Source organism: Stenella coeruleoalba, assembly GCF_951394435.1.
Source record: "Stenella coeruleoalba genome assembly, chromosome: X".
Classification (NCBI taxonomy): Eukaryota; Metazoa; Chordata; class Mammalia; order Artiodactyla; family Delphinidae; genus Stenella; species Stenella coeruleoalba.
This window is the reverse complement of record NC_137152.1, coordinates 83,550,884-83,622,972: the sequence shown is the minus strand read 5'-3', so window position 1 is coordinate 83,622,972 and position 72,089 is coordinate 83,550,884. Positions and strand designations below refer to the sequence as shown.

General features: G+C 42.2%; 2 protein-coding genes across 6 annotated transcripts; one reads left to right on the top strand and one right to left on the bottom strand.

The window, feature by feature from the left end:
• Nucleotides 1-18,058: 18,058 nt before the first annotated feature.
• LOC307180447 (nuclear RNA export factor 2-like) lies at nucleotides 18,059-31,972 on the bottom strand. The gene is made up of 20 exons (XM_079910717.1): nucleotides 31,920-31,972; nucleotides 30,865-30,962; nucleotides 26,213-26,396; nucleotides 25,826-25,979; nucleotides 25,132-25,215; nucleotides 24,910-25,014; nucleotides 24,713-24,793; nucleotides 24,505-24,574; nucleotides 24,270-24,358; nucleotides 24,043-24,150; nucleotides 23,746-23,855; nucleotides 21,912-21,948; nucleotides 21,461-21,529; nucleotides 21,322-21,377; nucleotides 21,071-21,178; nucleotides 20,906-20,964; nucleotides 20,682-20,797; nucleotides 20,544-20,586; nucleotides 19,841-19,913; nucleotides 18,059-19,302 (listed from the first exon to the last, which is right to left on the bottom strand). The coding sequence occupies exons 2-20, from the start codon at nucleotides 30,932-30,934 to the stop codon at nucleotides 19,131-19,133; spliced, it is 1,788 nt and encodes a 595-aa protein (XP_079766843.1). The 5' UTR covers nucleotides 30,935-30,962; nucleotides 31,920-31,972; the 3' UTR covers nucleotides 18,059-19,130.
• Nucleotides 31,973-52,175: 20,203 nt separating this feature from the next.
• Nucleotides 52,176-70,284, top strand: LOC307181016 (melanoma antigen preferentially expressed in tumors-like). 5 transcript variants are annotated; one of them, XM_079911749.1, is made up of 4 exons: nucleotides 52,176-52,248; nucleotides 66,412-66,711; nucleotides 67,151-67,750; nucleotides 68,584-70,284. In XM_079911749.1, exons 2-4 carry the CDS (start codon nucleotides 66,422-66,424, stop codon nucleotides 69,095-69,097), a joined length of 1,404 nt encoding a protein of 467 aa, XP_079767875.1. In that variant the 5' UTR covers nucleotides 52,176-52,248; nucleotides 66,412-66,421; the 3' UTR covers nucleotides 69,098-70,284. The 5 variants fall into 5 exon arrangements, with proteins under 5 accessions (XP_079767875.1, XP_079767877.1, XP_079767874.1 ...); XM_079911751.1 differs by having other exon boundaries at nucleotides 52,184-52,248; nucleotides 66,409-66,711; XM_079911748.1 differs by having other exon boundaries at nucleotides 52,184-52,248; nucleotides 66,340-66,711.
• The last annotated feature ends 1,805 nt before the right edge of the window (nucleotides 70,285-72,089 follow it).

Here is a 72,089-nt window from a genome sequence, read left to right as displayed (position 1 = left end):
ACAAGGCTGTTAAAATACTTTCCCCTTTTCCAGCTACATATTTGTGTGAGGCTAGATTTTCTTATATGACTCAACCAAAGCAACATATAACAATAGTCTGACTGTAGAAGCAGGTATGAGAATTCCACTATCTCCTATTATGCCAGACATTAAAGAGATTTGCCCAAAGTATAAAACAATGCTACTCTTCTTACTATTTTCATTTTAGAAGTATAATTATTTTCATAAAAATGTTATTTCTGTTAATTTTATAGGTTGAATATAATGGTTTTATCATTGTTATTTTAAATAAATTAATAAATATTTTATTTAAAAAAAGCCCTTCTAATGTTTTCATCTGCATTATATTCCTCCAGAATTATACTTATGCAGGTATTATATATTTATACATGTATGCATACATTTATATATTTACATACAAATCATAAGATCTCATCTTACACTTAATTTTATAACTTATCTCACTGTAGTGGGTTGAATTGGGTGCCCCCAATATTTCCAAATCATAACACCCCCATACCTTAGTTGGAAATAGGGTCTTTGCAGATATAATTAAGTTAAGATCTCAAGAGATGATTGGATTTAGGATGGTCCCTAAACCCAATGACTAATGTCCTTATAAGAGAAAGGAGGGAGATTTCACACACCGAGGGAAGAAGGCCATGTGAAGACAGAGGCAGAGACTGGAGTTATGCTGGCACAAACCAAGGGAAGTCAGGAGCCACCAGAAGCTGGAAGAGGAAAGGAAGAATTCTCCTCTGGGGCTTCCTTGGAGGCGCAGTGGTTGAGAGTCCGCCTGCCGATGCAGGGGACGCGGGTTCGTGCCCCGGTCCGGGAAGATCCCACATGCCGCGGAGCTGCTGGGCCCGTGAGCCATGGCCGCTGCCTGCCGACACCTTGATTTCAGATTTCCGGTCTCTAAAACTGGGATAATGCATTTCTGTTGTTCTAAGCCACGAAGTTCCTGTTAATTAGTAACAGCAGCCCTAGGAAACAAACACACACACTAACCGTATACCCCAAATGTCATTGATTGTGAATAAACACCACTCTGTATCCTATGTTTTTGTGTGTGTCTGTGGGGATAGTAATGATAATAAAGATATATGCAAAAAATAAATATGGCGGGCTTCCCTGGTGGCACAGTGATTGAGAGTCCGCCTGCCGATGCAGGGGACACGGGTTCGTGACCCGGTCCGGGAAGATCCCACATGCCGCGGAGTGGCTGGGCCCGTGAGCCATGGCCACTGAGCCTGCGCATCCGGAGCCTGTGCTCCGCAACGGGAGAGGCCACAGCAGTGAGAGGCCCACATACCGCAAAATAAATAAATAAAATAAAATAAATATGGCTAAATTTTTAAACTCCTAATGATTTTTACTGTATTGATTCATTTAATGCTCCAGGCACCCCTAAGAGGTAGATACAGTTGTTCAACCCCATTTTCTAGATGAAAAACTGAGGGACGGGGAGAACTTGGCCTAGGACTACACAGTTAGAGAACAGGACAGCTTGGGTTTGTACCTCACGCTCCAGAGCCTGGGAAACTGTCAAAGATTTGTTGTTAAGTAACAGAAGCAGTCTGCATAGCATGTATAATTTAGGAGGTCATTAAGGCAATTTTCATGTATTAACATATTTATACAAATAGCTGGACCTAGAGACCTTGGTGAGAGCACGTTCATTGCAAGATTCAATAGTGCAGTGAGATACGAGGTTAGTGGGAAGTGAAGAATGTTAACCGGGAATGCAGAAAATGCTTTCTGGAACTTTGATTTTGAAGGACGGGGGAGAAAGGGAGAGAGAAACAGAGGCAGACAGAGAGAGAGAGAGAGAAACAGAGACAGAGACAGACACAGAGAGAAGGCCTGTGACTGAATGGGGAAAAGGGGTCCAAAGAGGGATTTTCTTTTACATCCTCAGTTCCTTGAAAGTATAAAAGTTAATATTGCAGGAGTCATGTCATCTCAGATTTAACCTTTGAAAGAAATTTCCCATATTTCCCTCTTATTTCCACTTTAGAGTTAATGGGATGCCTCCAATGAACAGTATGGGTTTTTGAGCTCAATATATATTGAGCTATGAGTGATAGGAAGAATGGATAATTGTGTGTCAAAGAAATGGTAGTAATTTGTGGATCTTTGCCTCTCAGGGAGGCAGCAGGTGGCTGAAATCCTGGTGTGACATGATCTGAGGACCCCTGCACTGTTGAATGGGAAACAAGTATAGAATTGTCCTATAAACGTATTAACATACAGAGCAGTCCAGGAGCAGCAGTTAGGCAAACACTATGGCTTGCTGCCCTGGTGCCATCTCTCACTGAGCTCACCAGGTGAGTCAAAGGCAAGCCTGTCTTCCCAGCGTGGGGAACTGGGTTAGGGTCTGTCGGAGGCACGATGTTGGGCAGCTCTTAGGAGCTTCTGAGTCTCCCAAGAAGCTAGAGATCATTCTGTCGTTAAAACTTTGAACTCAAGGCATACCAGAGAGAGATTTGCTTCCTTCATAAAGATATCTACATTCTCATTAGGAGAAAGACTGAAAAATACCTTTCTACAGTGCCTGCCTTAGCCCTAAGGCTCAGCCAGCCCCTGCTACTGAGTCTTGACTTTTAAAGAGCCCTTGAAGTCCCACAATGTACCATATACTTTGAACAGGTTTTCTCATTTTCTCCTTGGGATGGCTGTGTGACAAAAGGATCCCGAGTCCCATTTCATAGACAACAAAGCTCAGGCTCATAGAACCGACAGCACCTCTCCAGATAACTGGCAGGATTCAAATGAAGTTACATCCCTTGCCCTAAGGAGAGAGAGGACACCGGGCAGCCTCCCTTTGAGAAAATGGGCTTCCAAGGCTTGAGAAGTGAGCATCTTACACTCCCCTGATATTGTGGCCCCATGGGTACTCACCCAAAAATCCCTCTTGACGATGAAGATGATAGTGCACATATGTGTGCACATACATTCTTCACGTCATAAACATTCATTACATTCAATTTTATAGAAGAACAAAGTAGCTTTTAAAATTGAATTGACGGTGTGTGTATGTGTGTGTTTCTATATGTCCTATGGCTTGTACACTCCACTTCACAATCTTTATCTTCATATCAGACCAGAGCTTGATTCCTATCTCAGATTTAGATATGCCAGAAAAATGGTAGATACAGAGAAATTGCCACCAGCAAGTGAAAAATTCCGGAAAACACTGGCTAACACCATTAACCCAGAGCCCAAACTTCGTCCTCACTCTCCTCGGCCAAGCTCCCTGGTCGGAGCCTCAGAGCTGCAATCTTGGATCTGGCCAGCAGGTGGCTTCCACCTCCATTTTTCTTCCACAAAGAAAATGAGCACATGAGGCCAAGGATAAGATCTTGGAATGTTTTGTTTACTAAGACACTAATTATGTTTGTGAAACTTAGATGTATTACTAGAGCAGTCCCATCTGCTGTTGACCCGAAAAGAACATCGAGTTTATTGAGGTATCTCCTAAGTGTAGGTTGAAGTGTCCACACTGCAGACGGGGGGGGGGGGGGGGGGGCGTGTCCCTCCCAGAGAGTAGGGTGTTCACCCTCCACCCCCACCCACCCCGTAGAGTCTGTCCAGAACTTTTCCCACTCCCTGTCTGTCATACCCTGTCCATGACACTGGACACAGCCGCCAAGACCCCGCTCTGGAGCCCCATTCTCTCTTCCACCTCCCACCAGTCCTGTAAAGCCCTTCAGCAGCCGACCGTTGCCAACACGCTACTGCCACCTGCTATTTCGTCTTCGTATTCAAGACCCGGCGTATATGTTTTTACACTCTTCTTTTACACCTAACAGGTTTTTCAGGCAAAATTAGAATCATTCTATACATAGGTTCATGGGCTGGGTTTTGAGGAAGAGGATGGTATTTTTTTGCTCTTTGAATGAACGTCTTTGTAGAGAAGTTTGACAATGGAGGTACGATGGTGCCACCTCGTGACAGTGGACCGAACTGCAGCATGAACATCGCTGAGCCAGAAGGTGGGAGCGAAAGGCCTAAATCCAGAGAGCTTTCTGGAAGTCTGGGTGGAAAAGGGACACACTCCAGGTACAGGGATACTGAGGTATCTAGACAGAAAGTGCAGCCTCTTTCTATGCTGAGTGGAAAGCTCTATGTGATTTCAACAGAAAGACCATTTTTATTTTTATGTTTTAACAGAAAGGTTTTTTTTAAATTATTTTTAAAGACGTCTGGATAAAGAGGTATACACCTATATAAGCAAAACTGGATCCCTGTCATTTATGATCATTGTAACCCACCTTGGCATTTATTGTGACCATATTTCCATGTAGATGAGTTTCTGTGATAACATTTTAAGTTACTTGACAATAAAATTTCACTTATTTTTTTATATTGCCCTGTTGTTGCATTATATGAATGCTCCAGAATTCACTTTTCCAGTACTAGTGATGTAAATATAGTTCCTTTACCACGTTTTCTATTACAAACTATAGTGTGCTTAACATTCTTGTTCATATACATGAAGATATCTTAGTAAGCATTTTTATAAGTTCTGGAAGTGTTCTTTCAAAACAATAAAAAAACTATTTTATTTGAACAAACTCTTACTATTTTATATTTCTAACAATACTATAGGAAAATTCCTGTTTCTGCACACTTTAGAAATAATGTGAATCGCTGCTAATCTGATAGGCAACAAATCCTCTCTCCTTGTCGTCACTATAACTCGTTTTTGCTGCCTGACTAGAATTCCATCCTATGGATGAGACATAATGGAGTCTCACAACCTCGTGTCATTTGTAATTCAGCGTTCCTTATATTCCCCATTGTCAAGGCTGTGTGGATGGCATTTAACTGCGCTGAAGGGCACAGTTCAGGATTCATGTGGCTATTTGCACATGAGCGGAATGTGTCCTCTTTGAGCACACATTGCGCTCTCTTGTGAGAGTCCTAGGATTCAAAACGCAGCCTGGTCGATGTATGAATATATATGGTGTGAGTGTGTCAGTGTATGGGTGCATGTGTGTGTGTGCGCACTGACAACCACATTTCCTTCTGTTTCTTTCAACCCCTTCATGGCCTTGCTTCTCATTCGCTCTCCCTTCCTAAATCCAGGCCCAGGAATGAAGGTAGGGAATTATCAGGATGGCAATCCTTATAACCAACTCCTATCACCATCCTTAACTACGTCTGTCCTGAATGTAACTTGCTTGTTATGGTGGTACAAAAGAAGACCAGGCCAACATCATATTTTATTTTTAATTTTTTAATTTTAAACAGCTTTCTTTGGGTAAAGTTTACAGGCAATAACGTTCACACTCAACGTACACTTTGAGGGTACCTCAAAGTGTACCCTCACTTTGAGGGTACAGTGTGATGATTTTTAGTAAATGCATGCAACCGTCACCATAACTGAATTTTAGGCATTTCTGTAGTTCCCAACACTTCCATAATGTTTGAAAACACTGAAGCCCCGTACCCATACTTAGTACCAGGCAAGCACTGATTTGCTGTCTGTCTCTATGGATTTGCCTATTTTGAACATTCCCTATAAATTGAGTCACATAGTATTTGGTCTTTTATGTTTGACTTTGTTCACTAGCATAATGGTATCAAGGATCGTATATGTTGTACATGTATCAGTGCTTCATTCATTTCATGGCTGAATAATAGTTTGTTGTATGACTATGCCAAATTTTACTTGTGCACTTATCAATTGATAGGCATGTGAGTTGTTTCCACTTTTTGGGTGTTATGAGTAATGTTACTATGAATATTTTTCTCCGAGTTTTTATGTAGACGTGTTTTTATTTCTCTTGAGTGTGTAACTAGAACTGGAACTGCTGGGCCATACGGCCCCTCAACACGTGAGACAACATTACAATTTCAGATGATTTCATTCCATAATTGGAAATACCGTGAGAAAAAAAAAAAGAGACAGGTGAGACAGAGTCTAGTGAGGAGACCCTAATAAACATTGTTATCCTGCTGTAGACCTATTTGTAAAATCCCTTTCAATGATGCAAAAGTATGAGACATGTGGGGGACATTTTCAACTTCATTTGAAAGCCTACTGTCTATAGCACACACTTCCCCATTACCTGACTTGGTCTCCATGCAAGGTGTTTTACAATTCTAGATTTCAGGTAACTGACAGTATCAGTTTGCAATGTAATCCTTGTCTGTAGACAAGCAACTTAATTGTATCCTGGCTAGGGAAACCTCTGTCTCCATTTGGCCATGCATTTCAACACTCATGATGTATAAATGTGACAAAAAGGTGGTTGTTGACTTTGGCAAGATAAATTTCAGTGGAGGAGTGGAGGGACGTCCCCATTAGATGAGAGGTGAAGACTGAGTTGGAGGGGAGGTCGGGGGATGTGAACTGAGTATCAAGAATTCATTGTAGATCTTTAGTTGCAGAGTGCAGAATATATGTGTAAAGAGGTCAGTAACCAGAGATGTGGACAGAGGCCCACAGCATTAAATGATGTTCTATAATCACCATTTATAAGATACTTGAGCAGCTTGAAATCTTAATGAGAAGGATCTATCTCTTCATAGATTTAACATCTGAATTGACCACACCAGCCTTCCCACACTTTATTTCCTTGTTTCCATTCTGGAGAAACCTAAAACTTACTGAAGGGATAGTGTAGAGTTTCTTCTTAATGTCTGTTAAACGTATGAACGGATGAATAGGTGAATGCACGACGTGTCAAAGATGTGCTAAGAATTTAAGGATTTTTATCCCTGAGTGCAGAGCTCCTCATGCAGATGACTGAGCCCATGGTGGTGGGTGGCTGAGAGGATGCAGCTTCTCAGGACTCTGCAACTGACAGCTGCAAGATGGGAGCCCTCAACTTCAGTGTTCAGAGGCACATTTAGGCAGACTGCCACACCTTATGTCCTGGAGGGATCCATCCCTGACCTGAGCAGGTGAGTTCACAGACAGGCTTGCCTTCCATCTGGGGGAACGAGACTACTGTCTGCTCAGAAGCTTGCTGTGGTCCAACTCTTGTGCCATTTCGAAAGACTCAAGAACGAGCAGATCCAGCTCCTCTCTAAACTTGAACTCAACATATATCACAAAGAGATATTCTCAATCTCTTTCTAGGGATATACATTGTCCTTAGGAGGCCCCAGAGGACACACACACACACATACACACACACCCTGGAGCCTTCATGCAGGCAGTAGCCCTAGGAGAACTTGCTGGCTTATAAGGCCGTCACTCATGGTTTGTTAGGTTGCCGATGTCACTGGACCTTTTTGCATTAATAACTAATGCAAATGATGATTAGCAGAAGAGTCTGCATACTAGGGATACTTTTAAATAACCTTACTATCCAATTAAATCTGATGACAATAAGAGAATTTCTATGTTCATGTTTTTCAAGTGTAACAATAAACTACTGAGAATTTCCAGTGTGGGGGTGCATATGGGGAATCCTACAAAGTCTGATATTGCTGGTGGGGATTTCACTTAGTACAACTTTTTCACAGGTTGATTTATCAATATGCATTAATGAATCCAGGAACTTTTGACCTTCATGCATTTGGAGCCTGTTCCTTCAATTATTCATCCTCAGCGTAACACCTGTCCCTCTATTATACTGTGCATATTCCTTATGTTGTCTGGGAATTCACTTTCAAACACTAATGACCTAACCACATTCCCTTGTCTCTACAGAACAGGAAATTGAAGTACAGTGATGTTCACCGACTTGCATAAATACAAGCAGGACTATCAGCCTGGCATCGGAAGTGAAGATAGATTTCAGAAGTGACCCAGGTCAGCAGGAAAGCAAGACTTATTTGAATACGGTGTCATGTGCAGCTGAGCATCATGCAGTCTGCACTTGGACATACAGGGTGTCAGTCTCTGCTTTTCCTCTTAAGAGAAGGATGACCCCCAGCCAAGTTGCTTAACCTCTGTACATTACTGTTTCTCCAGCTACAACATGATGTAAAGATATGTTATTCTCTACCTTCCAGGAATGTTGTGGAAAATGCATGAGATAGAAAAAATGCATGCATTCACAATAGATAAGTCCCTATGATTTTCTGGGCCAGAGGTCCTGCCCTAATATATAACTTTTCCCTTCCAACCACCCTAAGACTATTCACAAATGGCCATTCAAGTACAAAGTAATGCAAGGACTTATGCCTACTGAATTCATTCAACACAGAGTATGATAATATCTGAAGTGTAGATTGGAAAGTAATTACGTAGAAATAATAGCTTCTTCCATCCCATCTAAGGTCTCAAAAGTGCTTTCCCAGATGGTATCTCATTAGCCTCTACATCTGAGAGGTTTTATCCAAAAAAATGGCCAGCATAGGGGAAACGATTTACCCAAGAACCTATGATGTGCCTGGCCCCCAGTGATTTACTGTAGTGTTCTTCTGCAAAGCCCATTCTTGCTGGGTTACAGTACGTTATTCTTTTTTTATTATTATTATTGAAGTATAGTTGATTTACAATGTTGTGTCAATTTCTGCTGTACAGCAAAGTGATTCAGTTACACATATATATTCCTTTTGACGTTCTTTTCCATTATGGTTTATTACAGGATATTGAATATAGTTTCCTGTGCTATACAGTAGGACCTTGTCGTTTATCCATTCTATGTATAAATAGTTTGCATCGGATAATTCCAAACTCCCAATTCGTCCCTCCCCCACCCCCTCTCCCCCTTGGCAACCACAAGTGTGTTCCCTGTCTGTGAGTCTGTTTCTGTTTGATAGATAAGTTCGTTTGAGTACACATGTTATTCTTAAGAAATTAACATAATTATTAAAAGTGGAATGGGAAAAGATATGAAATAATGTGAAATGGACCAATGGTTTTCTTTCACACACCGAATGGAAATGCTGGAGTCAGTTTTCCTTTCTCCTAAATTATCTGAGAAATGACTCCAGCACAGAGAAATGACACTGAAGTGAATACGTAATGAAAACTTATACGTTTCCCTTCCATTTAATATTTCCACATTATTGTCTTATAATCATGCTGTTTAGATTGTATCAAGGGAATCTCCTTTAAAGGAAGGTCAGGTATGAGATAAGACTATTCATCCCTATTCAGCACTATATGTATCATCTGCCCGATTGACCTTTTGCTCCTCACAGTAATTGTCTAATATGGATAGAATTGTTCCCATTTTACAAGTGAGGAAAGGCAAATTCAGAGATACTGTGACACAGCTTTTATAAAATTTCCCATCTGCTTTTCACATCCCTTTTTTGCAGCCTCTAATGATCATTGCCTAGAGCTACATTTCATAAAAGGTTGCAAAAGCATGACGTACAAATTCTTTAATTGCTTCTGCATGTATTGGTGGAAATTCTTTTATAAAAGAATTCTTCCCTCAACAACTATGCGTAGGTATAACAAGCACAGGAAAGGCAAGGTGTATATACAGTTCACTGGCAATATTTGCACTTTCAAAAATCAGGTGTTTCCCTAGGATTCTCAAAGGTGAGCAGTGAGTTGGTTTTGTTGGCTTTTTTTTTAGAGTGTCATAGATGTTTCTATATTTGACGTGTTTTAGTGCATGATAGTCATTAATGTTTTTGATGTTCAAATTGTTCTATCTTTGGCCAATGGGAGGCCCTGAGGTTATGAGTCTTTTTGATATAATTTCTGGTATGAGAGTTCCGTCCAGACTCACCTGGTACAATCCTTACCTAGACCAAAAATCAGGCATTTCTCCAAGGAAGCCTGGTTCCTTTTAGTGGGAAATTCAGTCTAGGGACTACAGTTGCTGATTACTACTGTGTTGGTCATTGTTTCTTGCCCTTTCAGTGCATAGAGCCAGTAATATAGGTTTCATATTTAAGAGAATCTACGTCATTGGCTTGCATCCTGGGCTGCTCTTCTGTCCCCTTATAGGTACGCATTTTTATCATCTTTTGTATTAACTGTACAGTTCTTAAAATATAAGGAAATATAACATACATTTGTTTTCTCCCCGTTTCATACGTAAAAGTTGTCATATTCTACACCAGTGCTCTCCAACAGAAACTTCTGTGGAGATGGGAATGTTCTGTATCTGTGCTGTTCAACACAGCAGTCATTAAGTACCTGAGTCTTATTCAGGAATTGAACATTTAGCACCTAAAACGTGGCAACTCTGAGTAACTGATTTTTTAATTTCATGTAATTTGAATTTAATTTACTGTAAATAGCTACTTGAGGCTAGTGGCCGTCATATTGGACAGCAGCAGCTCCACACACTTTTCTGCACCTGGCTTTTATCACTGAACAATATATCCTGGAGATGACTCCACAACAGTACAGAGGAGGAGTCTTCATTGCTTTTTACAGCTGCACAGTCCTCTCAGATGTAGATGGACCACAGTTTATTCAACCAGCCCCTTATTGGTGGATATGTCTTGTTTCTGGCCTTCTGCTGTATGAATTGTTCTGGCAGGAATGGCTTTGTGTTTATGTCTTTTTACATTGTTAGTTTGGGATAGATTCTTAGGAGAGACATTGCTGGTTCCAAGGGTAAGTACCCTGGTAATTTCATAACACCGTATCAAATCCCCTGGCTAGGAGTTATACCATGTTACATTGCCACCAGCAATGTACGTGATTGCCTATTTCTTCACTGACTATGTAAATGATGAGAAGAGGCATCTCGGCTTTTTGGTTTGTTTGTTTTTTTCTTTGCATCTCTTAATCCAGAGTTAGGTTTCACACTTTTTAACATGTTTAAGGAACATTTTTCGGGGAAATTCTTTTTGTATCTAGTGCCCTTTCTCCTTCAGAATGTTCTAATTTGCCCTTGCTTTTTCATAATCTTTCTACTACAAGGTAGATAACCTTTGTCATTGATGTAAGTTGTATGTTTCCCAATTTGTAATTTTTCAGTTTAATTTGCTGATGGGATGCTTTCTGCCTTACAATTTTTAATGAAATCAGGTGTACTATGGTTTTCCCTTATTGCTTCTGGATTTGAAGCCATATTTAGAAAACTTTTCTTCACCACTAGCTTTTAGAGGAATTTATTGTGGGTATATGTTTGTGGACAGGAGAGAGAGAAAGGGATCATATTTGAGCGTCAGGTGTAAGAGGAACCCAGAAAAGAAGTGACCGTCATGTGAGAAATATGTGAAAACCATTTCACTAAGTCAAGAGAATTAGGCATTTGGACCAGAGTCTTGGTCCTGTGTTTGTCTTGATAGCTCGGTCTCTACTCTTTTCTGTCTCTTGTGGATATGGATCCAGGCTCCCCGACTGGCAGAGAAGGTCTTCATGAAGCAGGAACTCCATGTCACCTCAAATGGACCTGTCAGATGACTAAATGGATAGAACCACCCTCTTAGGGATAAAACATACAAAACCAGTTCCGAAATGTACCACTCTGACAGAGCAAAGGTCTAAGAGAAAGTAAAACCTCCAGCTGGAGCCTGTGAGGAGAAGCAAAACTGAAAGCAACACTGTTCACCTCATCCTTGACTCTCTGAGTGGTGTCCCATCAGGGAAGGTAATAGCCTACTCGTCCTATGCAAAAGGACGGGGGTTTGAGTTAGAAGGTGCCACAGTTTCCCAAGTTATAGCCTCTCCCACTAAGCTACATCATTTCCTGTTTCCATGCTGGTTTCCAGGACCCAGGGTCAAGCTTGGACTAATTGTGCTTAGAATGGAGCCTGAGGTCATGGGGCTCCATGCGGTGGGCACTAACATCCATCTGGTTTCCTGGGGGCTTTTCCAGTTATGCAGGTCTGGAGATGAAGAGAGGGAGGTTGGGATGCAGATAAGGAATTGGACTGACAGTTCCTGCCACATGGTAAACACACAGTACACATTAATAAATGAATGAGAAGCAGGGTAGAAACTACACATACGCCCTTTTAGTCTTTCTATACACATCTGAATGTTTCAAAGTAAGTTAAGATCACACTGTACTTGTTTTTTTCCAATAGACTTTGAGGAAACTTTTCACTTGTTTTTAAAATATATATTTTCCATTGAGGGGAAGAAGAAAAATGTGTAGAAAATGGAGAGCGTGCCACCTAGTGACCAAAGTCAGAACTGCAGGTGTAAAAGTCTGAACTGGGGGCTTGGCAAAGGATGGGGGATGGAAAGGACTGTGGTGGTGGTGGGGAGGCAAATGAATTTCATCCTAAAGGCAAGATTTCTAGACTTCACACTGGCAGCGATCCTTCTGTATTCATGCCTATGCTGGGATCTTCAAGCTCTGGGACTGGAAATCTGGCCCCTAAGTGAACTGAGTCGAAAGCTGCATGAGTTAGTGTATGAATAATTGGTGTAAAGAAATTTGAGACAAAGGGACATATACAAATACACACACATACAAAGAACTGTCAAATCAATTCTTTTGATCTGCTTCCGAAGCCATGAATATATGAATAGCGTATTGGTAATCAGTTTGCAATCTTTTGTATTTTTAACATTTTACTCAATGTTTCCATTCTGGAAACAGCATAGAAATGCAGTTATAAAATAAAAACATCTTCTATCTTCAACAATCCACACTCAGTGATTTATTACCAAAGAAATCTGTTTAGTGTCTAAGTCAATAAATGTATTTCTGCACTATTATTTTGTGACTTGGCTGCTGATATACCCGTTTAACAAAACTTTATCTCAGTACTTTGTTAGGGCACCAATGAATACTTCTCTTTGTTTAACACGTATGGAAAAATATAGACATGCGTTTTTAGAAACCAAAATTACATTGCCACACCCATCTGTCCCTACCTTTTGCCCACCATAATACAAAGAGAGTTTCTCTTCACTTATAGGTGCCTACTTTCCAGATTTTTCTCTGTATGTAATGCACTAACATATTTAATCACCCTCATACACCCATGTTCATATATATTCTTTTGCAGAAAAAGGGTCATCATATTTTACTTTGTACATCATGACAACCCTGTTCGCTTAATATGATTTATTTCCTATTAATTTATTTAGTTTGGTTTGTTTCCAAGTGGTTTTTCTGTGCATCCGCTCTTCATATCATTTACCTAACTCTACTGTTTAAGAATATTTTGTACATTGAAGAGATAAACCTACGTCTGAATACAATATCCCCCAGATTTTCACACACCTTTTGTGACTTTTGAAATGCAGAGGATATCTAATCCTTTTTAATGAGCTTTAGTGTTTTTATTTCACTTCACGTTGTTTGAGAGAGAACAAGTGAATAATAATGCCTTCTGAGATGTCGAATGTCAGTTCATAGGATAAAATGTAACTCCAGGTTACTTTGTGTAACTCCAGATTATGAATCCTGGAGCAGCAATTGGTAAGGTTGTTTCTAGGTCACCTTACTTAACTTTTAAGTTCTGTTCACTGAAATGAATTCAGCAAGGTAGCAGGGTACAAGATTAATATACAGAAATCTGTTGCATTTCATTACACTAATAATGAAATATCAGAAAGGAAAGTAAACAAATAATCCCATTTAAAATCCCATCAAAAAATGAAATACCTAAAAATAAACTTAACCAAGACGTGAAAGACCTATATGATGAAAACTATAGAACATTGATAAAAGAAATGGAAGGTGATTCAAAGATATAGAAAGGTGTCCCATGCTCTTAGACTGGAAGACTTAATATTGTTAAAATGGCCATACTACCCAAAGCAATCGACAGACTTAATGTAATCCCTATCAAAATACCTGTTACATTTTTCACAGAACTAGAAATAATAATCCAAAAATTTATATGGCACCACAAAAGACCCAGAATTGCCAAAGAAATCCTGAGGAAAAGAACAGAGCTGGAGGCATAACCTTCCCAGACTTCAGGTTATACTACAAAACTACAGTAATCAAAACAGCATGGTACTGGTACAAAAACAGACATATAGATCAATGGATAGAATAGATAGCCTAGGAATAAACCCACCCACCTACGGTCAAGTAATCTTCAATAAAGGAGGCAAGAATATACAATGGAGAAAAGACTGTCTCTCCAACAAGCGATGCTGGGAAAGCCGGACAGCTCCATGTAAATCAATGAAATCAGAACACTCCCTCACACCATATACAAAAATAAACTTGAAATGATTTAAAGACCTAAATATAAGATGTGACACCATAAAACTCCTAGAAGAGAACACAGGTGAACCAATCTCTGACATAAATCCTAGCAATATTTTCTCAGATCAGGGTCCCAAGGCAAAATAAATTAAAGCAAAAATAAACAAATGGGACCTAATTAAACTTAAAATCTTTTGCACAGCCAAGGAAGCCATCAACAAAATGAAAAGACAACTTATGGAATGGGAGAAAAATGTCTGCAGGTGATGTGACTGACAAGGGGTTAATATCCAAAAATATACAACTCCATATCAAAATATAAACAACTCAAGCAAAAAATGGGCAGAAGATCTAAATAGATATTTTTCCAAAGGAGACATAAAGACGGCCAACAGGCACATGAAAAGATGCTCAACATCACTAATTACTAGAGAAATGCAAATCAAAACCTCACATGAGTCAGAATGGTTATCATCGAAAAGTCTGCAAATAATAAATGCTGGAGAGGGTGCGGAGAAAAGGGAACCTCCTACACTGTTGGTTCGAATGTAAATTGGTGCAGCCACGTGGAGAGCAGTATGGAGGTTTCTTAAATAGCTAAACACAGAGCTGCCATAGGATCCAGCAATCCCACTCCTGGGTATATATCCAGAAAGAAATGAAAACTCATACACACACACACACACACACACACACACACACATACACACACACTGGACTATTACGCAGCCATTTGCAACAACATAGTTAGACTTAGAGAATATTATACTTACTGAAGTAAGTCAGACAGAGAAAGACAAATATTATATGATATCACTTATATGTGGAATCTAACAAATAATACAAATGAATCTATATACAAAACAGAAACAGTCTCACAGACATAGAAAACAAACTTATGGTTACCAAAGGGGAGAAGGAGGTGGGAGGGACAAATTAGGAGTATGAGACTGACAGATACAAGCTACTATACATAAAATAGATAAGTAACAAGGAGTTATGGTAATAAAGTATGGGGAATTGTATTCAATATCTTTTAATAACATATAATGGGAAATAATCTGATATCCAAATCACTTTGCTGTGCACCTGAAACTAACACAATATTGTAAATCAACTGTACTTCAATTTTAAAAAATACACACAAAAAATTCTGATTCTGATCATTTATAAGTACCTATTGGTCTTGAAAAGAGTTTAGGATTAAATGAGATAAAATGTAAAACCCCTTTCATATAGTAGTTGTGTACATGTTAATATCCTACCATTCAGGTTCTCTTTCCAAAGGGCAACAGCTTGTGCTGCTTTCTGGGTCCAGTTCAGCACCTCAAGAATCAGCTAGTCATTGTGGACCCCACACCCAGTCCTCTTGGCCCACGGAGTAGGATTTCATCCCTACCATCATCTTCAAGTCCAATGGGGAGCATGACACAGCCCAGATTCCACATCAGGCGAGGTTTCCGCTATCAGTCTTTTAAGCCCTGGAATTCTATCATCTAAAACAGGAGGCTGCTTGCTTGATCTGTGTAGAGGGCAAAGTGTAGACATGTGACCCTGGAAAATTTACACATTCCGTGAGTCTGAGGTTGGCCCTCTGTAAAATGGGACTAAGGGCGCCTACTTCTAGACTTGTAAGAAGAAAAGGAGAAAACCTCAAAGAATGTCTGGCAGGCAATAGGACTTTGAGATATATTACTCCTGGCCCACCTTGCCTCCTCTGTCCTATAAAATAGATTTGAAACAGCATCTGGAAATGTAGCAGCAAGAAGTGAACTTTGGTGCCATCTCATCATTTCCTTTTTCCTCATGCTTTCTTGTCTCCTTTTTTTCATTCTAGTTTGACCAGAGGCAATTTCTTATTGAGCCCCAGGAAGAAGGATTAGCACAGAAGAGCAAAGAACAGGAACAGGTCAGCTAGACAGAAGTCATCAAATGTATGTCCAGTTCCAGAGCCATCAACTGACCACAGGACCTGGGTTGAGTCTCTTTGCCTGTGTCGGCCCGAGTCCTAACATAGAAGTACACTCAATATAGAAACAGGGGTTAGGGGTGGGGCCTTTTTGGTCAGAAGACCAGGATTTGATACTGGGAACCATTACTGGCTGGTTGACTTATCTTGAGCAAGTAATTCATCTAATATGTGTGCTATAATTGTTGCTATCTTTTATTACTATTGTGGGTTTATTCTTTCAGTTTTATGAGTATTATTATTTTTCTTACCACCCAGCCAAGTGTGAATGGTAGGAGTGGTGATTAGCACAAAGTTAGGGATGAACCCAACTGAGGCTGGAGAATATAGGAAGTGAAGACAGAGAATGGAGGTGAAGTAAGGAGACAAGCCCTGGACTCTCTCTGGGTGCCAGGCCCTGTGCCCACCCTTTCATGACTCAGGGAAGGTTCTTACCCAACAGAACTCCTGGTTCTCAGCTGCAAACAGTGGCGACCTGGGGGCTGCCAGGGAGGTGCCCAGATGAAGGACTATACCCTTATTAGCTCCCTCCCCACTGAAGACCACCCGAGCTGCCTCTCCATTGCCATCTCCCTGTTCTTGGCTTCTGGGTATCGGAATAGGTACCCCGTGGAAACTTCCACACCTGACCCTTGAAGGGCTTTCTCCTCATACAAAAGATACTCTACCTTCCTCAGTCCTCAAAGGTTGTCCTGAACAACTTACATTCCCACCAACAGTGCAAGAGGGTTATGACACAGCAATCCCACTACTGGGCATATACCCTGAGAAAACCATAATTCAAAAAGAGTCAGGTAGCACAATGTTCACTGCAACACTATTTACAATAGCCAGGACATGGAAGCAACCTACGTGGCCACTGACAAATGAATGGATAAAGAAGATGTGACACATATATACAATGGAATATTTACTCAGCCATAAAAAGAAATGAAATTGAGTTATTTGTAGTGAGGTGGATGGACCTAGAGTCTCTCATACAGAGTGCAGTAAGTCAGAAAGAGAAAAACAAATACCGTATGCTAACACATGTATATGGAATCTAAAAACCAAAAGCGGTTCTGAAGAACCTAGGGGCAGGACAGGAATAAAGACGCAGATGTAGAGAATGGACTTGAGGACACGGGGAAGGGAAGGGTAAGCTGGGACGAAGTGCGAGAGTGGCAAGGACTTATATACACTACCAAATGTAAAACAGACAGCTAGTGGGAAGCAGCTGCATAGCACAGGGAGATCAGCTCGGTGCTTGGTGACCACCTAGAGGGGTGGGTTAGGGAGGGTGGGAGGGAGACGCAAGAGAGAGGCGATATAGGGATATATATATATACATATATATATATATATATATATATATACACACACACACACATACTGGATTCACTTTGTTATACAGCAGAAACTAACACAATGTTGTAAAGCAATTATACTCCAATAAAGATGTTAAAAAAAAAGTTGTCCTGCACACTAAGGAAGGGGACTCTGAGGTAAAGAAGGAAGTGCCTGCCTCTCAGAGGTATGTCATCTCCACGTTTTTACCTGACATATTGTACTTTTATCACTAATGACTTTATACATTTCCTATACACAGCCCGTCGACACACACACACAAACACACACACACACGGAGATATGCTGTCAATTCCATTTGGTTCTACTTTACCTCCCCCATGAAATTGAGCACAATGAATGCTTTTCCAAGTTAATGAATGCATGTGCACATGTATGTGCACTATCATATTCTTCAATAGGGGTTTTGAGGGAGTACCCCTTGGGCCTGTTATATCAGGGGAGAACAAAAGGACCATTTCTCCAGGCCTAGAAGCCCACTGTCTAAAAGGGAGGCTGCTCCACTGTCCTCTAGAGAGGGCGAGGGATGGAACCTCATCCCCAAACTCCCACTTACCTGGATAGGTGATAGAAGCTATATGAGGAGGAGTTTGTCATCTGTGAAATGGGACTCATCTTTAACACTGAGCTGTCCTGACGGGTGAATGAGAAAACCTGGGGCTAAGGCAGGCATTATGGAAAGGTGTTTTAAAGACAGAAGGATCTCTAGCTTCTTGGGAGACTCAGAAGCTCCTAAGAGCTGCCCAACATCATGCCTCTGAGCAGACCCTAACCCAGTTCCCCACGCTGGGAAGACAGGCTTGCCTTTGATTCACCTGGTGAGCTCAGTGAGAGATGGCACCAGGGCAGCAAGCCGTAGTGTTTGCCTAACTGCTGCTCCTGGACTGCTACGCATGTTAATACGTTTATAGGAAAATTCTAGACCTGTCTCCCATTCAACAGTGCAGGGGTCCTCAGATCATGCGTCATCCAGCCACGTCACACCACAGTTTCAACCATGTGCTGCCTCCCTGTGAGACAAAAACCTAAAAAGTACTACCATTTCATTGAAATACAATTGTCCCTTCTTCCATTCACTAATAACTAAATATATATTGGGCTTAAAATTTATACTATTCCATTTGAGGTGTCTCATTAGCTCTGTAGTAGAAATAAGATAAGAAGGAAAATTAATATATAGGCAAATTTAAGAGTTACAAATGAGCTGAGATGGCTCCTTCACATTAGCTGTTAACTTGCTCAAGTTTCAAGGCACTAAAGATTAAATAATCCCTCCTTGGACCCCTCTTCCCCATTCAGCCACAAGCCTCTCTTTCTCATTGCCTCAGTCTCTCTATTTCCTTCTCTCTCTCTCTCTCTCATGATGAGATCTCATTTTCTGTAGATAAATATAGAAATATATAAACATGCTTAATAAATATGTAAACACCTACATAAGCAAACTTACAGGAAGATATGATGAAGGTGAAAACATTCAACGGTTACCTCTGGGAGGTATGTTTTGGGGTAATGATTTTTTCCCCTCCACATGTACTGTGACATATACAGTGGAATGAACCTCATGCACACTCCTGAACACCCAACTGTCTGTTAATACAGAAGCAGCATCCATGAAATTAATAAAAATAATACAAGGCTGCTCAAAATAACTAGGTAGCTTTATATGTACCACGAATGAGATGTTCAGATTAAAAATGACTGAAATAAACAAGGAAAACAAATTACCTTCAAGTTCCCATTAACCACTCCTCTACTCCTCCCAGCTCCCTCCTATCCCCATGCAACCCCAGCACTCATTTCTGAGACCACTAGAGGTTCATCTCAGATGGGGTGGAGGATGCCTGCATGATGTCCTGCTGCTGCTGGGAGAGGGGGTGCATGGAGCTGGAGGTGGGTGTAGGCAGTGGGATGGAGAACACACTCTGGGTCTCACTGGGGTCGGCATCCCTCACAAACAGCTCGTCATTCACGATGCACAGACTGAAGGAAAAATGGGCCCTCAGACAACTGGTGGATGGACACCCACACCCCCAATACTGACTCTGCTCCCACTGGCACTCAGCAACCAGATTCCTTCCACGTCCCTCCTGTGTCTGTCTCCCAGGTTCCTTGACTGGTACCTCTGCCCCTCCCCACAGAGCCCACCTTTGGAGAGACTGTCTACCACCTTCACTCGATTTATAGGTTTATCCCCAACCCACGGGCAATTTCGCATTTACCCTTTACCACAGCCCAAGGGCTGGACGCTCTGATGCCCATTCTTGGAAGAAGACACTGAGTCACACAGAGGTCATGTGACTTGACCAAGATAACACAGCGAGTGAGTGTTGTTTCAAGGAGAGAACCCATAGGCCGATTCCAGAGCCCACGCTCTTCCTAACCACTAGGCTACACTGCTCCTGGGATCTCCCTGCTGGCTTTCCACAATGCCGAGTAAACCTAAGGTCTTTGCCACCACATTCCCACGCCCCTGAGCCCAGGTGGGGATGGGCATTCCCACCCACAACAGGGCTCTCACCTGGCGTAGCGGGCAGGGGTAGCGATGAAGGTCCGGGTGAAGGCACGCACACAGCCCTGAGAACTTCCTTCCACTTCAACAGCAAACAAACAACAGTACCCCTTAGAGCCACACGTGCTGTACACGCTCACATGGCGGTCCCCAGTCAGGGTGTGACTGGACACTCATGCTGAGAGGGCAATTGTTCACGGGGGCCAGGGTGTCGGGAATGGGGAGGGCAACTATAGGAGCAGTCTGCACCCAGTGACAGGACCCCTGACGACCACCACACAAGTTCACGGGGTGCATTTTTCACAGCCGCCCAAGAGGTGGATACTACTACCCTGTTTTGCAAATGAGGAAACCGAGAGGTTCAGTAATGGCCCAAGTTCTGAGAGTAAGGATCTGGGATGAGAGCCACCAAAATCCACAGCCTGTGTCCCCAACGCCCAGGGTGTGCAGGGCAGACAGGCATGGACACAGCTCAGACCTGGGTTGTCTGTGGGAAGCCTGAGGGCAGGAGAACACAGTGGGGAAGGGGAGGCGGGGGGAGGGGAGGGGAGGGGAGGGAACAGAAGGGAATACAAGGGGAGGGAAGGGAAGAGAAGGGGAAAGAAAGTGAAGGGGAGGGAAGGGGTCAGGGAAGCTGAGTGGTTCTGGGTGTGAACCTGGCCAGGGGGAGGCAGCAGTGGGGCATCTGCGCTGGGGGTCTACACACACTCACCTGCCTTGAACAGCCCACTGACGGAGAAGCAGAGCATCGTTTCCTGAAAGGGAAGAGCCCAGGCACCCAGTCACCACCTCCACCTCCCACCCACCTGCGGCTTCCTGGGCCCACCCGGCGGAGGAAGCAGGCGCTCACCGTCTGGAACCACGTGTCCACCACGAAGGAGCTGAAGGCATGCTGAGTCTTGGGCAACACACAGAGGGTGTGCACAATGACACGTTTTGTGTGCTTCAGCAGCTGGACCCGCAGGTCTGTGAGGGGAGGGAAAGCGAGCGAAGGTCAGGGGCTGCCACGCCCTGGGCCCTATGATTGACCCCTTCACCGCCCTTTCCCACCCAGTCTTCCCATCACACACTCACAGGGGTCCTTGAGCTTCTTCATATTCCTGCTGTCCTTGAAATACTTGCACAAGCTGCTTCTAGGAGACAAAGAGCAACAGTGGGTGGTGGGTGTTTGCAGGAGCTGGCCTGTGTCTGCTGGGGGGCCACACGGCCCGGGAGCAGAGGCTGTACTGTCATACTCACGGGGCTGGGTCCTCGGGGTGGAAGGGAATCATCAGGGAGAAGCAGGCCTCCTCGTGATAAGCACCCGCGAGAACCTGTCTGTCTCCATAGTCATGGATCAAGTAGTACCTAAGGAGGAGCAATGAAGACAGTCTATCTCTGTGGTCTGGACCTCAAATGAGACTTGAAAACTCCCCTGAGCAGACCTGTGCTCAGGTGGCCTCACCTGTCCTAGCCCTCCGTCCCTTGCTCAGCTTCCCTGAGGTACTTACTGCTTCAGGAATTGCAGGACTAGGCTCTTCAGCTCATCAGATCCAAAGTAGCTTCCCTGGAATCAAATGGCACTTGAGACTATGCAGTAGATAAAGCCTCCCTGCAACACCCCAAATGTTGTTTGATCCTCTTCCTGACCTTGCAGAGCTTTACTATGTAGGGAGTGTCAACGTCAACGGTCACTGGTGACGGTAACTCCTGGCCATCCTGGAGAAGGGAAGAGGAAGTCAGGAGTGGAGACCAGGGGAGTGGCCCTGGATGATCCGGGAAAAGGATGGGCCCAGGAGGGTGAGGATCAGAGGTCAGGTGTGAAAGGGCCCTGGAAATTCCATGGGAAAGCTTACAGTGGATGTCTTCATCATGAGGTCCTGGAAGTCTCTAGTGTTATATTCAACTTGTGTGTGTGCGTGTGTGTATTTATGGGTATTTTTCCAGCAAGTATATCCATGTCATTTTCAGGAGTCCATGTCCCCCAAAATGGTTAAGGTTCTGATGCTAATATGTGATCTAGGCAAGACCCAAAGGGCTTGAGGGCAGGTGCAGAGGCCACCGACATTTGTAAGAGACAATGATTTACGTAGGCACTTACCAGGCGTAACAACTTCGGGAAACATTCTCTGATGGCCCTGTCCAAAACCAAAAATAGAGAAGAGGTGGTTGATAGTTCAAGGTTGCAATGCTTCCTTTGAGTTAAAACAGTAATACCATAAACAGAGATCAGTGTGTTCTGGCCAATCCAGCAGCACCCTTTGCCCACCTCTGCTCCTGATTTTAGGGGTTTTCAGTCCACTTGCCTGTTGAGCACTGAGCATCTGTCATCTTACTGTCTGAAAGGCACTGTCTCCTCATCTCTCTCAGTACCTTCACTTTAATATTCCTTCCCTGCCTCCCTTCCTCTCCTTCGCCTGGGTAGCTCCCACCCAGACTACTCGGACTCCCTTCTCCAGTGCCACAGGGACCAGCACTTCAAACCCGTGCTGCAGGGCTTCCTTCTCCTCCCTCCCTTCCTCCAGGGCCCCACTGAAGGCTGTGGGGAGAAGAGGGGATGGAGTGGGAGCCCGGGCCTCTGCTACCTCACTGGGGGTCCAGCACTCTGGCAAGACCCCGACACCCCCCAGGGATGGCCCAGGATGCTGGGCCAGTGAGGTGAGTGAGGTGGGGCTCAGGGAGGGAGATGGAGGGGATGAAGACAGAAAGGGAGTGAAGGTAGGAAGGGAGAGATGAGAGAGACATAGGGGCACAGAGACAGGGGAGAGAGACAACAAAGAGAAGGGAAAGAAGCTCTCCCGTGGTCGGGGTCCGGGAAGAAGAGAGAAGAAAGGGGAAACGGCACACTTATTGCGGCTCTTCACCTGCCCCAGAATCGCCCAGACACACCAGGTAGGAAGGGAAAATATGCACGTGTTGGGCTGGGGGCCCACTGGATGCTGGCTGAAACTTTGTCACCTGTGTGAGCTCAGCCAGACTTGGGCATGGGAAACCGAGCAGCCATGGGGGCAGATCTTCCTCAGAAGGAGGAAAGGGTCAGGACCCAGCTCAGTATGGGGCTGAGGATCCGTGGCCCCCTCTGATGATCACTGTCTTCTCTCCCGATGACCCCTGCACCTCTCTGAGTTGGTTCTTTATCTGAGGAATCATACCTGTCTCAGGCTGCCCAGGGCTCCTGTGAAGGACCAGGTGGGATGATGTGACGTGTGCAGGGAGGGATGGGAAGTGCCCCTGAGAGGCCTGTCCTTCGGTCTCCTCTACCACCTCTGCCCTCTGCCTTCCACTCCTGCCTCAGGAAGCCCTCTGATCACTGGCAGGGGCCCACGTCTGGCCCCTTGACTCAGGGAGCCCTGCTTTTTCCCAAGGAGGGTCCAGCTCCTGGCACTGGGCCAGCAGAATGGATGTCATGACAGCAGCCACCCATGGCCTCAGCCCTCAGCATGACGCAGGAAAGCCCCCATGTCAACCTGGGGGAGGAGGGAGGATCCATTTGGAGGAAGGGGAAGAGGGCCCCTCTCAGAACGGGGGAGGCAAACCCCATCTCAGCACGAAGAAGGAAGGCTTCTCTCAGCAAGAGGCCCTGGACTGGAGGACCCTTCTCAGTCCAGGGCGCCAGCATCTGGATCAAGGCTGGTCGCTCCTGGTCCTGGTGAGGAGGAGAAGCCCTGCTTCCTGGGGCACACTCTTGGGAGGCCTTGCTGGAATAGAGCTGGGCGTAGAGAGCTGGAAACAGACCCCAGAGCGCCTGCAGAGGTGAGCAGGTCAGGGGAAGGAAACTCCTCACCGGTGATAGGCACAGAGAAAGCAGAAGGTGGGGCCTGTGATCCTCCCAGAAGACCAGGGCTGCCACCTTTGGCAAAGGGGCACTGTCACAGATAGTCTAGGCTCCCATGGGTGAAGGTCACCAAGAAGGGTGACAGGGTGTTCACACTGACCTTACATAGGTGGACTGGTCTGGGAAGGTGTCACACAATGGGTTCCCTTGCAGCCACAGCTCTTCAAGCTTCAGCCCTTGCATCTTGCTCAACTCCCACACAGACGTCAGCTGAGAAATATGGCGCAGAAGTGGGAAAAGGAATCCCAGGGAAAGAGGGACATCCGGATCCCTGCACCCCCAGAACCCTCCCTCCCACACAGGTACCTTCACCTGCCTCCTGTCATCACTCTGATGGACACTAACATGCCCCACCCCCCACTCTCAACCCAAGTTTGACCTGGCTCCCTCTTCTCACCTCATTTTTGGAGAGGTTCAGGATCTTGACCGTGGGGGCCATCTGTATAATGTCAGACAGGCCATCCAGCTGGTACAGTTTGTTGCTGCTCAAGTTCAAGGACAACAGCTTTGGGGCAAGAAGAGGTAGAGTGAAGGTTACTATCTAGGACCTTGGAGACAAATCTGCCCTCCACCCCATCTCTTCCACCCTCTACCCTAATACCAGCACTGGGCCTACAGCCTCACCTCAGGGAAATACTTTTCGATGACCTGCAGGGTGGCAGCCATGCAGCTTCTTCGATTCAGAAATATATCAATATCATAGCCCACCAAGTCTTCAGGAAGGAGAGGGGAGGGAATAGGATGGCTGAGTGGAGTGTGGGGCCAGCACCAGCCCCTCCCCACGTTACCATCCCTAAGTCTCCCTCCAGGAAGACCCCTCTGCCCTCACCCGCCCTAGAATTACTGCTGTCAGCCGTACCTGGGTCAAGGCGGAGCCTCTGGAGGTCAAGAGCTTGCTGGGAGACATCAAATCGTTTGCTCAAGGTCAGCTGCGGAGAGAGAGATGGAGAGAGCCGTTCTGAGGCTCTTGTGGTGGCAGGGAAATCGGGGGCGAGGGGGACGGGGGACTGGAAGAAGGAGAGGTGGGTCTGAGCACTGGCACACTACTCGCCGTGAGTCTCCATTACCTTTAGCTGCTCCATTTCTTCTGGCTTCAACTTATCCCGCACAGAGTAGGGAACAGCGGAGGGGCTGACAAAGACAGGTATCTGCAGGAAGAAGAGGTGGGGTAAGCACCAGGAACTCTAGTTCCAAAGAAGACAACCAGCCCCTGGCCTGTACTCCTTCCTCAGGATGAGGTACACGTAACGCCCTCGACACACACCTTTCGGCTCTCCTCGTCACGAATCTTGTAGCTGACATCCATCAATGCAGAGGCAGTGCTAGCTTCCTGGACAAAGAACCGAGCCCCATTTTGCATAAAGTGGAACTACAGGGATTGAATGCAACAGCAATAGTATCAGAAGCCAACAGACCCTGCTGAACCAGGTCTCTCTCTCTCCCCCTTCCCTGTGCCCACGCGTCTGGCTTCGGCATCCTCTCTTACGTCCACTGGAGTGAAGGGGACACTGCAATGGCTCTGGATTGACTTCATTAGCCACGTCTTGTCATACTTTATCCCACAAGGAATCTAAGGATGAATAGAAGGCATGGGAGAGAGGACAGACAACAGGGAATTTAGGCTGGAGGACGAACCTTTTCCTGTTCTTTCCCGGCCTTCTACTGAGCTTGAAAGGGCTTGTAAAGAAGGGACCACTGGCATGATTTCTTATGGGTGTGCGTAATATGGATTTCCTAAATACTCTTTCTCTCCAGTCAAACTCTCTTCCACATAATCAAGGTGTCAGAGATGATGTTCCTTTTATAAATTTCCAGGAGATCCTACCCAGCGCACACACTGCTTGCCCCTCAGACAAGGTCTCCAGAGGCTCGACCCTCTGTCTCCCACACTCAGCTTGCCAAGCTGAGACCTCCAATGTGGAGTTGCTCCATATCCTTGGCAGTAGTTTCCATCTTTGCTTTGAGACAGGCTCCTCCGTTCTCCTCACGGTCAGCCTGTTCCCTTTACATTGCTTCTCTGAACCTGCCCTTAGATGAACAAGACTGTTAACTCCTGGTAATAAAAAGGACAGATTACAAACTGTCCCCAGTGAAAGAAACCAGCATCTCTACATGAGACCAACACAACTCCCCCTGCCTTTTCTCTCCTGCACATTCCGTACATTTTACAGGATACTCACTGTGACCCTGAACCACCTCCCTGGGGTTCCATCTTGTGTGTTCTCCCCCATTTCCCTCTCCAGAGGTTTTCTGTTTCTCCACACAGTAGTATGCATGTGGCCTTCACTTTGCCATCTCACTCCTCTCTTGTTGCCTCGGATGGTACAGGGAGAGCTGCAGGGGGGATGTGGAGAGAAGGACAGTGAGTGGCCATAAGTGCTAAGAAAGTCTTCTGTACACCCTCGCCTCTTTGACACCAGCTCTACAATTAGGATTGCTCAACCATTATTTCACTTCTAGCATGCTTCAGTTTTGCAGTGAGAGAAGAAAAACAAGTCCATGGAGAGTGAGAGAGGTGCATAGTCCCAGGGGCTGCTGTGTACAAACCCAGCTGCCTGGCCACTTACTGTCTTACTTCGGGGTCCTCCTGGACATCCCTCTTCACCACGTTTCCATCATCCTCCTGGAGGTTTGAAGGCTGAGGCTCACACCCATCGCGTTCATAACGAGGGCTCCTCTCGCCAGAATTACCTGGGAAAGAACTCCAACCTTTCTTTCTTCCTTGAGGTGGTCTACCACCATCACTGTACTCTGAAAAGAGGAACAAAAATACAAGTTTGCAGACACATCTGTGGTCCACTTACCACGTACCATGTCTTAGGCTAACAGCATGGTAGGGCAGGCCAAGTGCCAACGTGGCCTAAGGGACCAGTCCCACAAGCTTCAGAAAGGACACTCTTCTGCCTGCCCAGAGAGGACAGCCTTATCCGACAGATGGCACTATCAGGGGAAGAATCGAGGAGGAGCAGGATGAGGAAGAGGAGGACAAGGAGGACAAAGAGGGAGGAGGGAGGAGAGGACAACTGCGCTGAAACTTTTAAAACAGTGGTGCAGGACTGATAAAGAACCGAGGTGTATGCATCCATGGGTTAGACTGGACACCAGTCATATATATACCAGGAAGGCACCCGAATCTTGCTTTCTCTCAGGACTTTCCAGCAACCACATCAATACCTCTCTCGTGCTTCCCAAATCCAATGAGCCACCATACCGATTCCACTAACAACCAGCAAGCTAGCTGGACTTCCTTTGCCAGTGCACTTGGAGCTTTAATGTCAGGTGGCACTGAGGTAACAACCTCCTGAACTGTCTCCCTCCTTCCAGCCTTGCCCTGAACAATACTCTGTTTGAAAGATCCAGAGTGACCTCTCTATTGGGCCAGCCTGAAATGCCTTTCAGCTCAGCAGGCAACTCTTCCTAACTTCAGCCCTTCTATAACAAGGGTGTGAATGATAACCTGGAATGATGTGTCAGCCACCATTTCCCAGTGTTTAGGGATTCTTCTTTTTGCTTTCTATTACTGGTTTTTAATTTGATTCCATCGTGGTCAGGAAACACACTCTGCGGGATTTCAATTCTTCTTTTTTTTTTTTAAATAATTTTATTTCTTTATTTATGGCTGCGTTGGGTCTTCGTTGCTGCACATGGGCTTTCTCTACTTGCAGCGAGCGGTGTTACTCTTCGTTGTGGCGCACGGGCTTCCCGTTGTGGCGGCTTCTCTTGTTGCGGAGCTTCGGCTCTAGGTGCGCGGACTTCAGTAGTTGTGGCACGTGGGCTCAGTAGTTGTGGCACACGGGCTCTAGAGCGCAGAATCAATAGTTGAGGCGCATGGGCTTAGCTGCTCCGCGGCATGTGGGATCTTCCTGACCAGGGCTCGAACCTGTGTTCCCTTCCCTGGCAGGCGGATTCTTAACCACTGCGCCACCAGGGAAGTCCCTCAATTCCTTCTGAATTTATTGAGGTTTGTCTGATGGTCGAGGAGATGGTCTAACTTGGTGAATGTTACAGAGACCCTCGGGGGAAAAAACTGTACTCTGCTGTTGTTGGGCAGACTGTTCTATTTATGTCATGCAGATCTCATTAGTTTACTGTGTTATTCAGGTCTCCTATATCCTTGCTGATTTTCTCTCTAGCAATTCTGTCACTTGCTAAGGGGGAGGTGGGTGTGGAAAGCCCCCACTATAATTATAGATCTGGCACTTTCTCCTTTCATCTCCATCAGCTTTTGCTTCATGTACTTTGAGGCTCCATTGTTTGGTGCGTACACATTTAGGATCTTTATGTATCCCTGGTGTGCTGATCCTTTCACCATTCTGTAAGGCCTCTCTTTGGCTCTTGCTCATTTTCTTTACTCTGACATCTACTGTACTGGATACTGAAGCTACAGCCACGCTTAGAAAGTGTCCTGGTTATATCTCACCTTGTCTACACTCCTAGGAGTTGTGTTGCTGTTCACCCCTCCACCCACAAGTTCTCCCCTCCAACATATCTAGTTCACCATGGGAAAAGATTTGGAAGTTTTTCAGCACCTGCAGAAATAAGATCGTGTCAATTCTCTCTCCCATGGGTGGATTCACTAAGGGTATTTTATTTTTAACGCATTCCACTGAAACAGTGAACCAGCAGATAATCATACTAGTGGCTTGTGCGGAGGGAGGATTATGGTAATTACACTGTTAGAAACCAGCTTCCGTTGGGTTGTAATACTTAAAGTCCTCTAGGTTTGTGTGCTGTGCCTTTTGTACATTAACTATTCCATGTTGTCTCAGGGCACGCTTATGAGTAAAGATCCGCCCACTGTTGATCACTCCACGATGGACTGATTACGACCAGGCCTCAGATGAACTCCTCTGGGGAGGCCTTGCTTTCCCTGTGTGGCCCGCTGTCAGGACAATCCTGCTACTCACAACCTTGGGACTTTCCCTGTGTGGCACTGGAAGTGAAAGGAAACACAGATAGGGCATTTGACCCACAAATGCCACTTGCTCAGTCCCCAAACCTCGGAGGGGGCCTGGCGTGCTCTCTTTCTCCCACACTCTACATCCAACTGGTCAGGAGATTCTCTCGGCCCCTCTCTCAAAGTATGTCCAGAAGCTGGCCACTTCTCACCACCTTCATTACCACCACCCTGGCCAAGATACCAACAGGTACCTCCTGGACTGTACTGCTGTCCAGCTGGCCCCTCTGCTTTCATCCTGGCTCCCTTACCTGTCTCTTTTCAACGCAGCAGCAGAGAGCAAGTCAAATCATTTCACTCCTCTGCTCAACACCACATAACGATGGTTTGAAGCCCACCAACATGTTCAAAAGCCAGGAGTTCATAATGACACTCATCAACAATAACAACAACAAAGAGGAACCTTACTGGTGACCTTTGGAGAATGCCGGGCAACCAACTCGTTTTCAGGAAAATCCAGCAATGAAAGGGAAAAATTCACATTTTAAAGGGAGCAGTAAGGGCATGTGGTCTATGTACGGTGTATAGGAAGAGTCAGAGTCATTTGCAAGAACCCACTTTCCTTCCGAAATAACGTTGCCGAGGGGAAAGCGTAAAAGGGAGCTATATAACAGCTACCGCAGTCCCCCGGCTGACCAACTACGTCGGGTGCCTGAACAGGGCTAGAGACCTCCCTCATGAAGGTGATTCAGACACAAGCAATCTCAGACATCGACTTGTCAAGTATTTGATAGAATAATCCAGTGAAGCTCTGTCACTTACTGCGTATGTGATTTTAGGCGAGTATTTTACCTCTCTGAGCCTCAATTCCATCGTGCGGTAGTGCTGTCTGCCATGTGTTTCCATTTGTCCCTGTTCCAGCGACCTGGAAGAGCTGTACTTCTTGACCTCCTTTGTTTGGGCAGGGCTGTGTATGTGACTGGTTCTGGCTAATGGGTTGTGAGTGACATGTGCTATTTCTGGGCCAGAACATATGGTTGTTGGATTGAGACCTTGCAGGGTCCTCTTCCCCTCAGGCACAGAGACTGACAACTTTCTAGATGATGGCTGCTCTGTCAGTTTGGGTCTCCAAGTCATTCCAGTAAGAATGGCTCAGACCCCCAAAGTCCACCATCCTGTGAGGGGCATGCACCTGCCATGGACATGTAGTCAAAGTGAGGAATAAGCCCCTGAGATACGGGGACTGTCTATTACCACAGCATAATCTAGCCTATCTTGATTCTTGTATCTTATCTGTAAATTAAAATAACATCCTCTCAGGATTTTTCTGAGGATTAAATGAGAAAACTGGTATGACAAGGTTGCCACAGTGCTTGACATAAAACAGGAACTCAAAAAATGGAAGCTATAATGATTAAATAATAATAACAAACTAGTTTTGAAAAGTGTGGAAAATTGGTATAAAATGAGAGCTATTTCATCCACTCATCCTTACGGGTAAGTTGTATCATCGCTTCAAGAGTGGGGCATTTTATTTTATTTTTAAGACTTCCTAATGACTTCCTAATGACTTCCACTTATGCACTTATTTCTTGCCGTCATGATATCAGAAACATAAATTGAGGTTATATGTAAAGAATGAAAAAGTGGAAAGATTAAGCAAAAGAGAGAATGACTAATGACATAAGATAAAATGAGTTAGCAATAAGTGGTTTCTTAATGAGAAGAACAGATTATAATTATTAGTAAGCATACATTCTTCTTAGTAAACAAAGGTACAAGGTATTAATGCGGCAGAAGAGATTTACTTTGAACAGGCTTTCCCAAAATGTTTCCTGAGGAACACTAGTACTTCCAGTGGTCTGTGGAAAAATGTTCCATTCCCACATAGCTTGAGGAAACTACCTGTTACAGACTGAATGTTTATGTACCAACCTAGTCTCCAAGGTGACAGTATTTGCAGGTAAAGTCTTTGGTAGGTGATTAGGTCATGAGGGAGGTGCCGTCATGAATGGGTTTAGTGCCTTTACAAAAGAGGACCCAGAGAGCTCACTTGCCCTTTCTGCCATGTGAGGATACAGCATGAAGACAGCCCTTTATGAACCAGGAAGCAGGCTCTCACCAGACACTGAACCTGCTGGTGCCTTGATTTTGGACTTCACAGACTCCAGAACCGTGAAGAATAAATTTTTGTAATTTGTAAGCCACCTGGTCCACGGTGTTCTACTACAGCAGCCTGAACAAGCTAAGACACTACCCTATTCTTTGAGATTCAAGTGGCATATTATCTTAAAAATATGACAATATAGAAATCCTTTGTACCTTCATTTTTGTATGTCCCATATTTCTTCAATGGATAAAAACATTTTTGTTGTTGCTGTCTCTCAGACATAGTGTCTTGTAGAGCAAACCTGAAAGTGCTGAAATGAGAGGAAAGAAATGGCTATTATATAATACAAAATATATATATCACCCCCTTAACCATCTCTCAAACAATATTTAAAGCCCTCACAAATGTAAACACCATCTTTTACTTGCTGCATTTTACTCATTAAGTACCATCTATGTGATTTTTATGAAATGTATCATATATAATTTTACTTAATATGGTTTTCTTAAATAAATTCACTGTTTTTTCCCACATGAAGGAAAGGGGAGAGCTTTTAAGGAATGTAACAAGGAATGGTTAGAAAATAAGGAGGAAAATCAGAAGCCAATAGTGTCTGTCTGGACTAATTTAAGCCGTTTAGAGAGTTCAAGCAGGAAAAGATTATGGCATCCCAACCCCCACAAACTTCGAAAAGCTACTGATCGGCAAAGCAAAGACAGAAAACAAATTCTGAACCTTAACGTGCTGGCTACTTTCACACTTTTACTGAAAAAATATCAAATTAAACAAAGTCTCTCTCCTTGCCTCTCTCTACAGAACAAATTAAGAGACAGAAATTCAGATCAGATTTGAAATCATCGATACGAACTGGCATCTAGGAGTTCTCTGGTGTCCCTAATAACAAACGTGGTCTGAGGAGCGCAGAGGACGCCATCACATGGCAGGCAGTGAATACAAATATGGAAGAGAGATAAGAGTAGGGCTTTAATGTGGGGGTTGGGAAGGAAGGGGGAAGGGAGGGGTCCACCCAGTATCCCGAGCCTAGCTGCCGAGAGCAGCCCATGAACGCCTGCCGCCCGCTGTCCTGCCAATTCTGAGTAAACCTCTAGTACCGGCGGGCGCCCCTCCTACCCGACTACCGCCTACCGTCTACCGCCTACCGTGGCAGAATATGAAAGTCGGTGGAAAGGTTGGCATCGGAGCCAGAGCCTCATCAAAGTTCCCCCTCAGCCAGGACAAGTACCTTAATTCTAAAGGTCTTGTTCACCTCTTGGTCTGACTCCTCAGGAGGCTAAGCCGAGCTACCGACCGTTCGGCAGGCTCTCCACACGCTGAAAGGGCGCCCCCTTCGGTCGCGACCTTATGGCGTCACGTGACTGCGCGACCTACGTAACGTAACGTAATGCAACGCGCCGCTGTGGGGCCCTACCTGACTTCCAGGGGCTTGGCTGGCGGAGGCCACAGAGTAGAAGGATGCAGGTGACCTCAGGGTTCAGGAACCCTCAATCGTGAACTGTGACCGAGAGAACTGAGCCTCAGGAGACCACAGCATGTCCCATGACCGTAGAATATACACAACCAACAGCCGAAGGGTAGGTGTGGTGTTCACATGACGGCAGGCGCTTTGCCTGCCATGTGATGGTAGCGGCCACATCCGTGTTGACTCAGGGATCTGAAGATTCTGGTAGCCAGCAATCTTCACGAGATAGAGATGGCTGAGCCTGATGTGTGACCAAGGAGGATATGTGACCGACCATAGCATCCATACGACTCTCAGAAGCAGGTCACCTGTGTGACTTGGAGGACTGAGGCTTCCACATGCCACTAGCTAGGGAGGGCCACATGACAGGATGAACCCACATGATGGGCAGGGTTTAGGAGTCTGCCATGCTGTAGCGACTTGAAAAGCTGGATCTACCACATGATCATAGTGGCAATAGGTCCAGAGAGACTACACGAGCTCAGGGTTTAAGGGCTCATGGTGCTGACATGGCCAGTAGGTCTGGGCCTGCCACATATCTGTCAGGGCCTGCCACTTGATGGCCGCATCTGCGTGACCATAGCCTTAGGAGCCCACGGTGCTCAAAAGCTGGGTCAGCCTCCTGAGTGTAGGATAGTGACAGCAGGGTTCTCCCGGCTGCATGTTTCAGGAGGCCGTTCTCTTCACGAGACCTGGAGACCTGAGATTGCCCACATTCCTGGGCTTCCCGTTGATGGTGGTGCCTCCGGATGATCTTCCTCAGAACACAGGCTGGCTTCACCTGTCCCAACCCCCTTTTAATGTGCTAATGTGCTTCTTTCGTGTGCTAATTCTGTTTCCCTATAACACATGAAATTTAACACATAAATTAACACATAGCAATGGACTAGGTCCTCCCTAAATCCATAACCATTGCCATATTTTAGGGACCGCTTCAAAAACCTAAGCGGTGGGTACAGGTAAGCTTTGTTGATGTAATTTCATGCAAGTCTAAGAGAAATTAAAGCAAACTCAATAAGTGAATTTTAGCTGTTAATTTGAAAAAAAATGTATATAATGATTACTATGTGTCAGGCACTTTAAAACGTCAAACCCTTTAATGCTGGCAATTCTATAAACGAGGTGCTATGATTATTATTCCAGTTTTCACAGATGAGAAAGTGGAAGCACAGATGTGTTAAGTCACTTGCCTAAGAGGTAACTGAACCTATAGGTGCCAAACCAGGGTTTACTCCCAGGCACCCTGGCTCCAGACTTTGTGTTTTGATCACCCACAAGAGTCTCCAAAGAAAATTAAGAATAATTCAGCCTTCCTTATTCAGACTAACTGGAAAGCCATCCGCAGTTACTGAAAAGTTGAGATCATAGAGGACCTCTTTAAAGTGCCATTTAAATAATTTCCAGTACTATCAGTAATTAGAACGAATCCAAGCTGAAGCCAGGTAAGGCCCTCGGATTCATTTTAAGGTATAAATATAAACTTATCCTTAATAAGTGAAGTATTTCTGTATATAAAAGTCGGTATAAAATGCTAGACGTTAGTTGAAAACGTTTCCTTCTTTTATTTTTAAACACTCTAAAAAGAAATATTGCAGACTTTATGGCTCTTTTTCTCTAAAGAGAAAAAGTGCAGACTTTATGGCTCTTTACGGAATTCCAAAAGTTAAAAGTGAGCAGAATCTGAATTAGATATTACTGCATTTATATTTTATTTGCATCTTCCTAGAAAGGACAGAGAAAGGGAAAGGAGAATATACAATATAGTTTTGGTGTTTTTTTTCTTATTGCAGCTTTACAAACACCTCTTTTGCTGATTTGTATGGAAAACTGAAGATCTGTCTGTATATCCAAAAGAGATTTGATGTGATCTTGCCTGTTGGCTGGCTTAGGCAAACTTAATGCTATACAAGCAGTGGGATTATTTTGCCGGCACCCTGCAACGTGGCATGGCTACATAAATAACCTGAAGAAAATACAACAGACCAAATTTTGCACCATGGTTAAATTTGAATATACTAGTAAGGATAACAGACTGTGTTTGTAGTTCTAAGCCTGTTGAAGGAAGTAGTGATTTTTTGGAGTGACTCTGTTTGGGCACATTGCTGTTACTTGGATAATTTTGGAAAATTATTTATGGGACACATGTAAATGCACGGTATGAAAATGGAGCCACGTGTTTAAAGTAGAGCCTATTATGAAACCTCAAGATGCATTTAGGAAGCATCTGTATACAATCACTGGATGGAATCCGACATCAAGACCTGATGTCTGTCCCAACTGTAGCTTCTGTAATGGACAAATCCACTAATGGTGATTGAGGTCAACTTCTTTCACCAAAAGGCAAACCCTGGAGTTCTAATTATAACTTTACTTGGGAAGGGTCAGATATTCTCCTGTCAGAACTAAAGGTCGTATCATTTATTCTTTCCCTGTGATGATTACCAGGAGTTATTTTAGGATTTAAAAATATATTTAGTTACACCAGTGGGTGCCCGTCAGCTCTTTGTAACATACATTGGGGAAGGGACGCTAAGGCTATGGGTAAACACCTGTATGAACACAGCTTATATGAGCTAGGCAGTTTAGGCACTGCATGTATCAGGTGCTCCGTCTGTTTAGGTGAGGCAGGCTGATAAGCTATTCTTCTTGAATGTTGTTTGGCAAGGTTTACTGGGAACAACTTTTACTTCTTTTATATTTCTGTTTTGGGGTGGATGTTTAGGAGTGGCTTTGTTTAACACAGAGAAATGGGAAAGGAGAATAACAGACATTTGTGATGCTGCTAAATTAAACTCAAATGCTTTTGGTTCAAACACAAATATGTACTCAAGTAGAGATCCTATGTGAATTTACTTTCAGAAAGTAAAATTGACTTAATCTGGTAACATTATCCAAGAGAACTTATGAGATATTGCTGTGCCTTTATAGAAATGGTAATTGAAACATGTTTTTCTTTGTTCCTTTAAGAAGCTCATTAATTAACTAGAAGTGACTTTACTGTCAGTGTCAAGCAATGGGAAAGAAGAGAAACAATTGTAGGTAGTGCTCCCTGTCAGAGTACTCAGTGTGCTCCCTTCCCCCAGCACAGTGTAAATTTTAACAGCTCTAGGTGATGAGCTCATTCATGGGGACTACCACAGCCTGGAAACAGAAAATTACATCCACCGTGAAAACTTCTTTTGAGGACAAAGAATGGAAAGAGGCGAGAAGGCAGGGATTCCTTACAGGGTTTTTGCTCATAAACTATGTCATTTGTGATGGTATGATTCTCTGATACACTTTGAAAATCCCATCCACGTGAAGACCACTTAAAAATTAAATAAGTGTGTTTCAAGGCTTTAAAAATTATTAGACAGGGAGAATTGAAGTGGTCCTAGCTTGGCTCTTGTTATCCACTCATTGTAACTATTTTTTTGCCACCCCCCCCCCAAATAATTCTAACTATAGACTTTGAAAGTATTGTGAGATGGGTTTTTATGTAAACAGCTACATTGTTTCCTTGTTACGATATCACACTGGCATCTACTGCTGGTGGATATGTTCCCATATGATGTAAATGAGTGACCTTTGCCAGTTTTCTTTAGAATAAAAGCAGGCTTTGAGGACTAAATTATATCAATGAACTTTGCATTTCCATAACATCACCAGATGATTTTTTAATTATCTACTTCATGTAGCCTGTTTGGGGCCAGTGATAATCTAAAATGTACATGATGCTCTACCTTTTTTTCCCACAAAATCTGGAAAAACATGGCCTATCCTGTGCTCTCTAAAAAATGACAGGCACTTGCAATAGTTGACTATCACTGGATTCTGAAATTCTAATTTAGTCTAGTGTATCTGTTATTATATGGGACACTTTGATGTAATTCAAAGTTGCCCACATAGGGAGGGGGATCAAGATGGTGGAGTAGGAGTATGTGGAGTTCACCTCTCCCCACAAACACATTAAAAATACCCCTACATGTGAGGCAATTCTCACAGAAAACCAACTGGAAACTGGCAGAAGATCTCCTACACAACCAAAGCTGCAAGGAATATCTCAACATATCCAGGAAGGACAGAAAAAATTTTAAAGGCATGAGGATGGTCCTGACACCCCTGGGAGAGATATGTAAAGGAGGAAAGGTACACATAGGCAGACCCTTGCCCCAGGGAGCCCCCGTGCCTGCTGAAATAGCCACTGGGATAGATGGAGGGGATGGAAAAGCCTAAATTCTACTCACAAGGAGTGCATGCATTCTGGCTTGCTAACAATCAGGGCAGAGAGAGACTGGCACTGGCGGCTGCTGCCTTGCTGCACTTCCCAATCCAAAGCACACACAAGGTGGTGGGGCCACAGATGCACACAGCAGCTGAGCATTGAATCTTAGGTACACAGGTCCAGGGAGAGGACTTGATCTAGATGTGTGGAGACAGCCCGGAGGGCCTGGTGTATGGTCTGGGCCAAACCAAGGAGCCCATTGTCAGCCCACACATAGTGGGGGCAGGTCCTGCCACAGTGCCCATTGTCAGTGTGCACACAGTGGGGGCAGGTATGCCCATGGTGGACTTTGCCAGCACATGTACCACATGGCACCATGGAAAGGCACAGCAGCTGGGCACTGCATGTCGTTCATTTCACGGTGGGAGCACACTTGCCCCGCTCACTCTACACCATAGCTTGGAGCCAGATCTGGAGCTGACAGGTCCTGGGAGAGGTCTGCCACAGAGGCAGCCCAGGTTCCAGGCAGCGGCACAACCACCTCAATTCCTGTAGCCACAGGGCCCCGGCCGCCAGCACCAGCCTACTCCACACCACAGCCCAGCACTAAGTCTGGGATGAACACAACAGAGAAAGGGATGCAACCTTGGGCTGCTTCTTGGCAGAACCATGGATGCCTGCACGGGAGGCACATAGGTTTGTGGTGACCACACAGACGTCATTAGCTTCAGTGGTCACCTCCTTTGCATCTGGGCATGTGCTTAGGGGCAATGGAACCTGACTGAACCTGACCCTCAGGGCTTCTACTCCAACAGCTGGGAAGCAGACCCCAGCCCCAACAGGGCTGTGACACCCATAGAGCAAAGAGGAGGCCCCAGCCAACAACCAGTGCAGGCTCTGGTCAACACAACTTCAAACACACCCCCTATCAAGGAAACAAGGGCCAGCACACTTTAAGGAAATATGTGGCAAGCACCCACACCAAAACCAGCCCTTGCACCAAAAATATTGGACTCATACCGTCTACACAGGGATCCTCCAACCTAAAAACACCCCTTCAAGAACACAGTAGATTCATGCTTCTCCTAAATTCAGAGAGAAAGAAAGTTGAGTGGAATGAAAAACAGAGGAACTCTTCCCAACAAAAAGAACAAGAGAAATCCCCTGAAGGAACAAATAATGAAAGAGACCTCACCAGTCTACTAGTCCCCAGATTCAGAAAGGAGGTAAGAAAAAGGCTAAAGAAATTAAGAAAGATTATTGATAGAAATGCAGATCCCTGCAACAAGGAACTAGAAACTCTAAAGAGAAATCAATCAAAACTAGACAACTCAATTGCCGAGACAAAAAACAAACTAAAAGCAATAAATAGCAGACTAACCAAAGCAGAAGAATAGATAAGTGATCTGGAAGATAGAATAATGGAAATCACCAAATCAGAACAGCAGACAGAAAGACAAATTTTTAAAAATAAAGAAAACATATGAGACATTATATAAGAAATATATGAAACATTATATTACCCTTTATATAGGATAATATAAAGCATGCATTATATGCATAATCATATGCATAATGTGCACAGTCATATGCATAATAGGGGTACCAGAAGAAGAGGAGAGAGCAAAGGAGATAGAAAATATATTTGAAGAAATTATGGCTGAAAACTTCCCAAACCTAAAGAAGAAAACCGATATCCAGGTACAGGAAGCACAGAGGGTCCCACACAAGAAGAACCCAAATAGAGTGACACCAAGACGTAGCATAATTAAAATGGCCAAAGTGAAAGATATAGAGAACTACAAAGTCAACTGGGAAACAAGGTTTAAAATGGCAGTAAGTACATACTTATCAATAACTACTTTAAATATCAGTGGACTAAATGCTCCCATCAAAAGACAGAGAGGCTGAATGGATAAAAAAAAAAACAAAACAAGAATGTACCATATGCTGCCTATAAGAGATTCACTTCAGGGTACAAGACACAGACACATTGAAAGTGAGGAGATGGAAAGCTATTTCATGCAAATGGAAACAACAAGAAAGCGGGCTTAGCAGTACAGATATCAGACAAAATAGACTTAAAACAAAGTCCATAAAGACAAAAAGGACATTATATAATGATAAAGGGATCAATAAAGAAGAGGATATTACACTAGTTGGCATATATACAGCCAATATAGGAGCACCTAAATATATAAAACAAATAGTTACAAACATAAAGGGAGAAATTAACAGGAATACTATGATACTAGGAGACTTTAACACCTCACTGACATCAATGGACACATCTTCCAGACAGAAAATCAACACAGCAACAGAGGCCCTAAATGACACATAGACCACTTGGACCTAATTTATATCTACAGGACACTACATCACCCCCATAAACAGAATACACATTGTTTTCAAGTGTGCAAGGAACGTTCTCTAGGCGAGGCCACATACTAGATTAGAAAACAAACCTCAACACATTTAAGAGGATAGAAATGACTTCAAGCATCATGTATCACCACAATGATATGAAACTAGAAATCAACCACAGAAAGAAAAATGGGAAAAGAATGAATACATGGAGACGGAACAACATGCTACCAGAACACCAGTGGGTCAATGATGAAATCAAAGAAGAAATCAGGAAATACCTCAAGACAAATGACAATGAAAACACAGCCTTCCAAAATCTATGTGATGCAGCAAAAGCGGTCCTCAGAGGGAAGTACATAGAGATTCAGGCCTTCCTTAAGGAACAAGAAAAATCTCAAATAAACAGAAATAGAAAAAGAATTAGAAAAAGAAGAACCAAAAAATTCCCAAAGTCAGTTCTTTGGGAAAGATCAGAGGGAAAGAAAGAAAATAGAGATAAAAATAGAAAAGATCAATAAAACCAAGGGCTACATTTTTGAAAAGACAAAATCGACAAACTTCTAGCCAGGCTCACCAAGAAAAAAAGAGAAAGGGCCCAAATAAACAAAATAAGAAATGAAACAGAAGCAACAACTAATACCACAAAAATACAAAAAAAAAAAACCCACACAAAAACCAAAACATATAAGAGAATACTATGAACGGTTTTATGCCAACATGTTAGACAACCAAGAAGTAATGAACAAGTTTCTAGAAATATACAGCCTGCCAAATTTGAGTCAAGAAGAAACAGATAATTTGAACAGATCAATCACCAGAAGTGAAATAGAATCTGTAATTAAAACAAAACAAAAACTCCCTGCAAACAAAAGTCCAGTACCAGACAGGTTCACCAGTGAATTCTACCAAACATATATAGAACTTATACCTATACTTCTCAAACTCTTCCAAAAGATTGAAGAGGAGGGAACAGTCCCAAATTAATTCCATGAAGCCACCATCACCCTGATACCAAAAGCAGACAAAGACACTACCAAAAGAGATAATTACAGGCCAAAATTTGTGAAGAATATAGATGCAAAAATCCTCAACCTCATATTAGCAAACCGAATCCAATGCTACATTAAAAAGGATCATACACCGTGATCCAGTTGGATTCATTCCAGTTGCTCTGATAGCTTTATGGAAGTTCCCTTGTATGTTATTTGTTGCTTTTCCCTTGCTGCTTTTAATATTCTCTCTTTATCTTTAAATTTTGCCATTTTAACTACAGTGTGTCTTGGTGTGGTCTCCTTTGGCTTGACCCTGTTTGGGACTCTCTGTGCTTACTAAACCTGGATATCTCTGTCCTTTCCCAGGTTAGGGATGTTTTCAGCTATCATGTCTTCAAATATGTTCGCTGCCCCTTTCTCTTTCTCTTTCTCTTCTCCTTCTCAGACCCCTATAATGCAAATGTTAGTACACTTGCTGTTGTCCCAGAGGTCTCTTAAACTGTCCTATTTCTTTTTCTCTTTTTTTCTTTTTTCTATTCTGCTTCAGTTATATCTACTACTCAGTCTTCCAGCTTGCTCGTCCATTCCTCTGCATCATTTCATTTACTGTTGATTCCATGTAGTGTATTTTTCATTTCAGTTATTGTATTCTTCTCTGTGTGGTTCTTCTTCATATTTTCTAAATCTTTGTTAAAAACTTCTCACTCTGTTCATCCAATCTTCTCCTGAGTTCTTTGAACATCTTTATGATCATTACCCTGAACTCTTTATCAGGTAGATCGCCTATCTCCACTTCACTTTGTTCTTCTTCTGGGGTTTTATCGTGTTCCTTTGTTTGGAATAGATTCCTCTGTTGCCTCATTTTGTCCAATTTGCTGTTTTATTTCTCTGTATCTGGTAGGTTGGCTCCATTTCCCAACCGTAGAGAAGTGGCTTTTTGTAGGAGACGTCCTGTGTGACCCAGCCGAGCTCTCCCCTCTGGTCACCAAAGCTATATGCTCTAAGGGTGCCCCCTGTTAGGGCTGCATGTGTCCTTCTGCTGTGACCAGCACACTACTGTGGGTGGTGTGGTAGGTGTGGCTGGCCCCTGGTCCAGTGGGTTGCCAGGCCCTGCCTTGTGCAGACGCTGGTGGCCACTGGCGAGTGAGGCTGGGTCATGAGGCTGCTGGCTGCAGTGCCCCAGGAAGTCCCGGGATTAGCGCTGGCCCACTGGTGGGTGGTGCTAGGCTCTGCAGTGGGTGGTGGTGGGGCTAGAGGTCCTGTATCTAGTGTCAGCCTGCTGGTGGGCAGGGCCAGTTCCACATGGCTGGCTGCCGGGTTTGGGGGTGTCCAAAAGCTGGTGTTGGCCCACTGTTGAGTGGGGCTGGATCCCAGGACAGCTGGCTGAGGGGTGTCTTGGAACTGGTGTTGGCCTGCTGGTGGGTGGGGCTGTGGCCCAGCGAGTCCTGGAGCTAGCGCTGGCTCGCTGGTGGGCAGAGCCAGGTCCCTGGGTCTGTGGCTGCAGGGCCTTGGATTCCTGAAGCTAGTGCCGGTTTGCTGGTGTGTGGGGCCAGTTCCTGACATGGCTGGGTATGGGGTCGGGGGTGTCCTAAAGATGGCGTCATCCCACTGGTGAGTGGGGCCAGATCCAGGAGCAGCTGGTTGAGGGGCCCAATGTGTCCCAGAGCTGGTGCCAGCCTGTTAGTGTATGGGCTGGGTCCTGGCATGCCAGGCGGCAGGGCTGTGGTGGTTCTTGGGCTAGTGTTCCCAGAGGAATATTCCTTTTTGCATATTTACAAATATGTACATTAACAGATGTTCTTTAATTTTATTACATTTTCATGAGACTGAATTTCTTCTAAAAGCTTGAAGCTTTTAAAGATATTCCATATTGAAATTTAATGGTGCTCTTTAAAGAAAATTGTTGCTGATCATAAATGTTGACAATTTTCTTGCTTCTCACCTTTCATACCTTTATGAACTCTGTGTTGTATGTGTACAGAATGGTAATACTTGATGAAATTGTAACTATAAAGAATCCATTCCCTTCTAGTCAAACTATCCTGACACAATAATATCAAAGTACGATAGTAAAGAAAAAGCTTTGCCAAAAATTTGAGAAAGAAAAAGAGATTTCAGTACGCTACCATGGATGCCTTTGTGGTTCTTCCTAAACTTACTGCAGGGATGAGAGCTCTAGTGCTTTGTAACTACCCATTCACTAATTCAATGTAGGTATTTCCTGAATAGAAGTATTTGTTACCTGGAAAGACATAGTAGTTGAAAACCATTTGAGCTTGAGTACTGTGGGTATTATGCTCATATTGATAATTGTGCTTTCAAATGGTGCCTGAAGGTGAATATTTTTGTTTACCTACGCAATATACATTCCTCATCTTCCTAAGTGGTCTCAAACTTTCATTAGTGCATTTCCTCCCTCATACAGTCACATGTTTGGGGGGAATTTGCCTGCTAGTTCCAAGGGTGAGACCAGAGTTACTCTAGATCTCACGCAGTAATCCTATGTCCCTAGCCACAGTCATTGGTTCAAGATTGGGCCTGAGTCTTTATATCTTTGAGCCACTAGATCAACTAACCTAAAGTCTCCTCTACCTCTGGGCTCTCAGTTATATAAGCAAGTATCTTTCCTTATCGTATACACAAAAGTGGATTTTATTTTCTGTTACTTGTAGCTTTGTTACTTACTGCTATATATGTTTTTGAAGATATGTTATCGGGTGAATGTAAGTTCAGAATTTGTAATCTTCTCAATACATTTTCTTTTATGGTTTGATAGTAGCCCTCTTGGTTGCAATTGCTTGATGTCTATTTTGCCTGATAGTAATACAAATTAACCATGTTGCTTTCAGTTTTACTGACCATTGGTATTTTTTACCATCACTTTATTTTCATTCTTTCTGACAGTCTACTCTACCTACTTCATGAACTACTGAAACACGTTCATAATGCCTGCATTAGACTGTTCAGACTGCCAAAACAAAAATACCACAGACTAAGAGGCTTAACAACAGAAATTTGTTTCTCACAGTTCTGGAGGCTGGAAGTACAAGATCAAGGTGTGAGCAGGGGTGATTTCTTCTAAGGCCTCTCTCCTTGGCTTGAAGATGGCCATCTTCTTGCTGCTTTTTCACATGGTTGTCCCTCTTTGTATACACACTTCTGCTGTCTCTCTGTGTGTCCTAAACTCCTCTTCTTATAAGCACACCAGTCAGATGGGATTAACGTATCCCCTAACAGCCTTAAATTCACTTAATCACCTTTTAAAGGCCCTATCTCCAAATCCAGTCACATTCTGAGGCACTGGTAGTTAGAGTTTCAGGATATGAATTTTGGGAGAACACAGTTCAGTCAATAACAGAACCTAATGTTAAGATGACGTTACCATAGAAAACAAGAGAGCAGAGGCAGGAGCAATGATGCGGAGCAGGCAGGAGGATGGTATGTTAGGCTTTCATTTTCCTATAGCTTCTCCAGTTCCTAAAATTCTCGAATGGCCAATGAATCCCAGGCATTTGACTGAGAAATTTGCATTGCTACTACCTCAGCCTGGACCTAAGGGATGGGAACTAGTATTCCACACTAGTTAATAGCTCAGCTTAAAATCTAACACTTTCCTCTTATCAATAGATCTGCTATTTTCTTCCAAGACACTTGATGCTTCTTAACCTCAGCTTCTTAATTAGATACAGAGACAAAATAATTAGTCATACAACTCCAACTGTGAGAATTAAATGAAATTGAGATCTACTTCTGCACATAATCAGGGCTGATTGCTGGGTGGAAGGTTTGGAAAGCTGTTTCCTCAGCCATTTATGCACAGAATGTTCGGGCGCATTCTATTCTAACAGCTCTATGTTCTAGGTCATGCCACAGCATTGTCAATGAGACATGCAGAAGGGGAAGAGTTGCGTCTGTGCACTGGGGTTAGACCTTTTGGGGCCCCAATTATCTCACCAAATACCTCCCTTACTATTTAGCAACCAGAGCCACTATTTCGACTCCTAATCTTCAGGAAGACAGAGACATTGTCTGAATTTGTTCATGGTCCTATCTTCCCTTCTTAGCACTAAGCTTGACATGCACTAGGTGCATGAATGGATGAATAAGTGGATGAATGATAGTTATATTCCACACATATATCTTTCTTCTCTGACAGTTAGTAGCCCCTGGCAGCCCAGGTTCGATCCCCGGTTGGACATCTAAGATCCTGCAAGCCACGCAGCACAGCTAAAAAAAAAAAAAAAAAAAAAAGATGGATGCATTATGTTGAACACAAATTATAGCTCAGTGAAGTTGGTTTTTAATATGTCTTTGTATCCCTTCCAGAATCTAGAGCTGTGTCATGCTCATATGTGGAATCAACCTGTATTTTCAGATTGAACTGTACAGTTTGGCTTTTTCTGTGTTTGCTTGCATGCTTGTATTTTTTGTTTGTTTGTTTGTTTTGGGGTTTTTTTTGCCACAGCCAAGAATATTCTCAGGATCTCCTGACTTATACATCCAACCACATGCTCCCCACCCACATTTTTCATAGGCTCCACAAACGACATGGTCAAAACACAACGGTCAGTTTCCTGGCATTGCACCGAAGCTGGTCTTCCATTCATTTCCCCATCGAAGGAAACCACCCTAACCCAGCTGCAAAAATCCAAATTCCAAGAGACACACTTAATTCCTCTCTATCCCTTACCAGAAACGTGGACTTCATCAACAAGTTCAGTACTTCCAAGATACATCTCATCTCAAACCCCATCTCTCGCCTTCCATTGCTACGACTGTGGTCTACGAGGCTGTAACCTCTCACTGTCATGTGTGTAGTAGCCTCCTAATCTTGTCTCTTGATCGTACAGTTGCTCTATTTCAGTCTGTCCTCCAAGGAACATTTAGAATGAGCTTTAATAAGGTAGATTATAATAATAATTCCCTTCCTTTCAGAAAGAATCCAATGGCTCCATCATAATAAGAACAAAACCCAGAGTCCTTCCCATGGCCCACAGGACCTTCTGTTATTGGGCCCCTCCTACCATTCTCACCTCATTTTCTAACACTGTTCTCCCAATACACACTGCATACAAGCTGTTCCTTAAAACTGCCAAGCTTGCCCATATCTTAGGGCCTTTCATCTTGCTCTTCTCTCTGCCTCAAGCGCTCAGCTCCTATATCTTCCCACTGCTGACTGTGTACTTCTTGTTATTTCCATATTAAATCTAAGTTACGTCTTCTGAAAATCCTTCCTTGCCTTCCCCACCCTAGTCATTCTCTGTCACATTTTCCCATATTATTTTCTTAATGGCTCTCAAATCTTGAGTGTATCAACCCCTGTAGAATGTGAGCTCCATGAGAACCATGACCCTGTCTGTCAGGTTCTCTGATTTATCTCCAGTGCCTATCACAGTGCCTCACATATCACTGGTAACCAATAAATATTTGTTGAATGAATGACTGACTGAGTGAATGACGTAGATTAAGCTTGCTAAGTTGTGAGGACTCAGGCATAGTCTGGGACATGGGATTTGGGAGGATGGGAGAGTGAGCTCAGGTGTCTCTGAAGCAGCAGTTTTGTTTGAACCCATGAAAACTGTGGTTGGAAAACTGGGTAGAAAGAACAGGATAATGGAGGTAGTGCTTCTAGCTGCCTTGGGTATGAAAGTGTAGCATATGTTCTATACCTATTCTCCTTCTTTCCTAATAAAAGAATCCTAAATTTATTTGCAACAGTAATGTTTCCAGTAAAAGACCACATTTATAGCCTCCTTTGCAGCCAAGAATGGTCACATGACCAACTTCTACCTAATGAGGTGATGGCAGAAGTGTTGTATAGTAGTTCCAGGAAGGTAGCTAAAAGGGAGATGAATGTCTCAGACCATGGTGTTTCTCATACCATCTGTTGTGGACTGAACTGTGTCCTACCCAAATTCATATGTTGAAGCTTTAACCCCCAGTACCTCAGAATGTGACTGTGTTTGAAGATAGGGCCTTTAAAGAGGTGATTAAATTAAAATGAGGCCATTAGGGTAGACACTAATACAATATGATTGGTTTCCTTATAAGAGGAGTTTAGGACACATAAAGAGATACCAGGGTGTGTATGCACAGAGGGACAGCCATGTGAAGAAGGAGTAAGAAGGAGGCCATTTGCAAGCCAAGGAGAGAGGCCTCAGAAGAAACCAAACCTGTGGACACCTGGATCTTGGACTTCCAACCTTTAAAACTGTGAGAAATAAATTTCTGTTGTTTAAGCTACTCAGCCTGTGGTGTCTTGTTATGGCAGCCATAGCAACCTAATACACCATCTGATAAGGTTTTCAAGTTTGACAGCTCATTAGAATCAACTGAGGTGAACCTTAAAGATACTGATGACTAGGCTTATCCCTAGAGGCTCTGATTCAGCTGGTTGAATCTGAGCATTCGAGGGGATCCTAATGGATATCCAGAGTTGAAAACCACATGTCTAGGAGAATAGTTTTTTGCACTCCATTGAGCAGGCTGAGAGAGGTGAATCTAGCATCATTTAGAAGGCATCCCCCGGTATCTCCCTCCTTCCACTGTTTTTCCTCTACCCCATATCCTCCTTCTTTTTCTGCCCTATCCAGATCTCCACAGATGGACCCAGAGATGCCCCCATCTCTTAATCCTGTTCCATATCCAAGTTCAGTCCTAATTTGAGGAACATTTAATAGCTTCAGCCCCACTTCTGCCCTTCCTGTCAAGAAAAGTGAGTCTCGAGGGGCCTCACATTCTCTTACTCTGCCTGTTAGCCAGAGCCAGGGCAGCTCTCTAGAGGTAACTTCTTGCCTCTTAATCCAATTATAAAATGGATGAAAGACATGAACAGAGGGCAAATAGGCTTAGGAAAAGCTATTCAACATCTGTAGCCATCATGCAAATGCAAATTAAAAGCACAATGAAATTTTAAACCCACCTATTAGAATGGCTGAAAAAAAGTGACAAAACCAAATGCAGGCAACACTGGATAAACTGAGTCACTCACACATTGCCAAAGGGAATGCAAAATGGTACAGGCCATCTGGAAAACAATTTGGCAGGTTTTTCAAAACAAAACATGCGATTACCAAATGATACAGCAGTTGCACTCTGGGCAATTTACCCAGAGAAATGAAAATTTATGTTTACACAAAAACCTTTACATGAAGTTCATCACAGTGTTACTCACAATAGTTAAAAAGTGGAAATAGCCCAGATGTCTTTCATCAGGGGAATGGGTAAGCAAACTGTGGTACATTCACACCGTGGAATCCTATTCAGCAATATAAAGGAACAGATGATAGACACACTTTAGAACTTGGATGGATCTCAGGAGAATTATGCTGAGTGAAAGAAATCCATTCCTAAATGATTCCATTTCTATGACATTTAGGAAATTATAATAATGTTTGACAGAGTTTAGGGATGTGGGATCAGGAAGAAGGTGGGTGTGGCTATAAAGGCTAACATGAGGGAAATGTGTGGTGATGAAACAGTTTTTGATCTTGTTTGTGGTGATAGTTAGAACACCTACATAGCTGGTAAAAGTGCATGGTATGATATATATAAGTATTATGCACAGGCGTTCTAACACACAAATGAGTGCATGTAAAATGGCAAAATCTGTCTTTAAAACTTTGAACTCAAGGCATACCAGAGAGAGATTTGCTTCCTTCATAAAGATATGTATATTCTCATTAGGAGAAAGAATGAAAAACACCTTTCCACAGTGCCTGCCTTAGCCCTAAGCCTCAGCCAGCCCCTGCTACTGAGTCTTGACTTTTAAAGAGCCCTTGAAGAAGTGTTTAGGGATTCTTCTTTTTGCTTTCTATTACTGGTTTCTAATTTGATTCCATTGTGGCCAGGAAACACACTCTGCAATATTTCAATTCTTCTTTTTTTATTTATTTAATTAATTACTTTATTTTATTTTTAATTTTTTTTTTTTTTTTTTGCGGTACGTGGGCCTCTCACTGTTGTGGCCTCTCCCATTGCGGAGCACAGGCACCGGATGTGCAGGCTCAGCAGCCATGGTTCACGGGCCCAGCCGGTCCATGGCATGTGGGATCTTCCCGGACTGGGGCACGAACCCGAGTCCCCTGCATCGGCAGGTGGACTCTCAACCACTGGGCCACCAGGGAAGCCCCTATTTTTATTTTTTTAATATATTTATTTCTTTATTTATGGCTGCGTTGGGTCTTCGTTGCTGCACACGGGTTTTCTCTACTTGCGGCTAGCGGGGGCTACTCTTCTTTGCAGTGCACGGACTTCTCGTTGCGGTGGCTTTTCTTTTTGCGGAGCATGGGCTCCAGATGCGCGAGTTTCATTAGTTGTGTCATGCAGGCCCAGTAGTTGTGGTGCACGGGCTTAGTTGCTCTGTGGCATGTGCTCAACACAATAAAGGCCATATACGACAAACCCACCACAAACGTCATTCTCAATGGTGAAAAACTGAAAGCATTTCTTCTAAGATCAGGAAGAAGACAAGGATGTCCAGTCTCACCACTATTATTCAACATAGTTTTGGAAGTCCTAGCCAAGGCAATCAGAGAAGAAAAAGAAATAAATGGAACCTAAATTGGAAAAGAAGAAGTAAAACTGTCACTGTCTGCAGATGACATGATACTCTACATAGATAATCGTAAAGATGCCACCAGAAATCTACCAGAGCTAATCAATGAATTTGGTAAAGTAGCAGGATACAAAATAAATGCACAGAAATCTCTTGCATTCCTATACACTAACAACAAAAATCAGAAAGATAAATTAAGGAAACATTCCCATTTACCGCTGCAACAAAAAGAATAAAATACCTAGGAATAACCTACCTAAGGACGTAAAAGTCCTATACTCAAGAGACTATAAGTCATTGATGAAAGAAATCAAAGATAACAAAAACAGATGGAGAGATGTACCATGTTCTTGGACTGGAAGAATCAACATTGTGAAAATGATTATACAACCGTAAGCAATCTACAGATTCAATGAAATGCCTAACAAATTACCAATGGCATTTTTTACAGAACTAGAACAAAAAGTCTTAAAAGTTATATGGAGACAAAAAAGACCCTGAATAGTCAGTGCAATCCTGAGGGAAAAAAACCGGAGCTGGAGGAATCAGACTCCCTGACTTCAGACTATACTAGAAATCTACAGTAGTCAAGACAATATGATACTGGCACAAAAACAGAAATATAGATCGATGGAAGAGGATAGAAAGCCCAGAGATAAACCCATACACCTATGGTCAACTAATGTATGCCAAAGGAGGCAAGGATATACAATGGAGAAAAGACAGTCTCTTCAATAAGTTGTGCTGGGAGAACCGGACAGCTACATGTAAAAGAATGAAATTAGAACACTCCCTAACACCATACACAAAAATAAACTCAAAATGGATTAGAGACCTAAATGTAAGACCGAACACTATAAAACTCTTAAAGGAAAACATCAGAGGAACACTCTTTGACATAAATCACAACAAGATCTTTTTTATCCACCTCCTACAGTAATGGAAATAAAAACAAAAATAAACAAATGGGACCTAATGAAACCTAAAAGCTTTTGCACAGCAAAGGAAACTATAAACAAGACAAAAAGACAACCCTCAGAATAGGAGAGAGTATTTGCAAGCGAATCAACAGACAAAGGATCAATCTCCAATATATATAAACAGCATATGCAGCTCAATATTAAAAAAAGGAACAACCCAATTAAGAAATGGGCAGAAGACCTAAATAGACATTTCTCCAAAGAAGACATACAGATGGCCAAGAGGCACATGAAAATCTGCTGAACATCACTAATTATTAGAGAAATGCAAATCAAAACTTCAATGAGGTATCACCTCACACCAGTTAGAATGGGCATCATCAGAAAATCTACAAACAACAAATGCTGGAGACGGTGTAGAGAAAAGGGAACCCTGTTGCACTGCTGGTGCGAATGTAAATTGGTATAGCCACTAGGGAGAACAGTATGGAGGTTCCTTAAAAAACTAAAAATAGAATTACCATATGACCCCGCAATCCCACTACTGGGCATATACCCAGAGAAAACCATAATTCAAAAAGACACACGCACACCAATGCAGCCCTATTTACAACAGCCAGGTCATGGAAGCAACGTAAATGCCCATCGACAGATGAATGGATAAAGAAGATGTGGTACACATATACAATGGAATATTACTCAGCCATAAAAAGGAACAAAATTGGGTCATTTGTAGAGACGTACATGGACCTAGAGACTGTCATACAAAGTGAAGTAAGTCAGAAAGTGAAAAACAAATATCATAGATTAACACATATATGTGGAATCTAGAAAAATAATGCAGATGAACTGGTTTGCAAGGCAGAAATAGAGAAACTGATGTAGAGAACAAATGTATGGACGCCAAGGGGAGAAAGTGCGGTTGGGCGTTGTGGGTGGTCGTGGGATGAATTGGGAGATTGGGATTGACATGTATACACTGATATGTATAAAATAGATAAGTAATAAGGACCTGTTGAAAATAAATAAATCTTAAAAAATATATTGCCGTTCCCCTTTTGAATATGGATAATGAAATCTTGGAAGAGTTGATGTGCCTGGCCAAGGTCATGCAACTTGTGGTACCACTAAGTGGTAGAGCCATAAAACCAGGGATCCAGTCTTAAGTTATTTGATGTCATTACCCCATCTACTGACAGATGACATTGTACTGCAAAAATTAAAATGGCCATGGCTGGTCTAATTCTTTATCTACAATTAGAGTATAAGAAAAAAATGTTCGTCTTCCCTGGTGGCGCAAGGGTTAAGAATCTGCCTGCCAATGCAGGGGACACAGGTTCAAGCCCTGGTCTGAGAATATCCCAAAGCCACGGAGCAACTAAACCCATGCGACACAACTACTGAGCCTGTGCTCTAGAGCGTGTGAGCCACAATTACTGAGCCCGTGTGCCACAGCTACTGAAGCCCGCACACCTAGTGCCCATGCTCCGCAACAAGAGAAGCCACTGCAATGATAAACCTGTGCACCGCAATGCAGAGTAGCCCCCACTTGCTGCAACTAGAGAGAGTCCACGCGCAGCACCAAAGACCCAACACAGCCAAAAATAAATTAAAACAAAAAGAAAAAGTGTTGAAGAAAGGAAACAGGAAAAACAAAAGTAAACAAAAGCAAAATAAAAACAAAAAAGAAAACAAATAAACAAACGAAAAACCCAGAAAAGCTATGATCAAATGCTAAGTGTCATGAAGAAAAGTAAGGCTTGTCTGATAAGTTGACAGAGATGTGAGTTTAGTAAGGAAGGTGTTATAGGGCTATCTGGGGCAGGCTGTTACAGGAAAACACATAATTGTAGGAGAACATGTTTGGTGAGTTAGGGTTAGAGGCACAGAAAAGAGGCTAGTGTGGCTGGAGAAAAATTCATTCAACAAATATTCAAGTATCCACTGAACCAGGCATTACTATAGGCACTTAGGATATGTTAATGAACAAACCAACAAAGATTCCTGCCCTCCTGGAATTTATATTTTTCCATCAAGTGAGATGGCCAATTTACAAAATTGCATATGGATAAAGTGTATTGTATTCCAAAAGGTGGTAAACAATTGGGATCAGAAAAGGAAGCAGACAGGGAAGAAGTGGAAGCAAGAGTCCAGGGAGAGGGTTGGAAACAAATACTATTAGCTATCCTTGCAATTGATAGTAGAGTTATTAGTGGGTGGCAGTTTTCTCCATTACGTTGCTTTTGTCAAATATCAGTGTAAATGCTATGCTGGCTTTACTGCACAGAGGCAAGAATACATTTTTCCTATGTTTTGGTGGGGACTCGACTGCTTGTTTAATATAGTGGAGCCCCAGGAACACTAAAGTCTGATGGCTTTTTGTCATCATTGGCCACTCGTGTTTTTTTCTTTTTCTTTTTTTTTTTTTGCGGTATGCAGGCCTCTCAGTGGTGTGGCCTCTCCCGCTGCGGAGCACAGGCTCGGGATGCGCAGGCTCAGCGGCCATGGCTCACACGCCCAGCCGCTCCACGGCACGTGGGATCTTCCCAGACCAGGGCATGAACCCGTGTCCCCTGCATCGGCTGGTGGACTCTCAACCACTGCGCCACAAGGGAAGCCCGCCACTCGTTTTTAAGTTCACACCCTCTGTTGTGTAGACTATCAATTTGGACGTCAGTTCTCTAGGTTTGAGACCCGGCCTGGCAGTAACCCTGGCCAGGCGGTGCCCATGTGACAAAGAGAGACACTGTGCCAAGGAGATGTAGGAGGGTGGCGCTGGCGCCTGAGAGGAACCCTCTCCTGCATAAGGCTCTCTCCCCTCGGCCCTCTGGGTGGGGTCGGGAATCTGGCCCCTCCTCCCAGTACAGGGTAGATTGAGTGATAGGAGGTCACGTGACCTGAGCTGCACCAATCCAAGTCCTCTTCCGGTGAGCTTAACGTTGAGAGGGAACCGTTAAGACGCCCAGTTCCGGAAACACTGAGGCCTCTCCGCTCCAAGCTCTGGAGAGGGAGGAACCTGCTCCTACTGCTGGGGTCTTGGACAGCTCAAGTTTTTTCCAACTCTTGTTCCAATCAGGTAAATTACAACAGCATTCTTTCTATAAATTACGCCTCTATTGACCTAAATTAAATTACCCAGGATCAAGGTTTGGGGGTTAATAAGACAGGCAATCGAACGGATTGCTGGGTCCACTGTCCTGTCCATTCTCCATGCGTTCCTCTTTCCTCAGGTGTGATTCGCTTCAGTTGTGTGGCTAATCATTTCCTGCTCTCTGTTTAAAATCCCTCGATCAGCCTTCTGCTTCTTAAAAAAAAAAGTTGGGGCTTCCCTGGTGGCGCAGTGGTTGAGAGTCCGCCTGCCGATGCAGGGCACAGGGGTTCGTGTCCCGGTCAGGGAAGATCCCACATGCCATGGAGCAGCTGGGCCCGTGAGCCATGGCCGCTGAGCCGGCACGTCCGGGGCCTGTACTCTGTGACTGGAGAGGCCACAACAGTGAGAGGCCCGCGTACCGGGAAAAAAAAAAATTGTATTTCTCCTTTGCACCTCAGTTTTGTTTGCGGTTTGTTTTGATATCCCAGACTTTAAGTTGTAGGTATTGAAATGTATGTCTCTCTCTCCCCCCACCCCCACCTCTCTGTCTCTCTCTGGTCTCTCTCTCTCTCTCTCTCTCTCTCTCTCTCTCTCTCTCTCTCTCTCTATATATATATATATATATATGGTATTTCATTTCTTTTATACTTAAAATGGTTATCTTCTGAAGAGCAGATAAATACTCATCTACATCTTGGAGATGACTGCACTTTTATTTATTTTAATGGGCTCTCTAAAGCAGTTTTAAATAGTTTTTCAATGGATGATGCGGCATGAGCATTTATCCATCCTCCTAACTGTATTTCAATTAGTTAAACTCTTATTAAACAATGTCGTTTATACAATAACCATTCCTTTAACCAGTGATTTTTTTCTTTATTTTAAAATAATTTTAGGTTCACAGAAACTTTGCAAGTAGTATAGAAAGCCTTCACCCAGATTTCCCTAATGTTAACATCTTATACAGCCAAAGAAAAACTATCAAAATTAGGAAATTAACATTGATGCAGTACTATTAACTAATCTACATACTTTATTTGAATTTCACCATTTGTCCCAGTAATCTCATTTTTCTATTCCAGCATCCCATTCTGGATACCACATTGCATTTGGCCATCATTTCTCCTTAGTCTCCTCCAGGCTGACAGTTCCTTAAGCTTTCTGGGTGTTTCCCAGTCTTGACGCTTTTGAAGATACTGGTCAGGTATTTTATAGAATGTGTGTCAACTTGGGTTTGTCTGATGTGTTCTTGTGATTTGATTGAACTTATACATTTTTGGCAACAATACCTGTTTTATTCTCCTCCCCTTCATCCCATTGGTGATGGAGGAATTTCCACCCTAGTGTTATGGGGGTGGCTGAACACACGACACCTGACACTGGACAGATACTATCCAGAGCAGCTTATTAGTAACGTTTACTCACGGCCTGGGGAGGAGGACACCACTGGCCAGGTAGAGCCCCACAGAGAGTGAACAAGCAGGGGCTGTGGGGGGCAGTCTGTAGTAGCAAGAGGACGAGGTGACCCTTGGTTCACATGGGAGGATGTGATTGGCTTGTTTGAATACTTCTGTGAGCTGGTAGGGAACTGAAACCTGATAGTCAGGGGCGAGCAGGCACTGTGGCTAGTTCCCATGATAAGGCTGGTTCTTTGGCTAGGGGACCTTCTTCCCGGCAGCACAAAAGGGGAATGGGAACTTGTGGTTAGTCCATTTGAGACCCTCTGGGTTTTCCCCCAAATGTCAAGGCATACATGTCACTGTGCCTTAATTTTAGGTCTTATACCACAGCGCTGCAAAAGCAATTCTGTTCCTTGCTCCAAGCATCATGTGAGGGGGTACATGATGTCCATATGTTGTATTAATGATGATATTCATTTGCAACACTTGATTAAGGTAGGGACAACTGTGTTGCTCCATTGTAATAGTACTGTTTTCCTATTTGTAAGTAATAAATATCGTGTAGGAAATACTTTCAGACTATGAAAATATCCTATTTCTTCTCAGACTGTTATTCACGACTTTTAAAATCCATCTGTTGATCTTGCCTACAACAATTATGACTTAATGGTGACTTTCTATTTCCTTATTCTTACTACATTGGTTCATTGGAATTCTGAGGAGCTGTCTTTTCTCCCCCATTTATTTATTTATAAATTATCAAGTTGTTTATAAAACTTGTTTTATTTCAAATTATTGAATCAAATAGCTAATCAAATTATTTGTCAGTATTGAATCATGAATAACTATGTTATATTGTGACTTATAATCAAATTAAATCATTATTTAGTTTCTTGAATTGTTCCAGCTTTGGTGACTGCAAGCTCCTTTTGGTGGGGTCTGTGTTCTTTCAGCATGACCTGATCCTTTTTTGTGTACTTCCTTGCTGGCATTGTAAGGTATTCCTGTTCATCTTGTGTTTTTGTCCCCACCACGGCCCTGAAATCAAAACACTTCTGCAAAGAGCCATGTTTCCTTTTCTTGGAAAATGACATTTAGAAACCAATATCTCAGTGTGTGTTCATTGCTATTGCGGCTTCACTGCTGCTAAGTCCTCCCTCTCCATCCACAAATGAAGGAAATATATTGTATGTATATACTCATGCTTACAGATACTTCTCAATTTCTCTACCTATATGTATAGATATTGAAAGCCAGGAGCTCATACTGATACTTCTTATTTTAATCCATTGTAGCCTTGTTTGTAACTTCTTTGTTTCACCTGGCTCTCCTTATCTTCAATATTTACTTACTTGTTCATTCCTGATATATACATGAAGTACTTGCAGAAAGGCTACCCAATACGCCTATTAGAAACAGATTTGATAACTTGTGTTTGTGTACAGTTCTTTATGTCTTAGGCCTCAGAGGATGCAGTCAAAGAACTACTATTTCCCTAAGTTGCTTAGCTTAGCTATTTTCTTTCTCACCTCTTCAGCTGTGGTTAAGACATTCATTTGTAATATAGTTAGGTTAATTTGTTGGTGTTTGTATTTGACTTTGCCTCCCCCCCACATCTTAGTTGATTTTAATTTTTTATTTAATTCTGGGGTATGTGAAATATTACTGTGATTCAAAGAGTCAGGGCTGCACAGAAACATCTATTAGACAAGTGTCACTCTTTCCTCATGCCTTCTAAGCCCCTCCCATTCGCCACTTATTTCCCACACTCCCCCTGTAGATAACCAATCTCGTTAGCTTCTGGTTTAATCTTTCCTGTATTTACTCTGCACAAATGAACTGATACATATATGTGTTCTTATATTCCCTTGTTTATTAAATGAAGGATGGCATTTTATAATGCTCCTTTGCACTTTTCCTTTTTCAGTTAACAGCATCCCATAAAAAAACTCTTTATGCCATAGAGGGCTTCATTGTTTTTTTGTTTTTGTTTCTCTTTTTATACAGCTGCATTGGACTCGGCTGACATATGTAGGGGCATTTAACTGGTTTTCAACATTCTGCAACTACAAACAATGCTGCAGTGAATAACCTTAGGCATAAGTATTTTTGTGTTGGTGGAAATGGATCTTCAAGTTTTATTCCCAGCAGTAGTATTGTTGGGCCAAAAGTTAAGTGCATGTGTATTTCTGTTAGGTATTTCCATATTTCTCTCCAGAAGGGTTGTACTGGTTTTCACTCCCACTAGCTACTGTGACTGTTTCCCCACAGACTCACTAACAGAACATGTTGCCCTACTTTTGTGACCTTTGTTGATGTGGTAGGTGAGAAATGATATCTCGGCATTGTCTTAGTATGCACTTGTCTAATTATGAGAAAGTGTGACTCTATATTTTGAGGACTGTTTTATATATTTTTTGTGAATTATCTGTTCATATCTTTTCCCATTTTTCTGTAGAAATATTAGCCTTTTGTCCTTCAATACTTCAAAGTTCTGTATATACTTGGACTATTATTCATTTGTCCGTGAGGCATGTGCAAATACTTTATCTCAGTTTGTCAATTGCCTTTTGACTTAGTTATGATGTGTTTGCCGTACATTAAAAAAATCCTTCGTAGGCACATAGATCATTGTTTTCTTTCATTGCCTCTGGAAATTTGAGTCACAGTTAGAAAGCCTTTCCCTACGCTGAGGTTAAAGCAGAGTCCTGCCATATTTTCTTAAAGATTTTGTTATGGTTTCATTTGTTTAGATTCCTAACCCGTTTACAGTTTATTTCTGTGTATGGTGTGTGATATGGATCTACACTGATTCTTTTCCCAAATGTCTCAGTTGTTCCAGCATCATTTATTGAACGTCCATCTTTGCCTCAGTGATTTTAAATGCCCTTTCATCATATACTGAAATTTCCATATATTATTCTTGTTTTTCTGGGTTTTCTATTCTGTTTCACTGGACTATTTGTCTACTCATGTACCAGTACCACAGTGTTATAATTACCGAGGCTTTATAGCATGCTTTAATGTCTGGTATCATTACTCCCCATTTACAGGTTTTCTTTTTCACTTATATCCTGGCTATTCTTGCATGATTTTTAAAAAATATATTAATTTTATTATCCATTGATCTAACTCCATAGAAACATTTGCTGGTATTTTTGAGATTATATTAAATTTATACATTAGTTTAGGGAGAACTGACATCTTCTTAATGTTGTGTTATTCTATCCAAGAACATTGACCAATGTCTTTGTACTTATTCAAGTTTCCTTCTATGTCGTTCAGGAGTGTCTAAAAATTGTCCTTGCATAGCTGCTCTCATTAAGTTTATTTCTATGCATTTAAGCTTTGTTTTTGCTATTGTATATGGAATTTTCTCTACTAAAGTGTCCTCCAGCTGTGTGTGTGTGCGCACACAAAGACCATTGACTTTTGTATGTAACTCTATATCCTACTACCTTGATGATTTCTCTTATTGTTTTACTCAATCTGTCATTGTTTCTATAGGGCTTTTCAGGTGTACGGTAATATCTGCACACAGAGGTGGCTTTACTTCTTGTTATTCATTCTCAGAAATCTAATTGATTTCTCTAGTCAACTGACTAATGCTTGTAGTTGAAGACTGAACAGGAATGATATAATGGGCATACTTTTCTTATTCCTGAGCTTATTGGAAAACCTCTGGTAGTCCCCCACTAAGTAAAATACTTGCATGAGGAATTAATTATATATCTTTTATCATGTTAAGAATGCGTCCCTCTTTCCCACTTCTTGAGGTTTTTCTTTTCTTAACATGAATGGGTGTTGAAGTTTCCCAAAGTTTGTTTGGCATCTGTGGTTTTAATCATATGATATTTGTCCTTAATTATATGACGATGGTGAATGATATCAATGGAATTCCTAATATAGAGCCAGCCTTGTATTAATGGAATAAATTGCACTTGATCACAGTATATTAGTTTCTAAATGTATTGTTGGATGTTTGCTAATATTCTATTTAGTATTTTGGTATCTACCTTTTACCTGTTAGCATCCTACTGGCTTCATATAAGAAGTTAGGGAAGTTTCCTTCCTTTCTAATGTTCTTACATAACTCATAGAGCTTTGGTACTATTTGATCTTTGATGGTTTACTAGGATTCACCTGTAAAACCATCTGAGCAAGGTGCTTCTTGGGGGTATTGCTGTAATAACTTTATTTCTTCTATGAAAATTGCCTAATTTAAGCTTTCTAACACTAGAATCAGAATTTTGGTAATTTGTATTTATCTAGGAAGTTACCTATTTCATATAGATTTTCAAGTTTATTTGCATAGAGGTTGGCAAAGTAATCTCCTCTTTTTTCTGTTTCAATGATTATTTCTCCTTTGTCTATTATTTTGTGTATGTGTGATCTCTCCCTTTCTTCCTTCATCAAGCCAGCTAGGGGTTTGTCCATTTTGAAAAACAAGATTTCATTTTTCTATTTTGTATCTCATTCATTTCTGCTTTTATGTTTTGCTTTCTTTAATTGTTCTTTTTTACCTAGTTGCTTTTGTTTTTTCATTTTTTGAGGCCATACTTTAATTAATCTTCATTCTTCCATTTTTACTCATAAAAGTGTCTACTGTGTGAATTTGCCTCAGATCACTGCTCTAAATGTATCCCATAGATGCCAATATGTAGTTTTTCAGTCAATCTTTTAAAAAATTTCTTTACAACTTCAGTTTGCATCTCTTCTTATATTCAACAGTTTTTAAGAGAAGCTTTAAAAATTTTTTTCAGGTGGAAAGGCCTTTCTGTTTTCAATTTTTGTTACTAACTTTTATAGCATTGGGGTTAGAGAGGATTGTTTGTACTATTTCTACTTTATAGAAATTAATTATCTAATCTCTGTGAGATAATTATGATCCATTTTTGACAAGAATATATTCCCTATATAACATTATTGATTAGCTTTCTCTTTTTTTATATGACTTGATCAGCCTTAGACTGAGTTTGGTGTATTAAATCTCCTACTGTTACTGTTTCCTGTTATTATTATTATTTTATCTACGTCTCCTTGCATTTTCGCTTTATAAAGGTGTTTGTTTGTTATTGGTTCATAAATATTCCTAAGGGTTATATCTTCATTGTGAGTTTTGGCTTTTATCATTAAGACATGTTTTTGGTCACGTTTAATGCTTTCTTAAAATCATCCTGAACCACCTGTTTTCTTAACTTTACTCTCTGGTCTATGCATTTTTTCCTCCAGTATCATTTAACACTCACCTACTGCATTATGATAAAAAGTTTGTTGTATTTTCTTCTACTTCTCTACCTTCTCTCATTTTTAGTTGCGGAGTTTCTGTGGGTTTTTTTCACAGCATAAAACTTCTGTACATTAGCCTTCTCCCCTTTCCCCCACCTTCATTTTACTATTGTATGTAAAATACTCACCATTGGGTATTTTGGTGAAGTTTTCCTTCTCATCGCAGTGGGATCACAATCCCAGTTCCTCTTTTAGATTACTTGGCAAACATTCTGTAAAGAGAAGTATAGGAAATATTGTAAGTTCCTGGGTCACAGTGTCACTGTCTCTCTACTCAACTTTGTTACTGTAGTGCAAAAGCATTCATAGTCAATACATAAATGATTGATCATGGCTTTGATCCAATAAAACTTCATTTACAAAATCAAGCAGTGGGCTGAATTTGGTTCAGTGGGCCAGTTTGCAGACCCCTGCTCTAGTAGCTTCCTTAGGAAGGGCTGAGGGGTGCAGAATTTCCTAAGTTTCTGCAAGTTCAAAAGCTTTTTCTGTAGGCTGTGATATTTAAAGGACACCCAAGTTGGTTATGAAATCTATGCTTCAGCCTTTCTTTTTAGTCAATCTCTGTCTTTTGATTTTTTTAAATATTCTATTTAAGGTGGGTTTCATATCCTCCAATGCTTGCTTGAGTATAATTAATTTTGTTTGGAGTGTTGACTTCCACTCTTTTTCTCCTTCATGGTTGTTTAATATGTATGCACTTTTGTTCCCTCATCTATTTTTTTTTTTTTTTACAAAGCTTTGTATGGAATTCCCTTCATTCTGTTCATCTGTATGATACTGGTTTTTTCGACAAGATTCCTAGTTTAATAATGTGAAATTTTGTTAGTATAGCAAAGACCAGATCCTTTTTTATTTTGTTTGTTTGTTTTGGTGATGAAGGGAGAAGTCCTGAGTGCTCTGATTTTGCGGTTCTCTTATGTCTTGCAAGATCCTTAATTTTCCCCTTTTGTTTATTTTCTCCATCATTACCCAAGCGCCAACGGATGCTTCTCCCTAACTCTTTGCCTTTCTTCTTCCCTAAGAGTTATATCTTTCAAAGACTGCACTTTAAATCATCTCTGTCCCTTCATAAGCTCCGATTTTGGAGTGCCTTCCCTGTAGTCCAGGCTCTCATATTCTAGGACACATTTTTGGTATTTTTAGATTTATTCTGGGCTTAGTCCTTTTGCTGTAGTTTTAGATCAGCTTTCAGCCCTTTTCCATCTTTCCTCTCTCTTGGCAGCTTTTCTTGGTCTGTCTTTTTGTTTTCCACAAAGCCTAGTAATGGGAGTGTGACAAATCTTATGCCAGGATTCATGATTTTTCTTTTTTTACTCACAATACTTTTGAATTTTTGGCCTTCTCCATTTTAAAATACTGATGAGGGTGTGGCTTTTGTGTAGATGTACATTTTCCTTCTTATTGGTTTGTATCCTTTGGGGAGAAAATAATATTTTTAACATCTTTATTAGAGTATAATTGCTTTACAATGGTTTGTCAGTTTCTGCCTTATAACGAAGTGAATCAGCTATACATACACATATGTCCCCATATCTCTTGCCTCTTTCATCTCCCTCCCTCCCACCCTCCCTATCCCACCCCTCTAGGTGGTCACAAAGTGCCGAGCTGATCTCTTTGTGCTATAGGGCTGCTTCTAACTAGCGATCTATTTTACGTTAGGTAGTGTATATATGTCCCTGACATTCACTTTATCCCAGCTCGCCCTTCCCCCTCCCCGTATCCTCAAGTCCAGCCTCTAGTAGGTCTGCATCTTTATTCCCGTCTTACACCGAGGTTCTCTGACCATTTTCTTTTTTTTTCCTTTTTCTATTTTATTTTATTTTTTTTTTGGTGGCTTAAAATGGCAGAAATTTATTCTTTCATAGCTCTGGAAGCCAAGTCTGAAATCAATATCACTGAGCTGAAATCAATGTGTTGGCAGGGCTGTTCTCCTTCTGGAGGCTCCAGGAGAGAATCCATTCTTGCTTCTTCCAGCTTCTTGTGGCTGCCAGCATCCTTTGGCGTGTGGTCACATCAAAACAACCTCTGCCTGTGTGGTCACATTGACATTTCCTTTTCTGTGTGTGTCAAATCTGGTTTTGCCCCTATATTTTAATTTATTTTATTTTTTTTTAAATTTATTTTAACATCTTTATTGGAGTATAATTGCTTTACAATGGTGTGTTAGTCTCTGCTTTATAACAAAGTGAATCAGTTATACATATACATATGTTCCCATATCTTTACCCTCTTGCATCTCCCTCCCTCCCAGCCTCCCTATCCCTCCCCTCTAGGTGGTCACAGACCACCTAGCTGATCTCCCTGTGCTACGCAGCTGCTTCCCACTAGCTACCTATTTTACATTTGGTAGAGTATATATGTCCATGCCATTCTCTCACTTTGTAACAGTTTACCATTCCCCCTCCCTATATCCTAAACTCCATGCTCTCGTAGGTCTGTGTCTTTATTCCCGTCTTACCCCTAGGTACTTCATGACCTTTTCTCAGGGTATGCCCAGTAGTGGGATTGCTGGGTCGTATGGTAGTTCTATTTTTAGTTTTTTAAGGAACCTCCATACTGTTCTCCATAGTGGCTGCATCATTTCTCATTCCCACCAATAGTGCAAGAGTTTTCCCTTTCCTCCTCACCCTCTCCAGCATTTATTGTTTGTAGATTTTTTGATGATGGCCATTCTGACCGGTGTGAGATGATATCACATTGTAGTTTTGATTTGCATTTCTCTAATGATTAATGACGTTGAGCATTCTTTCATGTGTTGGTTGGCAATCTGTATATCTTCTCTGGAGAAATGTCTATTTAGGTCTTCTGCCCATTTATGCATTGAATTGGGTTTTTTTTGTTATTGAGCTGCATGAGCTGCTTGTAAATTTTGGAAATTAATCCTTTGTCAGTTGCTTCATTTGCAAATATTTTCTCCCACTCTGAGGGTTCTCTTTTCATCTTGTTTTTGGTTTCCTTTGCTGTGCAAAAGCTTTTAAGTTTCATTAGGTCCCATTTGTTTATTTTTGTTTTTATTTCCATTTCTCTAGGAGGTGGGTCAAAAAGGATCTTGCTGTGATGTATGTCATAGAACGTTCTGCCTGTTTTCTCCCAACTGTTTTATAGTTTCTGGCCTTACATTTAAGTCTTTAATCCCTTTTGAGTTTATTTTTGTGTTAGGGAGTGTTCTAATTTCATACTTTTACATGTACCTGTCCAGTTTTCCCAGCACCACATATTGAAGAGTCTATCCTTTCTACATTGTACATTCCTGCCTCCTTTATCAAAGATAAGGTGACCATATGTGCGTGGGTTTATCTCTCGGCTTTCGGTCCTGTTCCATTGATCTATATTTCTGTTTTCGTGCCAGTACCATACTGTCTTGATTACTGTAGCTCTGTAGTATAGTCTGAAGTCAGGGAGCCTGATTCCTCCAGCTCCAATTTTCGTTCTCAAGATTGCTTTGGCTATTCGGTGTCATTTGTGTTCCCATACAAATTGTGAAGTTTTTGTTCTAGTTCTGTGAAAAATACCAGTGATAGTTTGACAGGGATTGCATTGAATCTGTAGATTGCTTTGGGTAGTAGAGTCATTTTCACAATGTTGATTCTTCCAACCCAAGAACATGGTATATCTCTCCATCTATTTCTATCATCTTTAATTTCTTTCATCAGTGTCTTATAATTTTCTGCATACAAGTCGTTTGTCTCCTTAGGTAGGTTTGTTCCTAGATATTTTATTCTTTTTGTGGCAATGGAAAATAGGAGTGTTTCATTAATTTCTCTTTCAGATTTTTCATCATTAGTGTATAGGAATGCCAGAGATTTCTGTGCATTCATTTTGTATCCTGATACTTTACCAAATTCATTGATTAGCTCTAGTAGTTTTCTGGTAGCATCTTTAGGATTCTCTATGTATAGTATCATGTCATCTACCAACAGTGACAGCTTTACTTCTTCTTTTCCAATTTGGATTCCTTTTATTTCTTTTTCTTCTCTGATTGCTATGGCTAAAACTTCCAAAGCTATGTTGAATAATAGTGGTGTGAGTGGGCAACCTTGTCTTGTTCCTGATCTTAGTGGAAATGCTTTCAGTTTTTCACCATTGAGGACGATGTTGGCTGTGGATCTGTCATATATGGCCTTTGTTATGTTGAGGAAAGTTCCTTCTATGCCTACTTTCTGGAGGGTTTTCTTCATAAATAGGTGTTGAATTTTCTCGAAACCTTTCTCTGCATCTATTGAGATGATCATATGGTTTTTCTCCTTCAATTTGTTAATATGGTTTATCACATTGATAGATTTGCGTATATTGAAGAATCCTTGCATTCCTGGAATAAACCCCACTTGATCATGGTGTATGATCCTTTTAATGTGCTGTTGGATTCTGTTTGCTAGTATTTTGTTGAGGATTTTTGCATCTCTGTTCATCAATGATATTGGCCTGTAGTTTTCTTTCTTTGTGACATCCTTGTCTGGTTTTGGTATCAAGGTGATGGTGGCCTCGTAGAAGGAGTTTGGGAGTGTTCCTCCCTCTGCTATATTTTGGAAGAGTTTGAGAAGGATAGGTGTTAGCTCTTCTCTAAATGTTTGATATAATTTGCCTGGGAATCCATCCGGTCCTGGGTTTTTGTTTGTTGGAAGATTTTTAATCACAGTTTCAATTTCAGTGCTTGTGATTGGTTTGTTCATATTTTCTATTTCTTCCTGGTTCAGCCTCAGAACGTTGTGCATTTCTAAGAATTTGTCCATTTCTTCCAGGTTGTCCATTTTATTGGCATAGAGTTGCTTGTAGTAATCTCTGATGATCCTTTGTATTTCTGCAGTGTCAGTTGTTACTTCTCCTTTTTCATTTCTAATTCTATTGATTTGAGTCTTCTCCCATTTTTTTCTTGATGGGTCTGGCTAATGGTTTATCAATTTTGTTTATCTTCTCAAAGAACCAGCTTTTAGTTTTATTGATCTTTGCTATCATTTCCTTCATTTCTTTTTCATTTATTTCTGATCTGATTTTTATGATTTATTTCCTTCTGCTAATTGTGGGGATTTTTTTTGTTCTTCTTTTTCTATTGCTTTATGTGTAAGGTTAGGTTGTTTATTTGAGATGTTTCTTGTTTCTTGAGGTAGGATTGTATTGCTATAAGCTTCCCTCCTAGAACTGCGTATGCTGCATCCCATAGGTTTGGGTCGTCGTGTCTCCATTGTCATTTGTTTCTAGGTAATTTTTGATTTCCTCTTTGATTTCTTCAGTGATCTCTTGGTTATTTAGTAGTGTATTGTTTAGCCTCCATGTGTTTGTATTTCTTACACATTTTTTTCTGTAATTGCTATCTAGTCTCATAGCATTGTGGTCAGAAAAGATACTTGATACGATTTTAAATTTCTTAAATTTACCAAGGCTTGATTTGTGACCCAAGATATGATCTATCCTGGAGAATTTTCCTTGAGCACTTGAGAAGAATGTGTATTCTGTTGTTTTTGGTTGGGATGTCCTATAAATATCAATTAAGTCCATCTTGTTTAATATATCATTTAAAGCTTGTTTTTCTTTATTTATTTTCATTTTGGATGATCTGTCTATTGGTGAAAGTGGGGTGTTAAAGTCCCCTACTATGATTGGGTTACTGTTGATTTCCCCTTTTATGGCTGTTAGTATTTGACTTATGTAGTGAGGTGCTCCTATGTTGGGTGCGTAAATATTTACAATTGTTATATCTTCTTCTTGGATAGATCCCTTGATCATTATGTAGTGTCCTTCTTTGTCTCTTGTAATAGTCTGTTTTAAAGTCTATTTTGTCTGATATGAGAATTGCTACTCCAGCTTTCTTTTGATTTACATTTGCATGGAGTATCTTTTTCCATCCTCTCACTTTCAGTCTGTATGTGTCCCTAGGTCTGAAGAGGGTCTCTTGTAGACAGCATATATATGGGTCTTGTTTTTACATCCATTCAGCCAATCTATGTCTTTTGGTTGGAGCATTTAATCCATTTACATTTAAGGTAATTATCGATATGTATGTTCCTGTTACCATTTCGTTAATTGTTTTGGGTTTTTTTTTATTGTAGGTCTTTTCCCTCTCTTGTGTTTCTTGCCCAGAGAAGTTCCTTTAGCATTTGTTGTAAAGCTGTTTGGTGGTGCTGAATTCTCTTAGCTTTTGCTTGTCTGTAAAGCTTTTAATTTCTCCTTCACATCTGAATGAGATCCTTGTTGGTTAGAGTAATCTTGGTTGTAGGTTTTTTCTTTCATCCCTTTAAATATGTCCTGCCAGTCCCTTCTGTCTTTCAGAGTTTCTGTTGAAAGATCAGCTGGTTATCTTATGGGGATTCCCTTATGTGTTACTTGTCGTTTTTCCCTTGCTGCTTTTAATATTTTTTCTTTGTGTTTAATTTTTGATAGTTTGATTAATATGTGTCTTGGCGTGTTTCTCCTTGGATTTATCCTCTATGGGACTCTCTGTGCTTCCTGCACTTGATTAACTATTTCCTCACATCCTTCTCTGGAGCTCCTTTAAGCAGCGCTCTTAATCCCCTCTCCTGGTGCACCAGGAAACAGAGAGGCAAGAAAAAGTCTCTTGTCTCTTTGGCAGCTCCAGACTTTTTCCTGGAGTCCCTCTCTGCTAGCCGTGGCACACTAGCCCCCTTCAGGCTGTGTTCATGTAGCCAACCCCAGTCTTTTCCCTGGTATCTGACCTCTGAAGCCCGAGCCTCAGGTCCCAGGCTCCGCCCACCTCGGCAGGTGAGCAGACAAGCCTCTCAGGCTGGTGAGTGCTGGTCAGCACCGATCCCCTGTGTGGGAATCTCTCCGCTTTGCCCTCCACACCCCTGTTGCTGCGCTCTCCTCTGCGGCTCCAAAGCTTCCCCCCTCCGCCACCTGCAGTCTCCGCCCACGAAGGGGCTTCCTAGTGTGTGGAAACCTTTCCTTCTTCACAGCTCCCTCCCACTGCTGCAGGTCCCATCCCTATCCTTTTGTCTCTGTTTTTTATTTTTTCTTTTACCCTACCCAGGTCCTTGGGGAGTTTCTTGCCTTTTGGGAGGTCTGAGGACTTCTGGCAGCATTCAGTAGGTGTTCTGTAGGAGTTGTTCCACATGTAGATGTATTTCTGATGTATTTGTGGGCAGGAAGGTGATCTCCACTTCTTACTCTTCTGCCATCTGGAAGCTCCTCAGGAGGAAATAATTTGAGGAAGGCAGCTAGGTGGTCAGCATTGTCTTCTGCTAACTTACCTCTGATTTCTAATGGCATTTTATCTCATGGATGTGTGTGTGTGTGTGTGTGTGTGTGTGTGTGTGTGTGTGTGTGCATGCATGCGTGCACACAAGTCCATTTTCATTCTATTCCTATAGTAGTGGTCACTTGAGTTGGCCCTATGGTTCACCACATACTTATTCAATAAGTATTTTGTCCACAGCTAACCCTGGAAGCAAACAAGTGACTATAGATACCTTCTCAGGATTTCTAAAAATTCTCCACTCTGAAGCAGGTTTTTGAAGATGGACCAAAAGACCACAGTCACCCTCCTTGAGCTTGCTGCAAAGAGTCTGCTGAATAATGAGCCTGCAACTATCCATGCCCTGGACGAAATCCCAAGAGACCTCTTTGTTCCATTGTTCAACGCTGCCTTCTTGGGTGGGCATAAGACGATCCTAAAGGCAATGGTGAAGGTTTGGCCTTTTCGCTGTCTCCATATTGGGTCATTGACCACACGGGAATCATACTATGACATCTTGGAAGCCGTGATTGATGGTCTGCAGATCCTCCCTGCCCAGAACTCTTCCTCTTGGTAAGACTATGACCAGTAGAGACACAGGGAGTCAGCAGGAGTGTATGCTGTAGCCTGGGGCAGGGGAATACCTAACGGTCTCCCAACAGTAGCCAGTGGTGAATACTGCAGTCTTTGCAGAGCTGTCGGTCCTTCGGGACTCTATTGCCTTATAGAGTTGATTATAGAGTAGAGGTGTTTGAGGAAACTATGAATGGATTTGAGTGCGATTACACAGAAGTGGAGTATGGGCATTGAGACAGGGAAAGACCGGAGGTGAAGGAGGGGGTGGGGAAAGGATGAAAGATGCTGCATTTGTGTGGAAAGAACTTCTTGGTGAATGGCAATGAAGTGAAAACCAGGGTTAAAGTGTTCTGTCCCTGCTTCTCATCATTGATCTTGCTGGGTTATATTAAAATCAGCTATCTCTCATGTGTTCTGTCTCTTCCTTTCCTTACAGGGGGCCCAAACTGAGGATCCTAGATTTAAGGAGTGATCTGGTCTGTAAGACAATATGCTCTGAGATTGGGACCGCATTCCCTTTCTGTTTTCAGTCATGCATTTACTCTCAGCACTCTATCCTTAAGATAGAAGCTCAGCATAGAGTCAGGTGCCTCAGGATTGGTAATTCCGGGTCTGAGCCTCAGTCAGCTCAGGAACCCATGGAATTACTAGTGGATATTTCCCTCAATAGTACCTTGAGAACAGAACAATTCCTCTCTTTCCTTTGTAGTAAGATTCAGCAGAATGTTGGGTCCTTGCACGTCTGCTGCAGAGATTTGCAAATCGATAGAATGTCTGGGCACAAAAGTATCCTGCAGTTTCTGGATCTGGGGTGCATTGAGAACCTGGAAGTGGATCAGGCTAATCTGAGTGAAGTCATCACCCTTTTGGCTCAGGTGATCCACCTGAACAGCCTTACTCTGTGTAACATCCCCTTTAAAACTTATAATAGAAGGAAATTCAGATCTTTTCTCCTCTGCCTTGGGCGGCTGGACCATCTCCAGGAGCTCAGCTTGTCTTTCTTCTGCCTCACAGATCAACTGCACAAACTGCTCAGGTGAGGGGGTGGGGAGGAACCTGGGTTCCCTGATCACCTCATTGTTAACACAGAAGAGACCATGCTTGGATCTTCCTAAGCTCCTTGTAACCCATTTCTCTCTTTGCCTCAGCATAGGCACTGCTGGGAGTTTGAACATAGCTGGGGGAGAGAGGGGTACCTTATGCTGAGCAGCAGATGAGGTTAGAAAAGGAAGCTGTGCTCATTCATTCATTCATTCATTCAGTGACCGTGGGCAGATCCTAAAAGAAGTCTGTAAATATATTGGTGAAAAAGACTCAGTCCTTCTCCTATTGGACTTTACAGCTCTCTAGAGAGGAAGGGGAGGCATTCAGATGGAGAAGCATTAAGCTATAGGACTAATGCACATGTCCATGGATGGGCCCCAATAGTTAACACTGCCAGATAATATTGCTCCTGTATTTCCCCCCAGGCTTACACCCTGAATGGAGAGCTTGTCATCTGGTACTAGTCAAAGGAAACCCTCAGTTGGCTGTTTTCCCAGACCCATCCTCGCCAAATAAGTGAATCAGATCCAACACTGATTATGTCATATATACTAAGTGCATGCAATTTCTTCACTTAATCTTTCCCGCAGTTCTGTATAATAATGACTGCTGTGCACGTTTTCAAGATTAAAACCCTGTACCTCAGAGTGGTAAAGTAACTTTCTCAGGGTCACAAATCTATAAAGTCTGATCCCAAAGTCCACATTGTTAACCACTTATTGCAAACCATGAACACAGTAGTTTATTCTAGAGCCTTAGGTACCTAAAATTTGGGGCTCATTGCCCTCATTCTTCTGAAATAACCTTACATTTTTCTCTCTGTAGAGTTGTGCCACCTCAGTTGGATTCACTGTATCTACCTCACTGTCAGCTTTCTCACAGAGATGTCACTGTCCTGTCCCAGAGCTCTCAGGCCACCCACCTAAGGGTATTGAGTCTCAGTAACAACCACATCTTCTCAGAAGTTTATGAGCCCTTCCAGGCTCTGCTGGAGAAGGTCTCAAGCACCCTGCAACATCTGGTGATAAACAATTGTATGATAACTGATTCTACTCTCTCTGCCGTCATCCCAACCCTGAGCCACTGTACTCACCTCCGTGTCCTTAGCTTTGCCTTCAATCCCATTACAATGCCTGTGCTCAAGAGCCTTCTGCAGCACTTGACTTCCTTGATGAAGCTGAAGCATGTGATTTATCCTGTCCCTGTCCATTGCTACGAGGAATGGATTTTTCATGACCGTTTGGACCGACAGAAACTTGCTGAAGTTCAGGCTCAGTTGGAAGCGATGCTGCACGGGGCACAGAGGAACGACATGAAATGGGTCAGTTGTTCAGAGTGATTTCCACAGCACAGGGAGGTGTTTCAACACTGATGTGTGGTCATGAAAGTGTTCACTTTTTTTTTTTTTTTTTGCCTGAAACCCAAGTTTGTAGAGACACATATATAAAGTTCTACTGTTCTAGGAAACTGGGGTTAGGAACACTGGATATGTAAACTGATCTCTATAAAAGAGGAACTTTAAAAAGGAAATAGAGGAATTTGAAATGTCCGCTGGATCTCTTGCCCACTGCCCTCTACATTTTCTGGTTACTATCCACAGTGTTGGGTATGTGACGTAAGCTGACCCAGTCATGGTACATCATTTCCTTATCCACACTGATTGGTTCACTTATCCATTTATGGGCACTTGACACAAGTCAGATCAATTGAAACTCTTCCTAGAGGTGGTAGTTGTTGAATAATTTTACCCTCTAGGGACCTGCAAACTTCTTGTATTTCTGATTTCCTCAGGTGGCTTATGAGAAACCGTATGCAACTAAAAGGAAACAAACTATGCCCACTACCTACTGGTATCTTCATCAGCATATTGCTGCCTAATTTCCCAGGTCTCAGACCCCTGGCTCAGTTATTCCTTATTCCACACACATTCAGCAAGTATCTGTTATGATTTAGGTACTTTTCCAGGTGCTAAGAAAGATAAAGTCCCTGATCTCACTCAGAGTGTAGACATTCCTATGATTTATCAGTTTCTCTACTCTTTCGTGGAAGACTTGGGAAATTATTTATTCCCCCATAACACAGTATTTTTCTCACTTTTTCCCCTCACATAGTCTGCTCAAATGACATTGGTCTTTTTATGCTGTTGGGTAGCTGCTCAGGCCTCAGGTCATGGCTTAAATGTTACCTCCTCAGATAGGTTTTCTCTTACTTCCCCATTTAAGCAGATTTATTCTGCTGCTGCTTTTGCTTAAGGTACCATGTATATTTCCTTCATCGTACACATTGTTGCATATGTATTTGCTCCCTCTGCCCCTCCACTAGAGTTGCACTGCTCAGTATGGTGCCCACTAACCATATGTGGCTTCTGAACTCTAGAAATTTGGCTAATCTCAAATGTGATGTACCCTAGGTGTTGAATGCACTCTGTGTATCCAAGAGTTAGTAAGAAACAAAGGATGTAGAATAACTAATTGATAATTTACGTGTATTGTTTACATGATGAAATGATAACATACTCCATATCAAAGACAGTAAAGATAAAAGAATGTAAATTAAATTCTTTATATACTTACATGTTAGAATGATAGCATTGTATTTCAAAGACTTAGTAAGAAAAATGTTATAATAATTACGTGTTTATATGTTTACATATCAACGTGATAAAACATTGCATTCCAAAGACTAATTGAGAGAAAATAAAGTTAATTAATAGGTTGTTCCTACTGTTTATATGTTGAAATGGTAACGTAGAAAATGTCAACGATAACAGAAAAGAATGGAAAAAATAATCAGTATTTTGTGTATAGTGTTTCCTTGTTGAAATGAAAACAGATTGCATTTTCATTGTTGATGTGAAAACAGATTGTAGTTTAAAGACTTAGTAAGAAAGAAGAATGTAAAAGTAATGAGTGTTGTTTACATTGTTTCCTTGTTGAAATGATAACACACACATTTTAAAGACTCAGTAAAAAATTTTTTACAATTATTTTTTCTTATTGCTTACATGTTGAAGTGATAAACTGCATTTCAAAAACAGAGAAAATAATGTAAAACTTAATTAATAATTAATAAAAATAGTTAATGACTTGTTGTTACCTCCATTTTGCTACTGCATTTCTGACTTAGAAAGATAAATGTGTTAAATGAATTGTATATGTTGTTGCTTTGTTGAAATGATAACACATGGCATTTCAAAGACATCATAAAATAAGAATGCAACAAGGCCACCAATACCCTGACACCAAAGCCAGACAAAGACACTACAGAAAAAGGAAATGAGAGGGCAATATCTTCGATTAATACAAATGAAAAGGTCCTGGACAAAATATTAGCAAAACAAATCCAACAGTATATCAAAAGGACCATACACCATAAATCACGTAGGATTTATTCCAGGGTCACAAGGATGATTCAACATTTGCCAATCAATCAGTGTGAGACACCACATCAACAAAATGAAAGATAAAAATCACATGATTATCTCAATAGAGGCAGGAAACTCTTTTGACACAATTGAACATCCATTCATGACAACAACTCTCAACAAAGTGTGTATAGAGGGAACATGTCCCAACATGATAAGGGCATTTACGACAAACCCACAGCCAACATCATAGTGAATGGCGAAAAGCTGAAAGACTTTCCACTAAATTCAGGAACAAGGTAAGGATGCCCACTCTCACCACTTATATTTAACATAGTATTGGAAGTCCTAACCACAGCAATCAGATGAAAAAAGAAATAAAAGGTACCCACACTGGAAGGGACAAGGTAAAACTGTTACTCTTTGCAGATGACATGATACTTTGTATAGAAAGTTCTAAAGCCTCCACTCAAAAACTATTAGAACTAATGAATGAATTAAGCAAACTTTCAGGATCCAAGATTAACATACAGAAATCTGTTGCATTTCTATACACTAATAATGAAATATCACAAAATGAAAGTTTTTCTTTTTCATTTTTATTGGAGTATAATTGCTTTACAATGGTGTGTTACTTTCTGCTTTCTAACAAAGTGAATCCGTTATACATATACATATGTTCCCATATCTCTTCCCTCTTGCGTCTCCCTATCCTCCCTATCCCACCCTCCCTATCCCACCCTTCTAGGTGGTCACCAGGCACCGAGCTGATCTCCCTGTGCTATGTGGTGTCACAGTTTACCCTTCCCCCTCCCCATATCCTCAAGTCTAAACTCAGTTTAAAATCACATTGAAAAGAATAAAACACCTAGGAGTAAACCTAACCAGGGACGTGAAAGCCCTATCTGAAAACTATGAAACCCTGATGCAGGAAACTGAAGATGAACAAAGAAATGGAAAGATATCC

Coding starts and splice junctions, on each gene's coding strand:
- LOC307181016 (XM_079911749.1), top strand. CDS start 66,422: ATGGACCAAAAGACCACAGTCACCCTCCTTGAGCTTGCTGCAAAGAGT. Junction 66,712..67,150: donor GCCCAGAACTCTTCCTCTTG/GTAAGACTATGA, acceptor CTTTCCTTACAG/GGGGCCCAAACTGAGGATCC. Junction 67,751..68,583: donor CAACTGCACAAACTGCTCAG/GTGAGGGGGTGG, acceptor TTCTCTCTGTAG/AGTTGTGCCACCTCAGTTGG.
- LOC307180447 (XM_079910717.1), bottom strand. CDS start 30,934: ATGTCTGAGAGACAGCAACAACAAAAATGTTTTTATCCATTGAAGAAA. Junction 23,856..24,042: donor TGAACCTCTCCAAAAATGAG/GTGAGAAGAGGG, acceptor CATATTTCTCAG/CTGACGTCTGTGTGGGAGTT. Junction 20,587..20,681: donor TGGACACGTGGTTCCAGACG/GTGAGCGCCTGC, acceptor CTTCCCTTTCAG/GAAACGATGCTCTGCTTCTC.